Genomic DNA, 72,089 nt, shown 5'->3' with positions numbered 1-72,089 from the left:
TTCAATTCATAAACACATGAAATAGCACCAAACAGTTCAAAATCATCACAAAAAAAAGACAGAAAAAACAACACTATGTCACATAGTGTATACACATAGTCTATGTGTACAAAGTCGGGAAAACAACGTATCACAAGAATACAGAAAAACAACACTATATTTACAGAGTGGGAAAAAACTATGGGGGGGGGGTCGTCCGTCTAAGGGAGAAATGGTACTACCTCCCCGCACGCACGTGTGTGTGTGCGCACACTGTATATCTGCGTCTATCTTTGTGTTTGTGTGCGGGGGCCAAACATATGTCATAAAGTGTGTTTTTATGAGAACTCTCATCTCATCACATTGCATTTCAGCTTTTTTAATTCCAGGAGTCAAAGCGCTGCGTTGCCTCGCTCCCCTCCTCGACGTGACCTTTATCTTCTCTTAAATATTGCACGTAAACAGCGGCTCTACCACAAAGCACCGGAAATTTCTCTCAATATGCAAAACTGTGTGCAAAGGCTCCCTTTACGGCTGTCCTGTGATGTATTTCTGAGATATGCAAATATGACATTTCTCTTCTGTTATTACACTTCCATCCCTGCTCTCTCTCTCTCTCTCTCTCTCTCTCTCTCTCTGTCTGTGTCTCTCTTTGTCTGTCTGTCTGTCTGTCTGTCTGTCTGTCTCTCTGTCTCTCTGTCTCTGTCTCTGTCTCTGTCTCTGTCTCTGTCTCTGTCTCTGTCTCTCTCTGTATCCCTCTGTATTTATTTATATATTGGGAAAAAAATAATAATAATGGAAGTACATTATTATGAATTAACCACTTCAGTCCTATTTCAAATATATTTGAATTAGGACTGAAATATAGTGAATATAGTTGATCGAAAAGCTCACAACACTTCACATCACGACGGGTTGTGGGCTTGTAGATCTGCTATTTTACCATATTTTGTGTCGTACCTCTACTTTCAGAGGTGGTTGTGGCTCTAGTGGAAACATCACAAAACATCACAGGTTAAGGACAGTTTCAGGTTATGGGAGGTTCTAGGTTAACCCTTTGTAGTCAAAAAGAGTCATTAGTTAGGTGCAGTGGTGGAAAGTAACTAAGTACATTTACTTAAGTACTGTACTTAAGTATAATTTTGAGTTATTTGTACTTTACTTGAGTATTTCCAATTTCCAATACTTTTACTTCTACTCCACTACATCTCAGGGGCAAATATTGTACTTTTACTCCCCTACAATTATTTGAAAACTGTAGTTACTTTTCAGATATAAATGATTTTATAAAATATATTCTGTAACATTAACCACTTTAGCCTTATCTTATACCTAGGCTATTTGAAAATAGCCGATCTACAAGCTCACAACGCGTCGCATCGTGACACGTTGTGAGCTTGTAGATCTGCTATTTTCAAACATTTTAGTACTTTTTGCATGTGGACAAACAAGGTTTCTTTATCGTTACTACTAGGCAGTGGTGGAAAAAGTACACAAATGTCTTACTTAAGTAAGAGTATCAATACTGCAATGTAGAAGTACTCTGTTACAAGTAAAAGTCCGGAATTACCAAAAGTACTCACAGCGCATCGCATCGCGACGCGACGCGTTGTGAGCTTGTAGATCGGCTATTTTCAAATAGCCCATGTATAAAATAGGGCTGAAGTGGTTAATGTATGTTTCATAATATCATAATTTATATCTGAAAAGTAGTGAAAAGTGAAAAGTACAATATTTTCCTCAGGGATGTAGTGGAGTAGAAGTAAAACTATTGGAAATTGGAAATACGAGTACCTCAAAATTGTACTTAAGTACAGTACTTGAGTAAATGTACTTAGTTACTTTACACCACCGCTAATAGGCCTATACAGCGGCACTTCTCATAAACTAATACTGTAGGTGATCAAGAACGGCGGGCATTTCTCAACCTGAAAACGAACAGCTGTGCTTCAAAGCGTTATAATATGCACTTGGGTTTTCCCCCCCTGAATAGACCACTCTCTCTCCCAACAGGGCCTTGTCAAAGATTGACTCTGAATCACGGGAGAGAGGGACGACACAAACGCCATTTAACTTCCCCAGACAAGTGTGTTCGTTCGGTGCGGCTGGTGCTTTCAACTGTCCCCTGTTCGCTCCTTTTGACTGTATAAGCGTCTTCTCATCGAGACACTCCTGGTGCAGAGGGAGCCAGCAGCATGCATGCAGCGGCCCACCAGACTCAATGTATTCCATCTGGCTCCCCCCCCTCTCCTTCATTTCAGTCTGTCTGTGTGTGGAGGGTAATAAATCATGTCTCCGTCTACCTCTTTGGAGGCCCCCCCCTGGACACGTTAACCCTTTCAATCCGGGCGGGAATGCATAGGCTACTTTCATTTTTTACTGTGTGTCATTTTTTTTAATTTATTTTGGCTATTCAAAAATATCAGATATACAAACTCATAGCGCGGCACCGAGTGCCCCACTATGAGCTTGTAGATCTGCTATTTTTGAAAAATCTCGAAAATGTGTGGAAATCTTTGAATATATATATTTTTTTAAAGTGAACATTTGTAACTCAAATCTTTGCTTCTGGGATTCTACAAAAGTCAGTTTTTTGAAAAAAAAACTACATTATGTTGCTATAATATCAGTGGTCCTCAAACATTTTTCATGTCAAGGACCACCCAAAATGACATGTATTTGGCCGCGGACCCCCCATCTCAAAATGTTGTTCCAGGGACCCCCCCGCAGAAGCAAAGATTTGAGTTACAAATGTTCGCTTTAAAATATATATTATTCTGATTTGCACAAATATTCTGATTCGCACAAATGTTCACGATTAAAAAAAAAATTAGCAGATCTACAAGCTCGTAGCGCGGCACTCGGTGCCGTGCTATGAGTTTGTAGATCTGCTATTTTTTAAATAGCCCAAAGAAATCTAAAAATAACACACAGAAACGTTCCCGGCCTTAACGCATTAATCATCCTGTATTCTTGTGTGTTTAGCTGTAATAATTTGCCTCTATCATACAGGGACAGTTCTGCTCCTTGATTTATGTGCACAGGTCTGAGAGAAGTGGGAACGGGGGGGGGGGGAGAGAAATCCCGTAGCTGGAATACAGTTAGTTGGGCGACTGCCGGCGGGCGGGGCCGCGCGGCACGGCGGTCCCTCCGCCGTCGCAGCTTGTGTCAGTTAATGTTCTTCACTTCCTCTAATCTTTTACCCAGATGTCTGCTCTGTGGCTAGCCTGGTAAAGCCCCTCCCTCCGGAAAATCTCCATTTCCATTTGATTTCAGGAAGGAGTCTGGCCTGAAGGCTTGTCTGGGCGTTTCTAGCCCGTTCACCAAATGGACGAGCCTATCAGCGTCGTCGCTCGTCGTTCTGTGATTGACCGCGAAAGTTGGCCAATCAGGTGGCGAGTTCGAGTGAGCCCGAATGGAACCGAGTGCAGCCTGAGTGCAGCCGACCAAAAAACGAACGGCAGCCATCTTTTTTGACCGCAGTGTTTTCTACTCTCTTTTAAACTTCAAAACGCTCTCAAACTTCTATTTTGAGGCACGGAATTTACTTTTAAGATATCGTTTGGATAGAATTTAGTTGTTTAACTTCATATATGTGGTCAATTAATCATGAAAGAGCAATTCAGAGAACCGGCAGGGGCGGGCAGTGACACGCATGTATCCGAATAAGGCAACCTATTTTGGGCATGGCCGTCTCAAAAGTCCCGTTGCGTCACATTAGTCTGGAGGTGGTAAAAATGCACTGGCTGAAGGGGAACACTGCTGATTGGCTGAAGGGGTTGTCAGTCAACGGTATTACTCCCGCCCAACTCCAGCCCACAGCCAAATTGCCGAATGCGCGATCATGCCAGACTCACTCCTGAAATAAATTACAAATGAGATTTCCGGAGGGAGGGTTTACCAGGCTACTCTGTGGCGGCCATGGCCGTTCGTTCACTCCCCCCCCCCGTTCCCTCCACGCAGGCAGTTGTGTAAGAAGGTTTTTTTTTTAAACACAATGTAGAAATATTCTGTTACAGGCAGTGGTGTAAAGTAACTAATTACATGTACTCAAGTACTGTACATACAGTTTTTAGGTACTTTTAAATTATTTCCAATTTTCAATACTTTTGCTTCTACTCCACTACATCTCAAATATTATACTTTTACTCCACTACAATTATTTGAAAACTTTAGTTACTAGTTAAATGGGGCATTATATATAGTGCTTTTATCCAAAGCGCTATATGAAAGGTCTACATTCATACATTGTCCTTGATGAAAAAGTACAAAAGTATTTAGTATCAAAATGTACTTCAAACACCAAAAGTCTAAGTTGAATGATTAAAAAAATAGCAGATCTACAGTACAAGCTCACTGGCACATTGTGAGCTTGTAGATCTGCTATTTTTGAATAGCCAAAGTATAAAATAGGTTTGTCTGTGGGTTTATTGAACCAAATAAAAGTATTAAAGGGATAGTTCACCCTATTGATTAGTCACCCCATGGAGACAATTTTTTTTGGTCACATTCCTAAAGCCAATAATTTGATGACCAGCGGATCGCTATGCAGCGGTTCCGGTAGGAGACACAAAGGAGGCTTTTTGTGTGTCCTATACCGGAACCACTGCCGGTCATCAAATTATGTCCATAAATGTCCATGAGGTGACTAATCGATAGGAAAAAAAGGTCATTTTGGGGGTGAAATATCCCTTTAACAAGGATCCATTGGAACACAGGTTTTCCATTTCCTGAACAATAACCGTTTGGAACGTTCGACAAGGCAGTGAACAGACATCCTCTTGATTTGTGTGCCTTTCTTGTGAATGGCCTTAGCTTCTGCCCTTTTGAAGCTCAGAATTAGTGATTACACCTTCGCTGCTGTTAATCTCTCCTAATTTGCTCTCTCCATAAGTGATCAATAAGCTGAAATGCCACGGGACGGCGAGACGCGGGGAGAGACTCGGCGCCGACGCGTCTCCGTGGCCTATCGGATGAACGCTCCCGGGGTTGTAAATAATCCATTAAGACCGGCAACGCATCTGTGTATCGTTTTTTTTATTTCTTTGGGCTATTCAAAAATAGCAGATCTACAAGCTCATAGCGCGGCACTCGGTGCCGCGCTATGAGCTTGTATATCTGCTACTTTTGAGGGGACAGTAAAAATATTTTTTTAACTCAAATATTTGCTTCTGGGGGGTCCCTGGAACAAAATATTTTGACATGGGGGGTCCGCGGATAAATACATAACATTTTGGGTGGTCCTTGACATGAAAAAGTTTGAGAACCACTGATATTATAGCAACGTGTGTTTAAAAAAAAAAAAAAAACTGTTAGGATTTAGAAGACATTTGCAGAATTCCCCCAAAGCAAATATTTGAGTAAAAAAATGTTCGCTTTAAAAATATATATAAATAAGATTTGCACGAATATATAAGTAGAAAATATATTTAAAAAAAATCTGATCTACAATCTCGTCGCACGGCACTCGGTGCCGCGCAACAAGCTTGTATATCTGCTATTTTTTTAATAGCCAAAGAAATCAAAATAATGACACACAGATGCGTTCCCGGTCTTAACGGGATAATCGACACGTCGGCGTGTGCCCTCTTCTCCACCTCGAGTGAAGATTTATGGAAATTCCAATTGTAACAAGCAGATGATTGCATCAACGTCGCCCCGCGCGGCATCCATCCGCCGGGCGCTGGTAATAATGACTAAGAATGAATGACGCAGCACGCTGTGGCCCCCGGGGGCGGACGCGAACGGAGATAAGAGCCTTACCCGGTGACAAGAGGACAAGAGGGTTTTCCGCTAATAGGGCCCGACGCAGATGGTGAGTGGCAATGTAAACGCCGTTAGCCGTTAGCGATGGGCGCTCGCTATATATATACGAGGGTGCTTCAGATCAATGTATCTGGAGATTATCACACTCGCACTGATTTGCAGTGGTGGGAAAAGTACTCAAATTGTTTGATTTAAGTGAAAGTATCAATACTGCAATGTAGAAATACTCTGTGAGTAAAAGTCCGGAATTTGAAATTTACCTGAGTGAAAATACAAAAGTATTGGTATCGAAATGTACTTAAAGTACAAAAGTAAAAGTACTCATTATGCAGTGAGTCCCATTTCACAAGTTTGTCACGTATACAAATAAAAAAGTATATAGGGATGAAGTGGTTAAAGGTGGGGTAAGTGATTTTCTTTGGTTAAAATAAGTGTTAAATAGCTCTATATTGTGATAGTACTCATTGCTATAGAGTGTTTGTTCAGTAAAAGGAGTCTTCCATGTCTCTCCAGCTCTTTATTAAACAGAAAATACATTTTCAGAGCTCTCTCCTGATTGGCTTAAACTGTGTCACCTACCTGAAAATGTACTATATTCTGTTTACTAAAGAGCTGGAGAGACCCCTGTGACCGAACAAACGCTCTGTAGCAATGATTACTATCAGAATATAGTACTTTAACCTTTTTAACAAAAAACTAATTTTAGCAAAAAATATCACTTACCCTACCTTTAATGTAGGTTTTGTAATAATAATCCAAATCTACACAGTAACTAGTAACTTAAGTTTTCAAATAATTGTGGTAAATTGTGGAGTAAAAGTACAATATTTGCCTCTGAGATGTAGTGCAGTAGAAGTAAAAGTACTGAAAACTGGAAATGCTCCAGTAAAGTAAAAATAACTCAAAATTGTAACTTAAGTACAGTACTTTAGAGTAATGTACTTAGTTATATGTGAACATCAGTGGAGGACAGTAATAAAGTACCTATCGTTGCCGTCGGGCAGAAACCTTGTATCTCCATAAAACTAGGATATGTTTTTTGTGTAAATGAAGGCCCTACTTCATCATACACAGAGCGCTGTGCAGAAGTAATGAAAATAGCTGATACATACAGTAATAATAATAGCAGAAAATATCAGATCTCAGATCATCACTTAAAAATGTTTTAAAAAAATAATAAAGGAGTGGTTTCTGGACATACGAGGTTTACACCTGACAGCTAAATATACTTAAAGGACGACTTCACCTATTTTCAACCTATCTTCATATAATTGGTCCTCACTAATACTCATGATAAAATGGTACCATTCTTTTCTACTTGGTCTGTGTCTCATAAGAGGGCTGTGGACAGTCCAGAAACCCGTCTACCAGTGACATCATCGTTAGGCATGATTTGTTTTTCCAACAAGATTTCACATTTTTTATTTAGATTTTTATTAACACGAGAACAATGGCTTCTTTCCAGGAATAGAAAGCCTGCGGTTTCTATTAGCTTGGATTCCCCATTGATGACGTCACTGGTAGATGGGACTCTGAACTGTCCACAGCCCTCCTCTGAGACACAGACCGAGTAGAACATTTTTGTACCATTTTATCATGAGTATTAGTGAGGACCAATTATATGAAGATAGGTTGAAAATCGGTGAAGTCGTCCTTTAAGTATAGAGTATCTATACTTTTCTTGAATATTTGCATTTTTGGATACTTCACCACTGGTGAAAATGCTCAAAAACAGCTCAGAGACCTAATTGTATACAGTATCTAATATAAAGTCGTGGTTGGCAGTGTTTGTCTGTCTCTGGCGTGGGCGCATGTAAGATTGTACATCCTGACTAGCCTACTTTCTGTTCTTTTTGGCAAGCGGCTCCCCCTGCATGATGGAGTAGATACATGATGCTTTTTGAAACTATGTATAGACACAATGTTGGGATAAACACAGGAACAGTGCAGTGTTTCTGTGTCTGTCTGTGTCTTTCAACCACAAGTGGTTGAAAGAAGCACTGCGTTACTACGCACATATCTGAACATGCACATGACGTGTTATATTACATTATGCCAAATTAATTCAACATCTGGACGGAAAAAATATAATTGGCTAGTCAGGAAATATCCTTTTGTGGAAACCCTGAGTGTAATAGTACGGTACGGAGCCCCGGAGAATACAGATACAAATTGCGCTTTAAAAGGATTCTGCAACGCTTGGGTGGCGCAGTGGTGAAGTACCCACCACCGCGGAGTCTGGGGGGTTCGAATCCACACGGGGCATCCATAGAGTCATGATATATCTAAAGGGCGGTTTGCCCCGACCCCAGCTATTCATTTCAAAGCGGCGTTTGAAGCACCCGAAAGTACCATATATTGGGTCAATTTTGGGTCCTGAGCAGGCGCACTAAGGTTTCTATACGGAGCCTCTAAAGGGACATTAGTATGTTTTAACGGTAGACGCACGCGCAGTAGCATTTTAAATGCGGAAGTGTCGCTATCCCAGATTTGACCACCGGGGCGAAGGCATCTTCACTGTTCTACCGCGGTTCTGGGGGCTTGTGGGCATCCGGCTTGTTTGGAGAGGGTGATATTTGTCTCTACACACACTCCTCCTACAGGCTGGGGTGGCACCTGTCAGCAGGGTGTGTTGTGCGGGTGGAGTATAGCACGGAGGCTCTATACGTCCTCTCGGTGGGGGCTCCTCACTGGCAGGTGAGCCAATAGGATATAACGGGGCAGGCCATAGCTGAGTGGTTAGTGAGCCCGCCTGGGGAGCCAGAGGCCCTGGGCGTCCCAGGTACGATTCCAGGCGAGGCCAGCAATGTGTCGACGTGTGTTGCTCCCCGAGCGGCACATATGGCTGCTCAGTGCTCCTGGTTGTTATAGAATGGGTAAAATGCAGAGGACACATTTCACGTATGTGCAAATAATACTGTGACAAATATTATATTTGTCACAGTAATATTATATATTATTATAGCAGTGGCAACACACAGAAATGTGTGTGGGGAGGAATTAAATGGCATAACTCAACTCTAACTTTTATTCATAGAACACATTTAGCATTACCAGGTCAACCATAGTGCTGTAACAGGTTGTAAAAAAAAACAAAACAAAGCAATGCAGTATAAACATACATTAGCATAAAACGCCAATGAAATAGAAACAAACAAAACATTAGCACCGGTAAAGGAAAACATAGGGTGCCAAGCTCATCTGTCGCCGCAGGCCAGGGGAAAATAAATTTGTCTTTAACCCATTAAGACCGCATCTGTGTCATTTTTTGATTTCTTTGGCTATTCAAAAATAGCAGATATACAAGCTCATCGCGCGGCACCGAGTGCCACGCGATGAGCTTGTAGATCTGCTATTTTTGAAAAAATCTTGAGCATTTGTGCAAATCTTTGAATATATATTTCTTAAAGCATTTTTTTTACTCAAATCTTTAATTTTTGAAAAAAAACTCATGTTGCTATAATATCAATATCAGTGGTTCTCAAACTTTTTTCATGTCAAGGACCCCCAAAATGATATGTATTTGCCCACGGACCCCCATCTCAAAATGTGTTGTTCCAGGGACCCCCCAGAAGCAAAGATTTGAGTCACAAATGTTTGCTTTAAAAACTATATATATATTCAAAGATTTGGACACATTTTCATGATTTTTCAAAAATATCAGATCTACAAGCTTGTAGCGCGGCACTCGGTGCCGCGCTACAAGCTTTTAGATCTGATATTTTTGAATAGCCCAAAGTATAAAATAATGGTTATAGCAAAAAAATCTAAAATGACACAGTATGCGTTCTCGGATTAAATGGATTAATAAAGATTTACAAATAACAATCGACTCGTTCCAGAGCCTGCAGGGACGGCCGCCGCGAAGGCTTGGTATATAACCTCTCTTTCTTTTTAGCCTGGTCTTCATGGCACGACTGAATAGAAAAAGAAAAAACCTGCCGTGCGGTGCCCACAGAGAAGAAAGAACACAATAGTACTTTAGCGATAGCAGCGTGCGAAGCCTGTGTCCTCACACGGTGTTCTCTGTTAGAACACGTTCCATCCAGAGAGGAGAGAGCACATTGTACCCTCCAGTGATTTGCAGGCACTTAAACCCATAAAGACCAAAATGTTCATGCATGAGCTCTTGGTTTCCCCTCTTCTCTCCTCCACCCCTCCCTTCCCTTTGCGCTTCCCTTTGCTCTATCAGTGTCGTTCTCTCTAACCTGGTTCCGGGGGACTTTTGTTGGGGCATCATCATTCAATTATCCCCGTCGCCTGTCGTTAAGGGAGGCCGCTGGTTTGTCCATATAAACAAGGAATACAGACGCTCCATTAGCAGGTGGGAAGGTGCACCTGCATTGCAAATTGTGGCTTAGCGAGTTCAAGTTTTGAAGTTGTAGATCTTGAATCCTGAAAAGTAACAGTTTTGCAGCAACGAAATAACACAGAAATATAGCCCTGATGGTGATTAACTACTTAAGCCCTAATATACTTAGGGCTTATACCAAGCTTGTGAGCTTGTAGATCTGCTATTTTCAGGGCGTGGCACGTACCAGCGCCCAACCAAGTATAAATTAAAGAGTTGAAAAGTTGAATAGAGAGATTAAATTATTGGAAGGTATATCTCATTGTACGTCTTTCTATCTTTCTTCTAAAGCTATCAAATCAAAGGAAATGTTTGGAGCCAGAAGCATGCGGTACAGACTGCTCCAGATAGGAAAACAAATAATATATATAAAATAATCACAGAGACCAATTCCACCTGGATTATGCTCTTCATACAGTAATTGTCACCCACAGATGTTGAAGTTCCATTTCAACACACGATACACCACAAAAGAAGAGAGAGGCGACGGTTTGTCAGACTTTTTTTGCATTCTAATCCTCTGCATCCTGCATCCTATACATTGTCGCTGTCGGAAGGAAACCTTGTTTGAATCCGTTACTTTTTAGGAAATTTAAAAATATATAATAATAATAATAATAATAATAATAATAATAATAACAACAATAACTGTGTTCCAATGGATCCAATGTAGATATAATTTAGTCACAAGTTCTAGTACTTTCTATTAGTTAAATATTTATAAAACCAACAGGTAAACACACACACACACCCACACACACACACATGCACACACCCACACGCACACACACACACACACACAAACACACACACACACACACACACACACACACACACACACACACACACACACACACACACACACACACACACACACACACACACACACACACACACACTCACACACACACACCCACCCACACACACACACACACACACACACGCACACACGCACATACGCACGCGCACACACACACGCACACACACAAACTTTTGTTTGACACTGTAAGCAGGGAAGTTGAAATATGGCGATACAAGGTATCTCTCCGACAGCAACGATATAGTATGTATATTATGTATGAACGATGTCATACTGAGGTTGATTCAGATTGATTATGCTCTTGCCAGCCAGAGGGACATCAGAGTCGTGCCATACATGAATAGAGGCATTCATTCTAGTTAGCCACATTTGCATAGAATGAAGTCAGTGCACAATTAGTGTGTGTGTGGGTAAGATAGATAATACCTTATCTAGCCTTCATTACAGCCAAATGGCTCATTTTAAAGTTCCCTTTTCTTTCTCTCGCTCTCTCCTTCTGTCTCACAGGAGGTGCCCGTTCCTTTTTGAATGTATAACTGGATCACACCGCTTGACCTGCAGCTGACATCACAAAGGGGGCCTGGAGCCAGCGACACACTTGTAATAAGTTGGTTTTACTAATTCAGTGCAGGTTTCCGACCTTTTCTGGATCAGGGCCCACTTGAAAATCGCAAAAGCGTCCGCGGGCCCACCCTTCTGGCGTTGGGGTGGGCCTTGTGGGCCTTGTGGGCCTTGTGGGCCTTGTGGGCCTTGTGCACTTTCAGAGCAAATTTATTTGAATGATCAATCTATTGATTGTGCTCCCGGCTTGGATCAGAGGAATTGTATAGCATACTTATTAGGCATCTAACGATTCACTCAACTCACGGTACGGTACGATTCAAATCACGATACTAGGTTCACAATATGATTTTTCACGATTTTTTGTACACAAAATTATTTTCCAGACAAAAAATGTTTTCTTCTCTTAAACAAATCCAGTATTTTCTTCTCTTTATTATTATATATTTTTTTACAATACTGTGTTTTCTCTTATCCTCTTTTCAATACAGTAGCAAATGACTTTTTATCAATTATTTTACAAAGATTCTGTATTTTCATTTCTTTTTTTTACTCGCCCTCTGCTTTTTGCATCGCGATTATGAAATCGATTTAAATTGTCACCAGTTTGAATCGATTCACGATAAATTGTTACATGCTTAATACTTAATATATATTAATCAGTAGGCTATCACAATGAAAACAAATTCTTCAAAGTTTTAAAGAAAACATAACTTGACATTTATTGTACATAATATTCTTTAAATATGAATGTTTTACTATCATTAAAATCGTAGTGTTTTGCCAATTATTTGGTGGCACACTTGTCACATCGTCACGGCAACTGACCTACGTGTTCACAACGTGTTGCGCATGCGGCGAGTCGTGAGCTTGTGGTTGTCTATCTGGGCCGCGCGACACGAGCCGCGCGATCGTACGACAAAGTATAAATCGTGCTTTATCACAGCTTGGTCTTTTCGCAAATCTTTGGTCCGAACTCTAGGCTTTAAAAGGAACTCTTGGATGCCACTTTATTCATGCTGTATAATCTCACAATTAATTGGTATCGAGTGCCAGAACAGAATCGACGTATTCCAGACCGGTCATGTCCTGGTTCCACTCTCCTTATTTCTATTCGACTCATTTTATTTGCCTTCCTGAAACTCATGTGGAAATTTAATACAGCTACATGTACTTTGTAATTTGTAACTTTTGAATACTTAAATATTTTCAAAAGCAACTACTCCAGTACCAGTGGTGGAAAGTAACTAAGTAGATTTACTTAAGTACTGTATTTAAGTTAAAAAAAATAGGTATTTGTACTTTACTTGAGTATTTCCAACTTCCAATACTTTTTACTTCTACTCCACTACATCTCAGAGGCAAATATTGTACTTTTACTCCACCGCAATTATTTGAACACTTTAGTTACTAACTTTGTAGATTGATTATTATTAAAAAACATACATTAACCAGTTCAGCCCTATATACATTTCGTCCACTTTTGGTACTTTAAGTACATTCTGATGCCTGCACGTTTGTACTTTTACTCAAGTACATTTTGAATTCCGGACTTTTACTCGTAACAGAGTATTTCTATATCGCAGTATTAATACTTTTATTTAAAGCAAAACATGTGAGTACTTTTACCGCCACTGTCCAGCGCTTTAACTCAAGTAAAACATTTGACTAAGCAACTTTCACTTGTAGTCGAGCAATATTTGACCAGGAGTATCTATTACTTCGACTCAAGTGCCGGGGGATGAGTACTTTTGTCCAACCACTGCCCGGGGCTATAGTGGAATCTGCAAACTGTGTACGCTACGCCGGCTCACATTGCCTGGCGGACGGTCCTGCATGCCAAACCAGGCGAGGATCAGGGCTCTCACCCCAGGAGGTAGGTAAACATGGTGGAGCTGACTGCCCCTCAAATCAATTCAAAGGGGCTTTATTGGCATGAGAAAACATAATACGTTTGCATTGCCAATAAAGCAGGAATTTGTACTTTACTCGAGTATTTCCAATTTCCAATACTTTTACTTCTACTCCACTACATCTCAGAGGCAAATGTTGTACTTTTACTCCTCTACAATTATATGAAAACTTTAGTTACTAGTAACGTTGCAGATATAAATGATTACATTATAAAACATACATTAACCACTTTAGCCCTATTTTCTACCTAGGCTATTGGAAAATAGCCGATCTACAAGCTCACAACGCGTCTCATCGTGACGCGTTGTGAGCTTGTAGATCTGCTATTTTCAAACATTTTAGTACTTTTACTTTTGGTACTTTAAGTACATTTTGATACCAATACTTTTGTACTTTCACTCAAGTAAATTGTGAATTCCGGACTTTTACTTGTAACAGAGTATGTCTACGTTGCAGTATTGATACTTTTACTTAAGTACAATATTACTCAAATTTTGAGTACTTTTTTCCACCACTGCTAAAATGTGGCGATGGCGTTCAGTGCTCCCTGGCGCTGGATGTGGTCTGTACGCCGAGCTGTGATGTGTCACAGCAACAATAAACTAAGCAGGGGGGGAGTGGGGGGGGGGGGGGATGAAAAGAGAAACAAAGTGCACATAAACAAGCAACAACAAATAAAAAGTAAGAGCGATACACAACGGGAATGGAAAACAAGCGCGCAATCAGGGGCGTCAGGGGCCCCGGCGTTAAGTGGGTCTCACTTCTGCTATATGAGGGCTGATGGGCCGGGAGACGGGGAGAGAGACATTTATTATGAAGAGGGTGGAGAGAGAGAGAGAGAGAGAGGGAGAGAGAGACACAGAGACAGAGAGAACCAAGGAACAATTAAGGGGAGAACGGGGTGCAGAGAAAGAGACAGAAAGAAAAAAACAAGGAGAGGGAGACATAGAAAGTGAACAGAGAGAGAGAGAGAGAGAGAGAGAGAGAGAGAGAGAGAGAGAGAGAGAGAGAGAGAGAGAGAGAGATAGGAGAAAGAGAGATATAGGAGAGCGGGGTGTGATGATAGGCCATTGGAGACGGGAGACAGCTTGCAGTTCTCTGTTTCTCCTCATCTTCATAATCATAAGGCACCCCCGGTGCTGCAGCTGTGCCAATAGTGGGGGGAGGGGGGGGGCTGGGGCCCATGTCGGCCGTTGTGTGGCGGTGGTGGGTGATTATATTACCCTGTAAAGCGTCTGTGCCGCCGCTTTCCAGGAGCCTGTCACATATAGAGGAGACGGGAGAGTGGAGGGAGTTTTGAAAATGGGAAGCAAGAGAATTACGGAAATTGGATCAAATTTAGAAAAATGGGCCCCGACTCAATTTTCGCTCCCCAGTCCCTACGCTCTCGCTGCGGGCCCCCCCCTCCCCCGACTGCTCAGCATTCAGCCCTGCTGGTAAACAACTTGATAGAGAGTGAGAGAGTGTGTGGGGAGGGGGGTATGAATTGCTGTGAACCCCCCTTCCCACTGTATCTTCACACGTGCGCATGCACACACAGGCACACGTGTGCACGCACACACACGCACACACGTACGCACAACATTGGTACGCACACACACACACACACACACACACACACACACACACACACACACACACATACTCAAGTACGCACGCACACCCGCACGCACGCACGCACGCACGCGCACACACACACACACGCACGCACGCACGCACGCACGCACGCACGCACGCACGCACGCACGCACGCACGCACGCACGCACGCACGCACGCACGCACAGAGTTACGACCCCTGCCTAGGGAAACCGAGGCGCAACATGAAAACGTGTGACCTCTCTCTCTCTCTCTCTAAAACTCCCAAAGAACCACCAGCAAGCAGGAAGTCAGCTATGAAATGTTGAATTTGTTCTTCAGAGTGGGTTTACTGTTAAAAAATAATAACCCCCAAATTATAACTGAACAAAAGCCACCTTAAAGGAGAATTCCGGACATTTTAAGTGTTATCTTTGATGTGTCGTTACTCACCTACCGACGTAAAAAGTGGCATTGTTTTTTTCCAGAGATTCCCCTGTCGTCATTTTTTCAACCCCCTCCGTTGTCATAATGGGAGCGCGTGGCTTAGGGAAATTCGTCTATTATAACCGATGCAAAGTTATTTTTTTCTCTACTACTACTCATTGTAGAGTCTCATGATAGTCAAACATGCGCTGAAAGTTCCTGAGAGGCTACCGGTAACGCCGAACGATTTAACACTGGTTGCTTGTTTCTCTACCTGGCAACACCAAGTTGCCAGGTTCTGGAAAAATAACTTTGCATCGGTTATAATAGACGAATTTCCCTAAGCCACGCGCTCCCATTATGACAACGGAGGGGGTTGAAAAAATGACGACAGGGGAATCTCTGGAAAAAAACAATGCCACTTTTTACGTCGGTAGGTGAGTAACGACACATCAAAGATAACACTTAAAATGTCCGGAATTCTCCTTTAACTTAACTAACCAAAAATAACGGAACCAAAAGACAGCAATTAACTCCTAACCACCAAAACGGGAGAAAAGGGGAACCAAATAAAACCCACCCCAACCGATACTAGGCTGTTTAATCATTCAGATAACTCCAGCAGTGGAATACACAAAAAAAAAAAAAACATGGTAGGCCTATGTCTGCTAGCTGGTATGGTATGTCCAGTTGGTGATGATTGTGTTCCTAGGATGAGCGGGGCTAGCTCCATTAAGAACCTCTCACTCCGCTATACAGCTCCGAGATCAAACCGGAAAACCCCCCTACTTCCGCTGCTAGTACTGCTCCCGGTTTGGCTGCAATGGGAAACATGGCCACAGGCTGACTAAACAAGCGATTTAAACGGGTAGTTTCGCTCCGGACCTAAAATATTATGCCCCGGACCAAACCTTAAACATCCGTGCGGTGTGGAATCTACCATTAGTTTTGGGATACAATGTTGACAAAAGGGTAAACAGTGGAGCCTTTGCGGCCGTTCCACCGATTCTGGGTGATATCCACATAGAACCTCATCTCGGAGCTGTATAGTGGAGTGAGAGGTTCTTAATGGAGCTAGAGCGGGGCCAGATGCGGCTTCTGATTGGCTGAAACGGGGGTTGGGAAGCGATTGGCTGTGTTAGCTTGCAGGTCTCAACGATGATTTACGATTCTGTCCCTATATATCGGGACGTTCGGCACGGCGACTCGTTCGCTCCGCGGTGCCTCTTGTGGCTCAAGTCTGCTTAAGACGGAACGCCTCCGTCAGGGCTGTGAAAGCAAGCGCTCCCACGCCCGCTCATCCTAGGGAAACAGTATTAGCGTCCAGTTGGAAGCAGAGAGAGAATCCAGCCTTTTATCCTCATCCACCAATCAGCTCCTGGTCACCAATCACCCACTCATCTCTTACACCTGGCACCACAGCACACTCAACAGGAGCACCTCGCACAAGGACACAGAAGGTTACACACAAGCCTATAGACCAATTATTTGTTTACTAACATTGAGACTGAACACACAGGTGATTGTTTCATGCAATCAATTCCCAACATAGGGTGCGTTCGGAAAAACAGCAATGAGCGCACTGGCCAATACAAACTAATAGGCGAGTGCGCTCCGGTGCGCAATTTCCGAACGCACCCTTGGTGCCGGACCTGCGTGCGCAATAGGTTTTTATCGCTTGCAACCAGTGTGACGTCGTCTGTTAAGGGGTCTATTCACAGCCTTATGACATTTCCCCTACGACCTCAGGATCATAATCCACGCAGGCACGCACACGCGCGCGCACACACACACACACACACACACACACACACACACACACACACACACACACACACACACACACACACAAAAATCAACATTTTACATGATAGCAATCTTATGAATGGCATTTGTACCTTTTTTACATTGTCAAAGCTATACTCCTGATACTATATTAACACATTTTGCTGGGCCGGACCCCCCGTGGAACCCCTTCAAGGACCCCTGGGGGTCCCCAGACCCCAATTTGAGAACCGTATCGAGTGCCAGGACAGAACTTTAGGATTATCAGTATTTTTCTAAATGATGAGCGAATGATTTGACGCTCACTAATTGGCTGTCACGAGCACTTTTTACTGTCAAACAATAACAATGTTCACAGGGCTTGTCTTGTTGACAGACATCGGAGGATGAAGCATTAAATTGCTTTTCCTTTGAGGACAAAAGACTTTCCTCTGGGATCGTGTTTCAAAAAATATGCGACCAATACATTTTAGAGAAAATGAATCTATAACATAATATTGTATGTGGGTGGAAAAAGGTACTCAAATGTTTTACTTAAGTAAAAGTATCAATACTGCAATGTAGAAGGACTCTGTTACAAGTAAAAGTCCGGAATTACAAAAGTACAAATTACAAAAGTACAAAAGTATTAGTATCCAAATGTACTTTAAGTACCAAAAATAAAAGTACTAGAATGTTTGAAAATAGCAGATCTACAAGCTGACAATGCGTCGCGATGCGTTGTCAGCTTGTAGATTGGCTATTTTCAAATAGCCGATGTATAAAATAGGGCTAAGTGTTTAATGTATGTTTTATAATGTAATAGTTTATATCTGCAAAGTAACTAGTAACTAAAGTTTTCAAATAATTGTAGTGGAGTAAAAGTACAATATTTGCCTATGAGATGTAGTGGAGTAGAAGTAAAAGTATAGACAATTGGAAATACTCCGGTAAAGTAAAAGAACCTCAAAATTGTACTTAAGTACAGTACTTGAGTAAATGTACTTCATATCTAGAATTCGGGCCATTTTGCGGCCCTCACACCTATGGATAGCTCTCTGTGGATAGCTTTAAAGCACAGCTCAAGACCTATTTCTTCACTCTTGCTTTTAGTTGATTTTTAAATCTCTGTGTTGTTATTCATGTCCTCATTGTTTTTGCCTGATTCACTGCCTTTCTTGCACTTATTTTAATGTTGTTTTATGCTTTTGCTTTTCTTTTTTGCTTTATTGTCAAATTAGTTGTAGGCCTACTTTTTTTGTAATTGCATTCTTGCTCTGTAAAGCACTTTGAGCTGCATTTCATGTCATGAAAGGTGCTATACAAATAAAGTGTATTATTATGTGTTTGAGCCGCTTTGTGGCCTCAACCCAAACTCCATAATATGGTAGTGTTTGTTCTAAAGCTCCATATATGGAGCTGACTGATTTGTTTGCATGCTGATGCCATGGCGACACATTGACGTTAGACAACACACTCCATATATGGGCGTAGCTGCATTTTGATTGATTGATTGAAATTTTTATTAGGCAAAAGAATGTAAAACAACACAGTTACATTTATAATGCTTTTGTCTAAAAGGTCCGGCCAAAAAAGTCCTTGCGGACTTGTTTCCGTTGGGGTCCTTGAGTTAATTTCATAGACATATATAGTAGCAACCAAACAGTTCAAAAATCAACATGAAAATACAGATAATACAGAAAAAGTACCACTATGTACAAAAAAAGCATTTAAAAATATATGTACAAAAAGAAAGGGGGGGGGGAAGCATGGAAAAATAAAAAATTATATACAAAAAAAGCATGAGGAAATACAAAATATGTACAAAAAGAGGAGGGGGGGGGGGTCGTCTGTCTACAGGGAAACTGGTACTAGCTCCTCTTTCGGCCTCCAGAAAGATGGGTTTTTAGGGCTGTTTTGAATGAGCCCAGCGAACTGCATTTTTTGAGGGATGGGGTTAGACTATTCCATTCCTTGGTGGCTGTGCTATAGAAGGAGAATTTGCCCATGTTTGTTTTATGGGTGGGTGGTACCAGATTGTTGTTTACGCTCCCTCTAGTTTCGTGGCTGTGGGTGTCACTAACTTTTTCGAGGTATTTATACAGATATGCGGGTATAGGGGGCATATCGGGCAAATCTGCATTTACAATTTTGAAGACCAGACCCATTTTTAGTTGTTTAACCCTGTCTTCCACCCTGAGCCAGCCTAGGCTGGCAAAGTGAATGGGAGAGAGGTGGGTCATGGGCCCCAGTCCGAGAAGTAGTCGGATCAGTTTGTTTTGGGAGGTTTGAAGCTTAGTCTGCAGTGACACTGAGGTGTTGGAGTACCAAGAGGAGCTAGCATAGTCAAAAAGGGGCTGAATCAGGGCCCCTGAGAGGGTCCTGAGGGCCTGAGGGTTGACAAAAGAGGAAACTCTGCCTATAAATCTGGTTCTCTGGTTTACTCCTTTGACCACCTTTGTTGCCATGCTTTCACCTGACAGGTATTTGTCCAGAATACATCCCAAATAGGTAATCTCTTCTTTGCTAGTGATGATTGTGTCATCGACTTTGACCTTGAAGTCATTTACCTTCATTTTACTGAGGGAATGTTTGGTCCCAAATAGGATGGATTCAGTTTTCCCAAGGTGTAGAGACAGTTTGTTATCGGTAAGCCAGGTACGGATTTTTGAGAGTTCAGAGCTGAGAGCTTCCTCAACTTGCAACTTGTCCTCACCCGAGATCAGGAGTGCCGAGTCATCAGCGAACAGGAACAGTTTGCAGTTACAGGCAGCATTCATGTCGTTAATGTATAGAAGGAACAGTAACGGCCCTAGAATGCTGCCTTGAGGAACCCCGCAGCTCACCGGGAGGGATGAGGACATGGTTCCGTTGATGTCAAGCATTGGGAACTCCTTATATGGTTATGGCTGAGTGATAGTGACATGAGCGTGACGACGTGGTCGTGGTTTGTCCGCCGGCCGTTGTGAGCTTGTAGATCAGCTATTTTCACTATTATCGAAATTCTTCTTCTTTAATTTCAATACAGCAATGCCCTGAAATAAAGCAAAGAAATCTGTATCTGTATGCGACTATACTGGCATGTGGTGTAAAGTAACTAAGTACATGTACTCAAGTACTGTACTTATACAATTTTGAGGTACTTTTACTTTACTGGAGTATTTCCAATTGTCTATACTTTTACTTCTACTCCACTACATCTCAGAGGCAAATATTGTACTTTTCCTCCACTACAATTATTTGAAAACTTTAGTTACTATACTTACGTTATAAAACATTCATTAACGACTTTAGCCCTATTTTAAACCTAGTCTATTTGAAAATAGCAGATCTACAAGCTCACAACGCGTTGCATCGAAACGCGTTGTGAACTTGTAGATCTGCTATTTTCAAACATTTTAATACTTTTAGTTTTGGTACTTTAAGTACATGTTGATACCAATACTTTTGTACTTTTACTCAGGTGAATTTTTCATTCCAGACTTTTACTTGTAACAGAGTAATTGCAGTATTGATACTTTTACTTAAGTAAAAAACATTTTAGTACTTTTTCCACCACTGCGTACTGGGGGTGTTGAGTACTTTGTCCACCACTTCCAGGCTCCTTCCACAACAAAGCCACAGGATGGCGGGTAGAAGTCAGCTTCCCTCTGTAAGGACAACTGAAAATAATTGATGGCTCCAATTCAACGGCAAATTGAAAACAGGGTCGAGGCGGTTTGCCTGGACGGCGGCTCATTGATTGGCCGATGCCGAAGTAGCCCTGAAGTGCTGAGGCAAAAAAAGGAAAAGAAAGAAAAAAGAAGAACACGTAAAAAAATCCCCCGCCTGGTCCTATACGGGGATCACATATCGTCACTGTCAGTTAGAAACCTTGTAAGTCCAAAACTGTTTCTTTGTATTATTGTAAAAACTATACTAGGCCAGGGTTGGGTAACTTTGATGATGGAGAGGGCCACTATATTTCCACACTCACTCCAGAGGGGCCACATTGCATAATACTGTCGGGCAGACACCTCTTATCTCCTTATTTTAACTTTTTTCGTAAATGAATGCCTTACTCTCGACATTCTATGTCACACAAAAGAATAGCAAAAATAGCCGATCTAGAAGCTCAAAACGAGTCGCAGTGGGACGCATTTTGAGCTTGTAGATCTGCTATTTTTGCTATTTTTTATTGGAATCCTCAATAATGTTTTACTATTTTCTAATTGGAATCCTGAAAAGTATCATTTTTATTTAATTTCAAATGCATTTAGTTATACTTATGTTAACTTTATGAAGTTCAATACAAATGCATTGGACATAAAAAAGACAATCGAATTTAATAGTCATTAAGCTACTAATAAAGACTGAAGTAATTAAAGCGGGTCATGTTTGGAATTGTAACAGCTGAAATCAATAATATATCAGTACTCCGATATTAACCTGTGGGCCGCATTAAGTGAAGGTGGGGCCCGCATAATGGCCCCCGGGCCGCCAGTTGCCCATGTATGCTGTAGGCTATAAATAGTGAATATACATGTAGCCGATCTACAAGCTCACAACGCCTCGCGGTGCGAGGCGTTGTGAGCTTGTAGATCTGCTGTTTTCACTACTTTTGTGCCACACTCTTGTATCACACATAAACGTGTGGGGAGGGTTAATTGGCATAACGGCTAAATTGGGAGCCAAAAAGCAGCAATTGGCTTCTCTAAAAAGAAGGGGGAAAAACATAATAAATAGTGCTTTTGGTCACATGGGGCTCTGAAATGGCAGTATAGGTATATATTCCCTTCTCTGCGGGGATTTTTCAGCATGCAGCAGTTTGTGGCAGACTTTCAAGCGAGCGAGAACCAGTGCCACATCATTAGTTATTCGGCACAGTGTCAAAGCACATAAAATTCACATTCGCTGTACCATGATCCATGAATGTTTGTGAAATTTCAGTGAATACATTTGCATAATATCACGTTGACATTCTTCCTACAGCTGTTGTGTGGGGGCAAAGTGATGGATTGCTCAAACTCAAATGCGGGCGCGTATACTGTATAGCGAGAGCGACGCGTTTCAGATAGAGTGTCACGTACGGTCACAGCGCATTTCCACCGGTTTCCCTTGTTCCCCCAAGTTTTGAGTTTAAAGAATCTTTACTGAAAGGGAGCGTCAGAGGGAGTTTACAGGATCCTCACTGAAAGGCATAGCGTCAGAGGCAGGTCAGACAGCACCAGAGTGTTTTCCGATAGCTTGAGTGACAATCCCCCAAGTCACTGCTGCTGCATGTCGCTGGGCTTGACGTTTTTGACACCTGCTTTGTATTGCCTTCTAAAATGGGAGGATTTCAGTCAACGGCGCACACACACACACACAGGCACATACTACTGTACTCTCACACACGCACGCGCGCATAGACGCAATGGTGGAAAAAGTACTCAAATGTTTTACTTAAGTAAAGGTATCAATACTGCAATGTAGAAGTAGGCCTACTCTGTTAAGTAGGCCTACTCCGGAAGTAAAAGTCCGGAATTCAAAATTTACTTGAGTAAAAGTACAAAGGTATTGGTATCAAAATGTACTTAAAGTACCAAAAGTAAAAGTACTAAAATGTTTGAAAATAGCAGATCTACAATGCGACGCGTTGTGAGCTTGTAGATCAGCTATTTTCAAAGGTGTAAAATAGGGCTAAAGTGGTTAGTGTATGTTTTATAATATAATAGTTTATATCTGAAAAGTAACAAGTAACTAAAGTATTCAAATAATTGTAGTGGAGTAAAAGTACAATATTTGCCTCTGAGATGTAGTGGAGTAGAAGTGAAAGTTCTGAAAATTGGAAATACTCCAGTAAAGTAAAAATACCTCAAAATGTTTTAAGTACAGTACTTGAGTACATGTACTTAGTTACTTTACACCACTGCTCACACACACACACACACACACGCGCACAGCCTCATGCTTGCCGTCAGACAGCGAGTGAAAGAAAATGTCAAGCTAGAGGGGTCAGTGTGTGAAACATGACAGTGAATGCTGTCTCCTCAGCGTGTGGAATATGTCTGTGCGTTATGGTTTTAATAAATGGGTTCTCTGACCCTCCAGAAATGTTTGCATATTCACGGGCCAGATGACATTTTATCTTCCTGCCGGTTTGCCTAGGCACAAATGACATTTGATGGCATTACTGTTCTCTGTTTAAATGTTTCCGTTTCAAACGCGCGGGGCTAAATCACCGACCCTGCATGCGCGCTGTGCATTGACAATGACGGCTTACTCCTACCAGAGAGAGGGGGAGAACACAAGGTTTTTTGTTTTTAATCATTTAAACACGTGACGATATAGAGATTGTTTTTGTTTTTACTCTCTGCCAACTCTGCATCCTCAAGGAGACTCCTTTTATTTGACCGTTTCTCCTTGACGACTCTTTTTCCTCCATTCCCCCTTTTTTTCTCCTTTTTTGGGGGATTTCACCTTTTTTGTGTGGCAACCCATGTGTCAAAGGCTCATAAGACCGCCCCTCACACACCCCACTGATATTTAGCCACGGCCATTAATGTTCATTTGCGTAGTTCCTTGGCTTTTTGATATGCAAATCGTCATGGCAGTATTTGATTGTTTTTTTTTTTGTGGTGTGAGTGGTCTCTCTCTCTCTCTCTCTCTCTCTCTCTCTCTCTCTCTCTCTCTCTCTCTCTCTCTCTCTCTCTCTCTCTCTCTCTCTCTCTCGCCATGCCACTTTGATTCGGGCACACATACCCCAAAGAAAACTGAGTGGGAATATATCTGTTCCAGATATGTGGTGCATAAAAACTAAAATGCTAGGGGCACGGTGGCGCAGTCGGTAGCGCTGTCGCCTCACAGCTAGGTCCTGGGTTCAATTCCCGCCGGGGACGCTGTGGGCACTGAGGGGGGGCGTGTCTTCTCCTCCGCGTCATCAGCGCCCATACCCTAGGTTGGCGAAAGGGCCTAGTCTGTGTGGAGTCTGCATGTTCTCCCCGTGTCTCCTAGGGTAGTTAATACCCTCACAAAAACATGTAGTAATCCTGGTCGTTATACCACCTCCCCCATGACAGCCTGATGGGGAAGGGAACTGGTTGGAATAATGTGTTCCTTCCACGCGCTATGTCCAACCGAGGAAACTCCCCCCTGTCGGGTGACAAGAAAAGGAGGCATGAGCTCGGCTCTGGGCTCCCTAGGCTGGCGGGGGGAGTGTAGCGCCCAGGATCACTTAAATAGTTAGCACCGGGTGAAAAAAGGGTTACAAAATCGTGGGATAAAAAAGAATTGTAAAAAGAAAAAAATGCTGCTTCCCCACATTTATTTTTGGTTGTAGGAACAGAAAGCAGACCTTTCCCAGTTGACTTGAGAAGTCTGGACGGTTCATGATATCGTCATGAACCGGCCTGCCCGGTGCAGCCTACCCGGACGCTTCGCCCTTTTTGGCCCGGCAATAGTATTTTGAAATCAATTATTTGACACACAGGGAGCCAGTGTAAGCAATGGTGTGTTCTACCGTATTACGCTATATACGTAGTATAGCGTCCCAGACAATTTGAAAAAAGAAATCGTATACCGTCTACTAGCCATTTCATTCGGTGACTGCACGTGCATGTCGTGCGTGTGCAGGGAACCCTCCGAAAAAACCCGGAACACACCACTGAGTGTAAGGATTTAAGAACACTCTTGGTATCAGTAAGGAGTGGAGCAGCAGCGTTCTGAATCAACTGCAGTCGTCTGATTGATTTTTTAGGGAGACCTGTAAAGACACCGTTACTTAACTAAGCTTCAGACCTCCCAAAACAAACTGATTAGGCTACTTCTCGGCCTAAAGTCCATGACCCACCTGATTCCAACACAATTTGCTAGTCTGGGATGGATCACGATAGTTACAAATGTAAGCTTTTTAAGACAACAACAATCTGGTACCACCCATCTATTGAACAAACATGGGACAATTCTCTTTCTACTACCAAAATGTGGAATGCCCTGACAATATCCCTTAAAAATGTGGATCATTGGCCTCCTTCAAAACAGTCCTAAAAATCCATCTTTCAGGAATCCACAAGGGGAGGTAAACTCACTTTATCCCATAGAAAGGAGATGGCATACACTGCTGACATGTTTTATTTTTTCTATGCGCCTGTTTTGAGGACCCTGTATCTCTTCCCTGATGACAACAGGGTGAACAAGCTGTTATGGGGGTGGATGGGTGGGTTCTTTGAAGACCCTCAGGGATTTCCTGAGGCAGTGCAGGGATCTCCTCCAAACTGGGCAGTTCACATCCAGTAATCCGTTCAGCTGTGAGTACAGCCCTCCCCAACGCATTACAGCCCCTGTCTGCATTGTTGCCATGTCTGCTTATTATAAGCGACTTTGGGCTTGTTTTTCTGTAAAGTCGCTTCTAAATACAGGTGGATGCGGGGCTTGTTTCTAAAGTGTAGTTGCTTATTTGGGCTTGCTTCCAAAATGTTGTTTAAACCAGTGCTTCTCTAACATCTTCATGTGAAGGACCCCCAGATTAATATGTAGGCCTAATTGTCCGGGTATCCCCATCTGAAAACATTTTGTGCCAGGGACCCCGATACAAGATTTGTGCTGTTAAAATGTGCTGTTTCCACATATTCCACATATTCCACATTTCAAATTTTTCTCCCCACCAAAATCTTTTTGAAAATAGCAGTTCTACAAGATGCGACGCATTGTGAGCTTGTAGATCGGCTATTTTCAAATAGTTGATGCATATACATGTAGGTTTAAAGTGCTCACGTGGAGCAGAATCTGGCAACACAGCATGTCTGTGCGACTCCCAGCTGGTGAAGCTATTCAACAGGCTCTTGATCGTCCCCCGATAGAGGGCCCTGATGATGTTAGAACTCAGGCCAGACTTCTGAGCCACCATGCATGCAGGATGCTCCAAAGCACTGGTACCCAGCCTGGGTGGGGCGGGTACCAGTGTCCTGTATGTACGAGAAGCATTATAGGGCTTACAGTAAGTGCTTAACATGTCTGAAAAACTAAACTGCGTGTGTGCGTGTGGAGGGGGTCTCAGCCTTTGTCAAAGTGGGGTGGGGGTGGGGGGGCAAGGAAAAAAAGGTTGGGAAACCAAATCATTTGCGTACATTGCTTGTGTCAGTGCTATCTGAATTATTCTGAGGTGGGCATTTTGCATTGTCCCTGGCAAGTATTTTGCTAATGTATATATACTGTAATGTATGTATGCATGTATGTATGTATGTATGTATGTATGTATGTATGTATGTATGTATGTATGTATGTATGTATGTATGTATGTATGTATGTATGTATGTATGTATGTATGCATGTATATGCTGCCACTCAAAGTTAGTTTAGTGGCACAAATTAGCAAAAAGAAAGAGGCATTCAGGACCAGCATAAAGGACGCCTTTATATCATTGCAAAAAATATATATCTGCGGTGACTAAAGGGCTCATTTGAGCCAGCCAGCTTTTCCAACTCCATTGTTTGTTTCCATATCACATCTGACAGGCTTGTTTTTTGGCCCCGACGCACCCCTCCCCCCCTCTCCCCTCCCCTCCCCTCTTTCTCTCTCGTTAATAACAACATGACTTGTATCCCCGGTGCTTTGGGAGCCAGGCGGGCATGTCAGGCCCGCTGTTATTTCCTGAACAGCGAGCGGGCGCCGGCTGATAAACGGCGGTGATTTGCTGAGCGCTTGACAGTTTGCTTATTTCACTTTTGCTCAGAGGGACCCTCATCAGCTAATTTCAACATGGCAGCTTCGGGAAGCACGACTGAGTGTTTGGGGAAATGTCATTTTTAATTAAATCCCAGGTCCTTTAAGATAAGCAGTTAGGCGTTAATTTCACCCTGGGCGTGACGTTTGTCAGGAGCCCAGGAGCATGACGTATGTCTGTCAAGATTAATTATATGCATAAACTAGCCCGCACTCTCTCTCTCTCTCTCTCTCTCTCTCCTCCTCTCCGTCTTCCCTTGGTACTGAAACGAAGCCCCCCAAATCATGTGCCTGTCAGCGCTACTGTGCCCGCTGATATTTGCCCGGCGCACTGCTTGCTCCGCTGAAGGTCTGCATGCCCAGAGACACCAGAGACGTGTCAGTTTATGGAAGAGGAGTATCCTCTCTGCCCAGAAGTACACATAGCCCTGCAAGCATGCACTTGGAGTCCCCTATCGCACAAAAAACCCCACATAATGCTATGTCGCTGTCGGCAGTGGTGTAAAGTAACTAAGTATTTACTCAAGTACTGTACTTAAGTACAATTTTGAGGAATTTGTACTTTACTTGAGTATTTCCAATTTCCAGTACTTTTACTTACTCCACTGCATCTCGGATCAAAATATTGTACTTTTACTCCACTGCATTTATTTGAAAACTTTAGTAACTAGTTACTTTGTGGATTTTGATTATTATTACAAAACGTACATTACCCACTTCAGCCCTATATAATATACATTTCGCCATTTCAAAATAGCCGATCTACAAGCTCACAATGCGTCGCATCGCGACGCGTTGTGAGCTTGTAGATCTGCTATTTTCAAAAGATTTTTATACATTTGAAAAGTACAAATTGTGAGTACTATTTCCACCACTGGCTGTCGGGTGGAAACCTTGTAGGCCTATATGTCCAAAACTGTTACTTTTCAGGAAATGGAAAAAATAGTGAGGCCCTGTCTTTCCCTATAGGACTGACGGTGGGTAGCTACTGGGACGGAAGTCGGGGCTTGATCAACCCTGTTGTTGCGAGACGCGAAACACCCTATATGACCCCAGGCTATAACACTGATGATACGTCCCAGGTGCATCCATGTGATGTTTTCTTTATAGGTACTTATTATTTAGTCACAAGCCCTTGTTAATACGACGATAGAATTCATGAAATCTCTGCGTGTGCGTTTAGCTGTCCTTCACACATCTCGAGAAGCGCCCGACTGTTCGACTTCAAATGCACCGCGTGTATCACCGAGGACCCAAGGGAGCGCGGTATAGCCAGCGTGCAGTCAGTCGGATCAGCGGTTGTCCAGAATCGCAGATCTGACCGACCGCTAGGCCCAAATATATGCAATTAGGCATAGGCCTGCAGGTATATGGAGATCCGGTTGAGCAGAACCTCCCATCAAACTATATAAATAATATGCCCATATGGGCATAAAAAATGATACAGCAGTGGTGTGCAGTGGTGGAAAAAAGTGCTCACGTTTTTTACTCAAGTAAAAGTATCAATTCCACAATGTAGAAGTAAGGATAAGGATAATTCCTTTTAACAGGTCGTTCATGAAAGTCCTTGCGGTCTTGTTTCCAATGAGAACCTGTGAGCAATTAGGGGTTAAGAGTCTTGCGCAGGGACAAATTTCATTTCATCGACACATATGCTGGTCTGGCCTGGAATCGAACCTGGGGCAACCAGGGCCTCTGGCTCCCTAGGCGGCCTCACTAACCACTCAGCTATGGCCGCCCCTCTACAGTACACTGTTACAAGTAAAAGTCTGGAATTCAAAATTTACTTGAGTAAAAGTAGTACTTTTGGTGCTTTAAGTCCATTTTGATACCAATACTTTTGTACTTCTACGCAAGTAAATTTTGAATTCCAGACTTTTACTTGTAACAGAGTATTTCTACATTGCAGTATTGATAAAAAAAAAGAAAAAGAGTACTTTTCCCACCACTGTGAATAAATAATGGACCTTGATATGAAAAAGGTTGAAAAAAAACACTAGTAAAATCCCTACATTTAAATTGAATTAAAATGATAATAAATATAAATAAAATTAAAATAAAGAAACACAATAATGTAAAATAATATAATACATAATTTATAAAATGAAATAAAATATAAATTACTTAATTAAATAAAATCCCTACATTTAAATTAAACTGACATTAATTTTCTAAAAATCCCTCGGGTTTTTCCGTGCATTTCCGTCACAGTTCCTCGGCTCCTCTCGTCATTTCCCGTGTCTTCTCGTCCATTTCCGTCGCTCCAGTAGTAAACCTAACATCCAGCGGGCATCCATTTTGCCGTCGTATCGTGTCGTGCTGTCTGTGTCTCTGTATGTTTTGTAACGTCGGCTCGGAGAGAAGAGGAAGAAACCCCATTTAAACGACGCCGAAGGGAACAAAAAAACGTGGAAGAAAATGGACGGGTACGTTTTAAATGTATTATCCTTAAATGATGTCTTAACGCGCCCGTGCACGCGCTCGGGATGTGTTATTGAACGGCGGCCCATTGACGTCCTGTTTGTTGTTTGAGAGAGAGAGAGAGAGCTAAGCTAAAGGGTTAGCATTAGCATGGTTTCCATAGACACCACGCGCACGCCGCCTGCCTTTGAAGTTTGGAGCTCGCGCGCGCCAATGCAGTTGCTGTTTTTCTGCGTTCGGCGTTTAAACGTTGGTATATGTTTGAACATGTAATATTAAATGCCGTTATGAAACGTCACACAATGTGCATGTAACGGCTGTTGCCCTTTTTTTTAGCTAGGTTTATTAGCCGAGCTAGCGGCGTTGCCAGGTTTTGAGAGAGAAACAAGCAATCAGGTCTATGAATACGAGCCCAATATAAGCGACTGGGCCACACGAGTGCTGTAAACGAACCTAGTTAGTACATGCATGAAAGCTCACAACATACGACGTGCTATGAAGCTTGTAGATCTGCTATATTCATACATTCTTATATTAAAATATGGAATATGTTTAGGAAACCATTCTAGCGGCACAAATGCTCCCTACCCTGCCACAAAGCATTTATGAAAAATATTTGAGAACCACTGGTTACAATGTAAAATATTGTGAAACAAGCCAAAAATAAGTAACCACACTTAAAAAAAAACAAGCCCTAAAAAACCTTAAAACCCGCAACTACCAATATTTACAAGCAACTTTACAGAAAAACAAGCCCCAAGTCGCTTATAATAAGCGGACTTGGCAACACTAAGCTGAACCACAGACCACTATGCTGTGTTCTTTTGTTGTAGCTAATCGTTAGCTTTAGCTGCTAATGCTGCTAACGGCAGAGACTGGCGTTGTAATGCTGCGCGCTAAGCTAAACGAGTGGTTCACAAAGTGGGGGTCCTTGAGGGAGTTCCAGGGGGTCCCCAGCTAAATGATAAGATACTAGATAGTTAGGAACCAAATGGACCCTTGTGGGTCTGTGACTCAGTTAAATTGACATTGATTTTACGATATAAATTGGGGTCTCAGAGATAGAAATGCCGTTAAATGGGGGTCCATAGCCTATAATGCATGTCAAACTGGGGGGGTCCTTGAAATTAAAATGGTTGAAAATCACTGCTAGAGCAGTACAAATCTTCTCTTGTGGGGGTCCCTGGCATATCTTTTCAACTGGGGGTCCGTGGGCTAATAAGTGTAAATTTGGGGGTCCTTCACATGAAAAAGTTTGAGAACCACTGAACTAGTGGTTCTCAAAGTGGGGTATGTATAAAAAAATATTTTGAAATTAGCAGATCTACAAGCTCACGATGCAACGCATTGCAAGCTTGTTGATCTGCTATTTTCAAATGGCCTAAATGTATATAGGGCTGAAGTGGTAAATGTATGTTTTGTAATAATAATCGAAATCTACAAAGTAACTGTAGTGGAGTAAAAGTACAACATTTTCCTCTGAGATGTAGTAGGGTAGAAGTAAAACACTGAAGAAAGTGAAAATACCCCCCCAAAAAGACAGCACAGTTACTTGAGTAAATATACTTAGTTACTTTCCACCACTGCCCTATAACATTGGCATCTGGAAAATAGCCGATCTACAAGCTCACAACATTGGAATATGTGTGAACCATTTTCTCAACACAAATTGTATATGGGTCCCTGCTAGGCTAGCACAACATATTTTCAGATGATGGTTTCAACGTCTGGTCTGGGGGTCCACAAGGGGTCCAGATTGACCCTTAGGGGTCAAATTCTCAGTGTTAATTTAGCTCTGAGCATTTACAAATAGACCTGTAAATGACCATTCGTACACTCTCAGAGTTACAGACCCGTACGGTTCCATTTGGACCCCCTGGTGGTCCCCGGACGGGGCGTTGAGAACGACCAGTGGTCTAATTCCTGGCTGGACAGGCTTGACCTGCAGCATCTGTTATCTTTCCTTTGTTCATGTCAACAGTGTTTACAGTGAACTGTATGATGTCAAACGGCACAATGAGTGACATAAACCCTTTAAGACCTGAAGCCGATTCTACAAATGTCTTCTAAATCCCAACAGTTTTCTGAAAAAATCTGTTTCCATGTCAGTGGTTGTCAAACTTTTTCATGTCAAGGACCCCCAAAATGATATGTATTTGGTCGCGGACCCCCATCTCAAAATGTGTTGTTCCAGGGACCCCCAGAAGCAAAGATTTGAGTTACAAATGTTCGCTTTAAAAAATACATATTCAAAGATTTGCACACATTTTCACGATTTTTCATAGCGCGGCACCGAGTGCCGCGCTAAGAGCTTGCAGATCTGATATTTTTGAGTAGCCAAAGTATAAAATAATGCTCTTTAGCTCAAATCTAAAAGTGACACAGGTGCGTTCCAGGTCAGTGTTGCAGTAAACCCTATGATGGCATACAGGATAACTGAGTCAAAGTGACATCACTACTGTCCTATCCTTCTGACAGTATAACGTCGTCACCTTGCTAAACGAATGGCCTACGTCAAGTTTTTCATAACAAATAAAAAACTGTTCCTAAACTATATGATATATTTCTGAATCATTTCAACCCAAAACGTTTATAACAAATTATGACTATATTACAATTAAAATAACACTGTCTGTAAATTATGTAACATTAGACATTTAAATAGGATTAAACCTGACTTAGGCCAAATGATTTACTGATTTAGGCCATTTGGCAGTGTTTTTGGCCTAAGTCACAAAAACATGTGACAAAAAAATGTCTATTTTGGCCTAATTCACACTAGGGAGTTAGGCCATTATACTAAAATGGGGAGGGAACAGCAGGATCCTTTTCAATTAGGAGATATGCGATTTTACCAGAGGTGGCCAGTGTCATGAGGGGCTGACTTAGGCAAAAATATAATTTTCCTCAAAACGTGACGTAGGCCATTAGTTTAGCAAGGTGATGACATGGGTGTGTCTTAACACAGGCTTAAGAAGATTCCTAATACAGACACAACAATCAACATAATTATTATGAATGCTGCTACAGTGTGATTGTAGATGTAACAATAAAGAACCCTTGAACATGATCACTTCATTACTGGTGTTTATGCCAGGATCCCAGGGGGTCCCCAGCAACATGAGGAACAGTTTAATCACTCTTATTTCACAGCGGGTTGAAGTTGAAATGACTATTACTATATTTACTATATTAAAAATCTGAATACAGATCATTGGATTCACACCGCTCATCTGCAGTATAGGCATGTAGAATTCGGTACTCAGTGATGTTCATTGGCCTGCATCTCAGACGCATATTATTAAGAAAAGACACATTTAACTCACCGTCCGTGCGTCCATGGGCGCACATTACTTGTCAACAACAAATTCCGTGTCAAGAAAAAACAATCAAACACAAATAATCCGCGGACACCGGTATTTTGCATGGCCGCATCCTACTTTATCCTACGTTATGAACAACAAAATCCACGTTGAAATCACCTTAAACACGATAGAAACAAAAAAAAGTTCAACGGACACCGCCATTTTGACCAGATTTAATAGATGGGTTTCCTGTTTGTAAACATGAGCGGATGATGCGCGCGCAGTGGAGGGTTGAGCAGTAGAGGGCGCTATTACCCGCAGCAGCTCTAGTCAAATGTACACTCATAAAAGAAATGGTCTTCACCAGGTTTAATGAAAGTAGATTAAATGATGCAGTTTGTAATATCTTCTTTACTCAATAAAAATGATTTGTCGGAAGTTGGATCTGTTTGTATATAATAGCAGCATTATGCCTATTATGACTAAAATAGCAGCATTATGCCTATCTAAATCCAGAAAATAACAACAGAGTGAATGGCGCTTCCGGTTCGTTCTACCACCCGCATGCGCAGATTGCGCACTCTGCTCTGTGATGATGTCGCGCGGAAACCCATCTATAGGGTCACACGTTTGAGTATAATACCCGGAGCAACGTCTCTGTGCCGTGTATGCCGTGACCTGATTTTATGGGACACACTTTTTAGTATAACACCCCAGAGCTGAAACGTGAATGTCTGTGCCATGGGCAGTCGGCAAAATCGAAATTTCTTGTAAATGAAAAACATAGTGATTGATGTTATAGTGGTGTAAAATGTAACCATATTTAAATACCACCAAAGTATTTAATTTGCAATGTCTGCATACTTTTTGTAAAAATTAAAGTAATGTTTTTAATTTTATTTTTATTATGATACATATTCTATAACCATATAAGATCAACACAATTTAAACGCTGCACCTTGTTAAAAATGAATCATTGAATATCCCTGGGACTAAAGGACCTGTGGGTCCCGGGACCTATTACATTGAAAACCTAGCAACATCCCTGGGTACTAAATGTAATAACTAATAAATTATTGTTCGGTTCCTTGCCTGGTACAAGACATTTTGTAATGATCTTGCCAGAGCCTAATATGTATCAATTTTGTAGTCCGTTTGTGAACCACTGGTTTAAAAGCCAGCATTTAGCTAAAGTCACCTTCTAATTCAGAATAAAATAAATACATTTACTTTTATGCTTTTGCTTTTATTTACTGTTTACTTGAAATGAACAATTTCTTGATAGTACATCTTCATAAGTGGATAGTTGTATGCAAGTTTCAAAGGTATACAAGACAGACGAGAAACATCAGAGGTATTTGTATGCAAGTATTTACAGATCATTTTGGTATTGTATGTTTTTATTTGAACAAAATTCCTAGTATCATAAATGTTTTTCTTTTTTCTTTCAGCATCGGTGATGTTGCAGTTGGAGTGAAGGTGAGTTTTCAAACCTGATCTACCCCTTGTTTCTCCAGTGACGAACATAAATGAACATTTTCCATTAAATGACATTTTTTATATATATGACATGTTCAAGGTAGGGCTGGGCAATTCACTGAAAACATTTCTTTTAGGACCAATAACCGAATAATAAGGCCTGTTAATCGAATAATCTAGAGGTAGGGTTTTTTATAATTAGTTTTTTATTCCATCAACAAATTGACTAAATCGTTACCGTAGTCTGATTAAAGGAGAATTTTGGACTACGTTTTTCTTACCTTTTCTATGATGTTATGATATCTTAGGATGAATGGTACAGTAGAAAAATGTCATAACTCCATCCCGGGTCCGCCACAGCTTAAAACGTGCGCGGATAGGCCTTGTGCTAGATAGCATATTTTAATATATATATATTTTTTTTAGATCTGACGTTCATAGTAACAGAACACTGTGCAACCAGTCTAAGTCTCGCTAGACGAGATTGAAATCTCGAGATTTCATTTTTTTTGGGACAGTGTTCTGTCACTATGAACGTCGGATCAAAAAAAAAGAAGCTATTAAAATATGTGATCTAACGCAAGGCCTATCCGTGCACGTTTTAAGCTGTGGTGGACCCAGGATGGAGTTATGAAAATGTTCTATTGTACCATTCATCCTTAACACATTGAATGCCAGAGTTATTTCAGATTTTTTAGCTGTTTTATGCCAGAGATTTTTCATTGAGAAAAAAAAAGTACTCAGGAGCCGAGATACAGAATTTTTAAGTTTTAAGTTAACAAGGAAGTGGATGGGAGTTTAAATCTTCAAAAAAACATATCTCCTTGGTCTTTGGGTCCATAGGTCTTTTTTCTTTTTTGAAAAAACGCATCAATGCGTTCTTGGCACGCAAGTGATGGATTCAAAAGAACGCATCGATGCGTTCTTGGCACTGTATGTGTTAAGATATCATAACATCATAGAAAAGGTAAGAAAAACTTAGTCCAAAATTCTCCTTTAACCTATTGTTATACTTCATTGTACCATGGTGGTGTACAAAAAAAGCAAATATCTGAGCTTGTAGATCAGTTATTTTCTTAAATGTTAAAATGGTATGGTTCTTGAATGAGCACAGACTACTGTCAAATCGGTGTGCTTCTATTTCATCTTAAGCAGAACAGCCACAGTCAGATACTTTGGCTTATTAAGGGATGTACCGAAGGTAGAGGTTCGGAATCATAATGAAAACTAGGTTTTCCCCACATCCCTCTCAGGCCGACCTTGCTGTAGCAATTGAGTCTTTGCTGTATCTCCACTCGATATAGAATCCATTTGCTATTGACAGTAGCTCCTGTAATCCGGACCCCACAGAAGCCTGATTTGGCTGTCACCTGCAGTCTGCCATCTTTGAGCCAATCAGCGTACGCTTGAATAGGAGAAGTGGTGTGGGACGGCTGTATTTTCTACACAGAGAATTAATCCGATAGTTTTTGTGCAAATGAGGTGACAGTCCACATAGAAATGAAGGCATCACTGCCCACCCTTGGTGACCCTTGCTGTTGTGTGACGGTCAGCTTTGTGCATTTCATGATCTATTCTTTGGGGGCTTTTTTTCGTGCCTTTTATTGATAGTGGATATAGACAGGAAATGGGGAGAGACTTGCGGTAAAGATCGTCGGGAACGGGACTCGAGCCCGCGATGCACTGTCGGGCTACATTGGAGCCTAGCGGTCCGGGCCATGATGATTTCTTTGTCCTCGGTTCCTCATGATCTAGACCAGAGGGTTTCAATGTTGGGGCCAATTGGAAAGGAGAGTGAAATGAAGGGCGGGGGGAATCATAAATTAATTAAATATGTTGGGCATGTCATTGTCCAAAACTTTATAACAAATCCTCAAATAGCAGATCTACAAGCTCACAAGGCATTGCAGTGTGGCGCTTTGTGAGCTTTTTTAGAAGGCTTTGCAATGTTTTTAAAGGGATTGTAGGCGATTCAGAGATAAACAAAGAAAAATAATCCAGCAGTTCGTTTCCCCGACCACCAGGGGGTGTCGCACGGAGGACTTCCATAGAGTTAAGGAGACTTCTAAACCGTCCATGCCGAATATAGGTTACTTTATTCGGATACAATTCGCGGAACTGCCCGCCCCTGCCGGTTCTCTGAATTTTTATTTTTAAATAGGCTCTTTCATGACAAATTGACCACATATATGAAGTTAAACAACTAAATTCTATCCAAACGCTGTCTGAAAAGTAAATTATGTGCATCAAAAACAAAGTTTGAGAGCATTTTAAAACCGAAAGTAAAAAGTCCACACGGACGCGCACGGATGCGCACATGCGTGCGTTAATTTACGGACCGGATACCCGGATGTGTAACCTAAATAGTAGGGAAAATACGGATTTCAGAAAGAGGAGTGTTTTTCAATGCAGGAAAACACCCCAGCATCATTATATAGTGGCTGATAGAGGGGAAAAAATGCAAAATATATATATATAGAGGTATTTTTCAAATTTAGGCTTAATGTTGCCTACAATCCCTTTAAAGAATGTTTTATTGTTTAAGACATTTCACAATAGGGGGCCGCAGACAGAGGTTATGGCTATGTGAAGGTCCTTGGTATATGGAAACGTTTGGGAACCTCTGATTTAGACTTATAATAGTTGTAAGAGGTTCTGTTCTTTGGAAACAAGGTACATTACATCTGGTAAATATAACTGGAGTAAAAGCGGTAATCTTGTGGGCTTTCAGGCCTGTTGCTACACCATGAACATGTCAACATTTTATTCCAAGGGGCATACTATGGTTTAGTCCCAACATTTCATCTTAAACTCTGATAGCTATAAAGACGTTATAGTCCGATATTTGGGTCCGGAACAGTCTTATATCTCTGAAATGTTTTTCTGTTTCTAGCTCTCATGATATTAGACTGGCTGTAATGAAATGGGGAAAGGCTTGTGTCCAGGTAGCTTATACCAAACAAACTTGTTTCCTTGTGTAAATGCATTGTTTGCGGGCACCTAACCTTATTTGTCAAGTACCAGCTGCATTTCCATCTGCACTAAACCAAGTTAAAGCCCTCCCCTCCAAGGGAAACGGAATGGTCGTAAAATACTGATTCCTCTGATAAGATTGGTCTTTGCCGCCCGGTTTATTTCATCAATATTTCATGTCAAAGCCAAACAAAGAATTTACCTGCCGTTGGCTGGGGGGGAAACATTTCCTACATTCTCTCAGGTTGGGGAACGTGTGCGCACATTTTGGCCAATGTCAAAGGCAACTTTATTACCTTTTCTTAATTTATTTGCGTTGTGTCCTGCTGCCATGGCCCTGCAACCTCTAGTTTATCGTAACTATAAAGAATGCCGGTGACACGAGAACAATTGGTTCAAATTCACTCACAGGAAGAAAAGGAAGAAGGGAGGGTCGGGCTCGGGTCTGAAGCTATTAAGAAGTTGTGTTTGTAATGGGTCCCCAGCCGTTCTCCCTCACCGTTCCCATCAGTCAGGTTTAAGAGTGCACGGGAGCACGTCAGCTGGCGGGCTGCCGTGCGTGGCTCCGTGGGGCCCGCGGGGACCCCGAGCAACTCTGGATGAAACAAAACACATCTCGGCATCTTAAATTCTGAGAGATTAAACCCGAAGAGCGGAGGCATTCTTAAGCTGTCGTTTTATGTCCTCCTCCCCGCTTCCTTTATCCCAGCGTCCTCTTTTTGCTTATTTAAACTGTCCTCTGTGTGCGCTAGTTTATTGTTTGTCTTCTGAGTGGACTCTGTGGGTAATGTAGATCTTCTTGTGACATTTCACTGCTGTGTGTGTCTGATCAGGCTTTCTTCTTGTGTGTCTCATTGCAGAGAGGATCGGATGAGCTGAGTATGTACAACAGTCCCAACTCTGGCATGAGCAGTATCAGCGGTGAGTTCGTTCCGACCACCTCTGAGCCAGAGGGAGGGGGAGGAATTTGCATGCAGCCATTTGATCAACAACTGGAAAACATTAAAAGATATCAAGGGGATAAATAGGTGTATGATAGTGAGACGGGGTCACGCAAGTGCTGCTCTTCCTCTGTTGGGAGGTATTTAGTATATGCATAAACTCATGCTCCATGGTAGGTGGGCATCCCACACACACACACACACAGTGCCACGTGCTTGGAATAGATGGTGCGTGTGTGTGTGCTATGCATTTTAATGGCTTATAGTGTTTCCCGCAGGAAATTCCTCCCAAGTTCAGGTGGTGACTGGCAAACACATCTTGATTTATTTATTTATTTAACACCTCCTGTTTGCCACAGAGGCATATAATCCTGGTGAGTCAGTTTCTGTATTGGATACATTACCTGGATAACAGTGTTGGGGAAAACAGCACTGTATAAACAAAACGGGTTAGGGAGCGGGAAACACTGTCTCGTTTTGGAAGACGAGGCTAGACAAAGTATGGTCACAAAGGGGGATATAGGATGACTGGAAGAGCGGTAGTGCAGTCACAAAGATAATCCACACAAGCTCAGTATAGGTATTCCCTGCCGCCCCCCCCCCAAAAAAGATGTATAAACAAAATACACTCCACAACACACAGACTACTGTAGCATGAAGGCTACTCCATTGCACAACGGTGTCACTTGTCACATCGCTACCTAGGCTGTCACCATTGTGGAGTCTTGATAGTTGTCAAACAAACATATTTTTGAACATGTGGTTGGTAAACAAAAATTGCACCTGGCAGATATGACATAACTTGAATATATAAAGCCTATTTACTGAAATATACAAAAAAATTTACTGATAATGACCAGTACAAATAATAGACATACATGTTCTACGGCCAAAACAGGCCATATACTGTCCATATACATTTATACATTCACACATTTGCAAATGTAGCCGATCTACAAGCCCACATTGTGAGTTATTGTGAGAAAAACAGTTCTGGCCAAGCGACACCGTCATGCCACGGAGTATGAATTAGGCTTCAAACAGGATGGCGTCCCAGTCTTGATGAATGCTGCTGATCTCTAGCGATTTGTGTCATGAATCCCACTGCTTGCAGATGGGACCTCCAACGGCAGTGACAGTAAAAAGCTACGGGTGGAGGAGGCGCCTCCGTCTCGTGTGCTCCACATCAGGAAGCTGCCCAACGAGGCCTCGGAGACGGAGGTCATCGCCCTGGGGCTGCCCTTTGGCAAGGTCACCAACATCCTTACACTGAAGGGAAAGAACCAGGTAAGATAGAGACAAAAAAAAACTCAGAAAAACTATATTGGTTTATTGTCTAGACTCTAGTCTCTTGAGACAGACTGTTGGCTCACACAATTGTCAAATGTTTCCGCCTAACCGTCTGTACATCGTAAGCGCTGATAGGACAGTTCACACGGACACGCACATGCGTGCGTTTCATTTACGTCCCGGACAGAGCCGGATACAGAGCCGGTGGTCCTTGAGGGGGTTCCAGGTGGTCCTCAGTTAAATGATGGAGAGTTGATAACCAAATGGACCCTTATAGATCTTTAACTCTTAAGTATAAAATGTTACACTCAAGAGTTAAATTATTGTTAAATATCTGCAACTTACTTCACAAGAAGTCTCCACAGTTCCGAGTGTGGAGTTTGCCAAGTTCCAACTAACTAGTTGCTGCGCAGCTGCCTCTTAAAGGGTTAAGAGCTGGGTTACGAAAAGACCCGCCCCCACCTTCTGTGACGCACGCTTGGCTTCTCAGGCTTGCCTTCTCCAAAATGGTGCCCGAAATACAGACGCCTTAGAGCCGGAAGAGGCGTCCACCGTTATATGTCTATGGCGTAATCCCCCAGTTACTAGTTTATTAGTCGAAGCCTATCTAGCGTCCTGCTTAGCGGAAATGGGAGCGTGACGAATAATCAATGTAGAAATGTGTCCGCAAACTTTACACTGCAAACTAATTGATTTGGTGATGCCTCATTCATACAGGTGTCATTTTATTTGTTTGGAAAAAATATTTTTCACTTTTACGTGTTCTGTGTGGATGTTCTCAGGACACAGCAGCAGTTTAAATGAATTTGAATTAATCGCATGAAATAAACACTCCTAATGTCTATGGACCTTTTGGAATGCTGCTTTTTGTAGCATTCGAAGATTGTGGAAGAGTTGTCTGGCTTGAGAGAACATGTTGTGTTGGCTCATACACGTATCCAGACTTATGATCGTGCTGAAGATCTGTGTCTGCGGTCGAGAGGGTCGCCATGAAGGTCCTGGGCGACGCCTCGGGTGTTGAGAACAGTGACACATTCAGTTTGATTTTCTGTCATGAGTCTCCCAAGTCGCCCACTGTCTTTTTGTGTCACACGAGTACACTGGAGATATTATGTGTTGCTATCTCGGAACCGCATCTCCTCTGACTCGAGTGCGGCTCACAGGCTCCCTGAATGGAACACACAAAGTTGACCAGTGGGCCATTGTCCGTCTGCGGAGGAGGGCAGCGGGACATTATTGACATTTTGCCCTCCCAGATTGTCAAATGGAGTGCGGTAGCTTTGTTGGCTGCCAATGTCAGTAGGTCATGATACATTGTCAGCTTCCTCCTCTGAATGCACAGCAGAACTAGCAGTATCTGATAGTGCCACCGTCAGTGCATTCAAAGCCTCTGTATCGAGGAAGGAGGGGAAAAAAAGTGTTATCTGAACGTATCTAGTTTGCAGCAGCAGCTTCCCCAAAACATCTTTTGAGCAATATAATATCTCTGCTATGTTCCTAGATCCAGATAACAGAGTATGTCATTGTTGACTATTTGTGCATCTATCATTTGACAGCTTGTCAAATGATAGATGTGTCCTTTGATATACAGTAGTTTACCTTCTTTTTTCTTTTCTTTCCTCCCAATTTAAGGCGGTTACACACCGGCGAATATGCGAATATACGCAAAATTCGGACTCGTTCCGAATAATTAAAATACGCTTTTTTCGCTCCGCGAAACTGGTGTGGAAGCTTGCATTGACTTTATAAGGTTTTAAAAATAAACATATTATTCACATGAAAAAAATCGCCCCGGTGTGTAAGGACCTTTAGTCTTTACAATATAAAGACTACATTTATAAATCACCATGGGGTAATTGGTCTAAAGTTTATACCAATGGAGGAATCAGACTTTCAGTCTCCACGGAGGTAGTGCTGCACGATTAATCGAAAAAAGATTGTGATCTCGATTCAAACACCTATGCGATCTCGATTTTAAATTATGAAGATTTTTTTTTTGTTTTTTTTTGCTTAATATTTTTATATTTACAAGAGAATTGTGTGAGAATCGTGATCTCAATTCTTACGGAGGAAAATCGTGATTCACATTTGAGCAAGAATCGTGCAGCACTACACGGAGGTGCACAGGAACTTTCCCCCTGCCCCACACGCTGACACCGCGGGAGCTGAAATGTTACTTGACGCTCAATTGTCATACAAATAATTGTGATTTTAAATTGCTGACAATGACCACTACCAATACGCGCTGTGAGCTTTTTCAACAGATAACATTTATACAGATGAATGACAACAATTGTGTTCAACTCAAATAATTGAGATCCGGCCGATTATGTAATAATAATTGTGACGCACAAGGAAAGCGAACCATGGAGGGAAATGGTTTACATTTGTGCTTCATTCATCTCGTCTCTTTATTTTTTTTTCCCCGCCCAAGGCGTTCCTGGAGATGGGCACAGAGGAGGCGGCCATCACCATGGTGAACTATTACGCCACTGTGAGCCCTCACGTCCGTAACGTCCCCGTCTTCATCCAGTACTCCAACCACAAAGAGCTCAAGACTGATGCTGGCAACACGGTAAGGCAACACAACACTGGGCGTCCTTCAGGTCTAGAGTAGACGGGTTTTGGGCATACAAGGCTTGACTTATGTTATTAACCCATGAAGACCGGGAACACATCTGTGACATTTTTAGATTTCTTTGGCTTTTCAAAAATAGAAGATCTACAAGCTCATTAGAGTGCCCGTAGACACGAGTGCCTGTAGATCTGCTATTTTTGAAAATGTGTTTGCTTCTGGGGATTCTACAAATGTCTTCTAAATCCTGACAGTTTTTGAAAAAACGTATGACCCCCATCTCAAAATATGTTGTTCCAGGGAACCCCCAGAAGCAAAGATTTGAGTTAAACATTTTCACTTTAAAAAAAATAATATATATTCTTCAAAGATTTGCACACATTTTCACGATTTTTCAAAAATAGCAGATCTACAAGCTCGTAACGCAGCACTCAGTGCTGCTCTATGAGCTTGGATATCTGCTATTTTTAAATAGCCAAAGAAATATAAAATAATTTACCGCATAATCAGCAAAATTGTGCATAATTATGCCGGGGTAAAGCTTTTTCAAAAAGGCCGCATCGCATAATATGCGATTCGCATCGCATATTTTCGCATATTTTGCAACTTTTTGCATTTCGCATATTGCCGCATATTTAAAAGGATTTTTTTCCCGCATTTTTCTGGAGGGTCTAGTTAACACTGTCGTAGAACAAAGTCTAAAGTTGGGCTTAAGCAGTTAATGCGGGTGTGGTCTTGGTGTTGATGGAATATGTTTGTGGCCTTCCCCCCCAGCGGGCCCAGGCAGTACTGCAGGCGGTGTCTGCGGTCCACTCGGGCGGCTCTCCCAGCTCCGATGTTCAGGAGGCCCTGGCGGCGGCTTCCAGCCCGGTGCTCCGGATCATCATTGACAACATGTTCTACCCCGTCACACTGGATGTACTGCAACAGGTAACACAATCCTCCTATATGCAGGAAATGAATGGGAAGTCATCTGTAGTGCTGTCACGACTACAGATTTAATTTGACGATTAATTGTCGCATTTGATTGTGTTTTTAGCATTGAACATTGGAACATATCATTATGAATACAAATTTCATTTCTGTTTCGTAATCACAAACTGCACAGGGCAGATTACTGACATAATTAATCATTATTAAACTATTAAAAATGGTAGATCTACACGCTTATAACGTGTCACTTTGACACGTAAGCTTGTAGATCTGCTATTTTCCACGGTTAAAAATAGTGGAAACAGCTGATCTACAAGCTTACAACGTGTCACTTTGTGGCACGTTGTAAGCTTGTAGATCAGCTATTTCTGCTATTGCGATTATCTCAAATAATTGCACTTAGACTATTATGTAATAATTGTAACTGGCCTAGTCAATTGGTGGCTCCTTCCAGTGTGACTGTTTTTATGGTTTAAATGACAGTTTTTGTTATCCTTTTTGTTCCCAGATTTTTTCCAAGTTTGGCACCGTCATGAAGATAATCACCTTCACCAAGAACAATCAGTTCCAGGCGCTGCTCCAGTACAGCGATCCCATCAACGCCCAACAGTCCAAACTGGTAAGACCCATTAGGGTCCAATGCCGGTTTTGGAGAGTCCTAGACCAGCAATTATCAATGTTTTGACTGACATTTTGTCATAAAAATAATCAAAAAATAACACATCTGATTAACTATATTACATTTCAATCTATGAAAATAACATTCAACTTTAATGAACAAGCAAACAAGTAAATACACATAAACTGAACTTTATTATACTTAACACTTTCACTGACAGCCTTATTTCTGGCTGTGTGCACCCACTGCCAGCAATTCTTTTTCTTTTCTTACCTTATCAAGTAGTCACAGAATATTTATGGTTGCTAATCAGGGAGGGTTTCACAGTGCTTCCACCAAAAAAAAGAATTAATGTCATCGCGACCTCCCGTTCTCTTGTTATACGCCGTTGAAAATAGCATGTCTCGCCAACATACATAGTAAAACACAGGAGCTGAGATACAGGCGATTTCCCAAATACTTTAAACGGCAACGTTTTTCTAAATTTTTATTACGTTTTAAAAACGTCCGTGGCAGGCACGTGTTGCATTTGAAAGGACGTTTTTAAAATGTCCTTGGCAGGCAATGTGTTAACCACTTAATCCCTATTCAAAAGTGTTCCATGTCACACCCAACATATGGATGCCAGTTTGAAAGTGGTTAAAAACAACTTTTCGATTTCACAATTTCTGAAGCAAAAATTCTAAAGCAACAGTAAAATAATGCCGCTCAAATGCCCTCTCTCCCAAGGCCCTGGACGGCCAGAACATCTACAACTCGTGCTGCACGCTGCGCATCGACTTCTCCAAGCTTGTCAACCTCAACGTCAAGTACAACAACGACAAGAGTCGAGACTACACGCGGCCGGACCTGCCGGCCGGCGACGGCCAGCCCAGCATGGACCCCAACATGGCCACGGCCTTCAGCAAAGACTCCAACTCCCTGCTTGGTAAGATCCCAGGTACATCCCGCTCTCTTCTTTTTTATTCTTTCCACTTTGTATTTTTGAATTGCTTCTCGTACGCAAAAAAGCGAGGCTTTTCTCAGAGCCGTGCTGTGCTTTCGGTGCCTTCATGCAGGACCGTGGGTCTTAGTATTGGAGATTAGAAAAACAGCAGCCAGTCTGCTTAACCCACTAAGACCGGGAACGCATCTGTGTGTAATTTTTTTTTAGATTCCTTTTGGCTATTCAAAAATAGCAGATCTACACGCTCATAGCACGGCACCGAGTGCCGCGCTATGAGCTTGTAGATCTGCAATTTTTTTGAAAAATCTTGAACATTTGTGCAAATCTTTGAATATATATATCTATCTTTTTTTATAAAGGAAACATTTTCAACTCAAATCTTTGCTTATGGGGGTCCGTCGAACAAAACATTTTGAGATGGGGGTCCGCGGCCAAATACTGAAATAAAAAAGTTGTATATATAAAAATATATATATTCAAAGTATATTTTTTTAAATGATTGATTTTTCAAAAAATTGCAGTTCTACAAGCTTATAGCACGGCACTCTCTGCCGCGCTATGAACTTGTAGATCTGCTATTTTTTTAATATGATATATTAAATATAATAATTGAATATTTCTGAGCTTGTAGATCTGCTATTTTTTAATAGCCAAAGAAATCTAAAAACGACGCACGGATGCGTGTTCCAGGTCTAAATGTGTTAAGGGGAACGATCTGTGGTGAAGGGGAGACATTTGGTCTTAGTTAATTTAAGGCATGGTTGCTCGGCGGTAACATGCATAGCTTTGGCTCGGGTTGTAAGCGCTACACCCCACATGGCGCGCCCATCTCCAACAAAGCCCATAAATATCCCTACAGCTTGATCTAAGCCGGGGCATTAAATTAACACTCCCCCACCAGCCACACGCTAGAAAATTGTGTCTTATGCTCGATAAATCTCTGTTTCTCAATCTTCTCTGGCAAGTAGCCCACTGAACTAGTAATTGGAACTAGTCAAAAAGTTGTATAGCCCATTAACACCGGGAAAGCATGTGTCATTTTAGATGTCTTTGGCTGTTCAAAAATAGCAGATAAACAAGCTCATAATGCGGTTTTATGTTTAATTAAGCGAAAACATGTTTACTAAAATCTTTGCTTCTAGGGATTCTACAAATGTTTTCTAAATCCTAACTGTTTAAAAAAAAAAAAGAAGAAGAAATGTATGTTGCTATAATATCGGTGGTTCTCAAACATCTTTCATGTCAAGGACCCCCAAAATGATATGCATTTGTCTGCCGGACCCCCCATCTCAAAATATTTTGTTCCAGGGACCCCCAGAAGCAAAGAATTTAGTTAAACATGTCTGTGTGTGTGTGTATGTATGTTCAAATTCAAAGATTTGCACACATTTTCATGATTTTTCAAAAATGGAGAGCTTTTATATCTGCTATTTTTGAATAGCCAAAGAAATCTAAAATGACACTGATGGGTTAGGGGTGTCTGTTTGTAACGAGGCAGCCGGTTTGAAGTGATGCACCCCATGCCATGATTGTGCGTTTTCTGCTTTTCCCCCCACAAGGAGCCATGAATCCGCTGAGTGCTGCGGCGGCCGCAGCTGCTGCCGCCGGGCGGGTGGCGCTGGGCGGACACGGACAGTCCGGCTCCGGCGGGGTCCTCCTGGTCAGCAACCTCAATGAAGAGGTTAGCAGCAGAACACACACACACACACACACACACACACACACACAGATGGGAAACAGCCAGCCTGGACTCTATACTTGAACTTCCTTCCTACCAGTCATAGGCTGTTAATGCACAGCGGCCATTATAGGAAGGAAATTGGGCCACAGGGTGTGACCAATGATACTAATGAAGGCTCTGTTCCATTTCGTGTAGCGCAGTGGTTCTCACACTTTTACATTTCAACGACCCCCATAACTCGGAGACATACGGGTCCATTTGGTTCCATTTGTACACTCTCCGAGTTAACACATTGATTGCCAAGATATTAAACATAGTTTTCTATCCCCGTGCCGGCGTATAATTACCTCAATCCGATGATATTTGAAACGCCGTGGAACCGACATTGTGTAAAAGAAAACGCACAAAAAAAAAGTTTCCTGTGAGTAGACGGAAGGATCTGTGTATCCATGGGAACGACAAGTTTCCAACCGCGATCCGCCATTTTGGAGCTTTGGTCTGCTGAAAACGGGTGGTTTTCAATGAAAAAAAAAATGAAACTGAGTTACAGACGTTTTTCTGAAAATCCCATCATTGGGGCGGATGGAAGTGACGTTTTTTGGAATGATGTCACATCCACATTTTTCTTCTCTGAGAGACGATCGATCATTCCAAAGCTGTGTTAGGTCGCCCCTTGTGGAATTTTCCCGCAAAAATTAAAGAACGCATATATGCGATCTAGGCAATCAATTTGTTAACACACCCGTAAGGGGCCATTTGAAAACCCCTTCAAGGAGCCCTGAGGGTCACTGGACCACACATTGAGACCCACTGGTGTAGCAGAGTGTTTGCCAACATGCTCAACATCATCACCCTGACTCTGTTTGACCAGAATGGAACAAGAGCCTTCATTAGTATCATTGGTAACACCTGAATGAATGTCTTTACACTGTGGCTGCTGCTGTGCATGGAGCCTATTGCCAGATGCTCTCCTTATTTTTGCCTCCCATTGTCATCGGCACTTATCTTGTGTCCGTTTCATGGAGTCTGTTTTGACACGGGTTGACAACGTTTGTTGTTTTGTCTGGGTTTGGGTCAATTGCAGGGCTGAGCCAAAATTCTCAAGTTCTGATCTTCCCGGCTTGGCCCCAGGACATGAAACACCTCACATCATACATGGGCAACTGGCGGCCCCGGGGGCCCACCTTCACTTAACCCTTTAAGACCTGAGGCGATTCTTAAAAATGTTTTCTAAATCCTAACAGTTTTTTGAAAAAATCAAAAAATATCTTTTTCAAGATTTTTCAAAAATAGCAGATCTACAAGCTCTTAGCGCGGCACTCGGTGCCGCGCTAAGAGCTTGTATATCTGCTATTTTTGAATAGCCAAAGAAATCTAAAGTGACACAAATGCGTTCCAGGTATTAATGGGTTAATGCGGCCCGCAGCTTAATATCGGAATACTGATATATCATTGATTTCAGCTGTTACAATTCCAAATATGCAAACTTGACCCGCTTTAATTACTTCAGTCTATATAATAGTAGCTTAATGACTAGTATTCAAATTATATCTTTTTATGTCCAAAGTATTTGTATTTAAGTTCATAAAGTATAACTAAATGCATTTGAAATGAAATAAAAAATGTAACTTTTCAGGATTCCAATTCCAAAATAGCAAAACTAAATCAGGATTCCAATAAAAAAATGGCAAAAGTAGCAGATCTACAAGCTCAAAACTTTGAGCTTGTCAAAACTTTGAGCTTGTAGATCGGCTACTTTTGCTACGTTTGAGTGACATAGAATGGCGAGGTATGGCATTAATCTACAACAAAAAATATAAAAATAATAATCAGAGATAAGAGGTGTCGCCCGACAACAGTAAATGCAATGTGGCTCCTCTGGAGTGAGTGTGGAAATATAGTGTCCCTCTCCATCATCAAAGTTGCATCACCCCTGCCTCACATTTCCCGTGGGTTTATGCACTTTGTGAGCACAAGAAAAGACGCCGCCCAGAAAGAGCCATACCATCCATACCACGCAGATGTACAGGCCATGATCTTGACCAGAATGTTCCCAGAAGAACCCTAATCTAAACTGAGAAACTGTGTAACCATTCTCAAGCCCGGCTTATGCTTTGTCGTATGATGTTGTTGCGTGCCGGAAAATAGCCGATCCAACAAGATCATAACGAATCACGGCTGTGAGCTTGTAGATCTGCTAGTTGTGGCGTGTGACACGGTCGTATGATGGAGCATAAATTATGCATTAGAGTATTTTCTTATTTTTATATAATTCCACTTTTTGGGACCAACCTCTCATTGCCTGTAAAACGTAGACTGATTTCTCTCATCCTCACATCCAACCTGGCCTCTTGATTCTCTATTCCTCTTCTACCTCTGGATGATTTCCTTATCTCCCTCTTCCTCATCACTTATGTCTGAACTGTATCTGTCTAACTCTGCTAACTGTCTCTCTTCTGTTTTTCTCTCTAAGCCTGGCTTATTATTATGAAATCATTCTCTATCTATACCTGTGTCTCCAAAATCATCTCCGACACTTGTCTCTTCTCTGCTGCTTATTCTCTCTCTCTCTCCCTCCCTCTCTCTCTAAACTGTGACTTAAATTGTTTTCAAATCTAACCTCTCTCTCTCTCTCCTCTCTTCTCATCTGTCTGTCCCCATCCCTTCCCGTCCTCTCCCTCTCTCTGGCTCTGAATGAAACCGCTTCATGCCGGGGGAGCCCTGGCAGTATCTAGACCATTGAAGGAGACCTCTCCCCCCCCCCCCCAACCCCCAAATGTTCAGATACTGTGCTGATGCAGCTTTCCCGCCCCGCAAAAGGGGGGCGACTTCAATCTGTCCTCTCTCCTGTCTTGGACTTGTGTGAACGCCACACAGTTTCTGGCGCTGTGGGCCTTCGCATCAACTCTCGCATGTCCAAAAAAAATAAATAATCCACCACCAACCATCGGAACTGAATTGGCATTTTGCATGAGTCTTTCTAAACTAACCGCTTTTTCAGAAATCTTCCATCTGTATTTATTGCTCCACCATTTCACACAGCTATACGAGATCTACAGACTTAACACCATAATGCATGTTGTCGTTGTTTATTATTCCCATGGTTATTACTTTAATCTGGTTTTTATATTGCTGTTTTTTTTATTTATTTATGATTTTCTTGACACGAATGTATCTTTTACCCCATGCCTGTCCAGGGTGAAATGCATTTCTTTTTTAATTTTGCTGTTTTTTTTTACTAAACGGAACATTGACCCAAGCCATTGTTCTCTGATCAAAAAACTTCCTGCATTATTCCAGTGTTACTGACCTGTATTTTATTTTTGTCCCCCTCACTTTTTGTTGTTTTCTCCAATTTGCATTGCCCCCCTCCCCCACCATCCATTCATCCTCCCCCATCCCTTCTCTCTGTCCCTATCTATCAACCCCCCCCCCCCCCCCCTCCTCCCTCTCTTTCTGTCTCTCTCTCTCTGTCTGTCTGTCTGTCTCTCTCTCCCTTCCCTGGAACGTCTACAATCCTGTGTGTGTATGGGGTTCTGAAAAAAACAAACAACCTCCCACCACACACAACAATCCCCCCTCTCCTCTCATCCTCTCCTCTCCTCTTCCATGACCCACCACCACCTCTCCATCACTCTCCGCTGTGGGGGGGTTCGAAACCAAACAAAAACCAACCATCCCCTACCTACCTACCTCCGTTCTGGATCCGATCTGTCACATCTCCGCTCTACCTCCGCTCTACGACTCTTCTACCTCTCTACCTACCTGTCTCATGCTGCTTGTTGCTCTTCTCTCCCTCTAAAGATGGTTACGCCCCAAAGTCTGTTTACCCTCTTCGGTATGTTATCGTTAGCTCTCTCTCTCACTCTCTGATCTCTCTCTCTGATCTCTATCTCTCTCTCTCTCTCTCTCTGATCTCTCTTATCTCTTTCTACCTCTTTCTGTCTTTTGAGACATCGTCTCATTATTGATGTCAGCCTAATGTAATATACATCTGTTTATTACACACAGTAGTTTTGTTAGCTTTGTAATACACATTGGCCCCTCTGTTTATCCATTTGGGTTAACCCATTAAGACCGGGAAATAATCTGTCTTTTTTTAGATTGCTTTGGCTATTCAAAAATAGCAGGCAGTGCCTCGCTATGAGCTTGTAAATCTGCTATTTCTTTAAAAACATGAACATTTGTGCAAATATTAGATATTTTTTATTTATTTTTAGCGGTCATTCGTAACTCAAAACTTTGCTTCTGGGGGTCCCTGGAACGAAAGGTTTTACAAATGTTCGCTTTAAAAAATAAATGTTCGAAGATTTGCAAAAACGTTCACAATTTTTCAAAAATAGCAGCCGCCCTATGAGCTTGTAGATCTGCTATTTTTGAATAGCCAAATCAATCTTAAAATGACACAAATGATGCTTTCCCGGCCTTAAAGGGTTAAGTGCTTATTTGTTTTGCCCTTCCGACTCAACGGCGGAGGTTTGTGTTAATAATGCACGTATAGACTTGTCTGCATGCTATTTTGGTTTCACATAGCCATTTGACAGCTTGATAACTTAACTGTTTAGAGGGTGTTTCTCTCTCGTGTCTCTCACTCTTGTTTACCTTATTCTTTCTACACACCTCCCATTCTAAAGTCTATTACTCTTACTATTCGTGTGTGTTCTCTCTACACTCTTTGTTTTTTCTTACATAGATACGTTTTCTTAAATAGCCTCTCGGTGCTAACCGTTGTTTTTTTTCTGACTTATCTGCTTTGTTCTGCCCTCCCCTCCCTCCCTCCTCTCCTCTCCCTCCTCACCTCCTGTCATGCTGCCTGGCTGTGGCTCTGATAAACAGGGGTGTACGGGGATGTGCAGAGGGTGAAGATCCTGTACAACAAGAAGGACAGCGCACTTATCCAGATGTCAGACGGCAACCAGGCCCAGTTAGGTGAGTCCTTGCAGTGTGTTCCCGTGTCGGCTTGTTGTTCAGTAAAGTCCAAGATGTATTTGCTTATTTGGGCTTTGCTTCCCAATGTTGTTTAAACCATTGAGACCTGGAACGCATCTGTGTCACTTTTGGATTTGAGCTAAAAAGCATTATTTTACACTTTAGCTATTCAAAAATAGCAGATCTACAAGCTCATAGCGCGGCACAGAGTGCCGTGCTACAAGCTTGTAGATCTGCTATTTTTGAAAAATCGTGAAAATATGTGCAAATCTTTGAATATATATTATTTTAAAGCAAACATTTTTTAACTCAAATCTTTGCTTCTGCGGGTCCCTGGAACAACTTATTTTGAGATGGGGGTCGCCGGCCAAATACATATAATTTTGGGGGTCCACATGAAAAAGTTTGAGAACCACTGATATAGATACATTTGTCATAATACTGTTGGGATTTAGAAGACATTTGTAGAAGCGGCTTCAGGTCTTAATGGGTTAAACCAGTGATTCTCATTCAACATTGTCATGTCAAGGATCTCCAAATGAATATGTACTTGTCCGCGGACCCCCACCTGAAAAGACTTTGTGCCAAAGTGCTTAAACCGATCTTGATAGTCTTTTGGGGCTTGTTTTCGTAGACCTGGTTGCTTGTTTTACCCGCAAAATCTGGCAACACTGGTGTCTCGTGTCCCATCAAAATCTTTATTGTGTGGTGATGCTTTCCAAGGCAAGTTAGATTCTCTTGTTAGAACTGATCGTTTTAACAAACAAATAGGACACTTGCTTGCCACGGAGTAAGTTGCCTTGGAAACCAACTGTTCCTGAACCATGTGGCCCATAGATCAGACATGTAGCCCATAGATCTGAAGCCTATTAATGGGTTAATATGGAACTATATGCATGCTGCCTGCTTGAGCCAGGGCCCACTTGGACAAACGTTAAAGGATAAACTAAGAAGATGGCTACCGGCTTTGTTCTCATCTCCCTACAGCGATGAGCCACCTGAACGGCCAGAAGATGTACGGCAAGATCATCCGGGTGACCCTCTCCAAGCACCAGTCGGTGGCCCTGCCCCGCGACGGCCTGGACGACCAGGGCCTGACCAAGGACTTCACCAACTCGCCACTCCACCGCTTCAAGAAGCCCGGCTCCAAGAACTTCCAGAACATCTTCCCGCCCTCCGCCACCCTCCACCTCTCCAACATCCCGTCAGTACAGCTTCCACTTCCCCTTACATTTTAGATACAGTGGTGGAATAAGTACTCTTAAGGAATAAGTAAATCTTTTGCAAATAGACGATCTATAAGCTCACAACGCGTCGCGATGCGTTGTGAGCTTGTAGATCGGCTATTTTCAAATAGCCGAAATATATAAAGTAGGGGTGGGACGATATGGGTATCTCACGATACGATATCTGTGGCGATATTAGGCCCTCGATAACAATAATATCACAATATTCGATATATTGCGATATCACGATATATTGCACGAAATTTCACCAACGATATATCACGATAGTCCTTGTATTCAATAATCATTAAATAATCATAATCATAAACACATAAAATAGCACCAAACAGTTCAAAATCATCATTACACAAATACAGAGTCGGAAAAACAACGTATCACAAACGAAAAAAAATATATTATAATATTTTTTTTATATCGATATTTTTCGGCAGTATATCGATTATTTATCGCGGGAGAAAGTATCGCGATATATCGCGATATCGATATATCGTCCCACCCCTAAGGGCTTAAGTGGTTAATGTATGTTTGTTAAAACAAATCTATAAAGTAACTCAAGTTTTTAAATAATTGTAGTGGAGTAAAAACACAATATGTTCCTTAGAAATGTAATGGAGTAAAAGTATTGAAAATGAGAAATACTCCACTAAAGTATAAATACCTCAAAATTGCACAGTACTTGAGTAAATGTACTTTACACCACTGCATTTTAGAGACTGTTTCATTGGAAATCCTCTCAATTCTGTGTGTGTGTGTGTCTCTCCCCTACTCTGTTACAGAACTGATGTGAGCGAAGATGACCTGCGGCTGCTGTTCTCCAACGCCGGAGGCACTGTGAAAGCATTCAAGTTTTTCCAGTAAGACCACGTTTTTTGCCTTTATAGTCTCTAGATATGGGGGGGTAGTCACAGCCGAGGAGGTAGAGAGGGAATCGGACGGTAGGGCTGTCACGATTTACAAATTTAAGTTGACTATTAATCGTCATTCAAATAATTGCGATTAAAGATTTAATTGTGTGAGAATTGGAACATATGAAACCTTTCAGGCTTCATGAAAAAAAAAATGCACAGGCCAGATTTGACAAATAACTGCAATATACAAAGAAAATATTGACATATTTGATCACTTTTATACATGTAATCGTGACGCGTTGTAAGCTTGTAGATCAGCTATTTCTGCTTTTTTTTTATTATTCTAAAATGTGTGAAAATCTTTCAATATGGAAACGATTATGACGATTATGCAGAAATAATTGCTATTGGACGATTATTTCATAATTGTGACAGGCCTATCGGAAGGTTGCTGGTTTGACCCCCCTGCTCGCCCAGTTTAACGTGTCGAAAGTGTCCCCGAGAAACGCATTTAACCTCAAACAGCCCCTTCCCCCCGTCCTCCGGGACCGAAAAATGACTCCTTTCCAAAGAGAGAGGAGAGACAATCTAATGGTATCTGCAGCATCTTGAGTCATTTAATATTGATTATGTGCCAATACTGACAGCAATGCTGTGCCTCTCTGGTCAAACATGGTAGAGGAAAAGTAATCGATGGCATGCGGTCCTCCGTGATGTGTGTGTGTGTGTGTGTGTTCCATGCGGCGTCATTCCGCATGCAGGTCACTGTATCAGTTAGTAAAGAAATCACACCCAGTGTGAAGAGAGTGGTGCCTTTGAATTAGTGTAACTGGTTGCATCCTTGTGTTGCAATCAGCCACAGCTGTTGAGGCCGTGCTCAAACATACGGACGGACGGACAGACACACACACACTGTCAAATGTAGGAGTGGTTGGCACCACTCAAAGATAATCATTGGGTTGTTTAATTTGTTATTAAAGCTGCATTATGTGATCTGTGTCCCTCCCGCATGGGTACTAGAGCTGCGTCTAGGAATGATCTGCATCTAGGAATGGATGTCCGTCAGAGGTGAATTTATGGGATTTCATCAGTACTTTTTTATTTCTTTTTACCATTAACCCATTAAGACCTGGGACGCATCTGTGTCGCATCTTTTTTGATTTGAGCTAAAAAGCATTATTTTACACTTTGGCTATTCAAAAATAGCAGATCTACAAGCTCATAGCGCGGCACCGAGTGCCGCGCTTGTAGATCTGCTATTTTTGAAAAATCGTGAACATTTGTGCAAATCTTTGAATATATTGGTTTAAACCAAACATTTTTAACTCAAATCTTTGCTTCTGGGGGTCCCTGTAAGAAAATATTTTGAGATGGGTGTCGGCGGCCAAATACTTAACATTTTGGGGTTGTGGTGTGTAGATTTCTTTGGGCTATTCAAAAATAGCAGATCTACGAGCTTGTAGCTCTGCTATTTTTGAATAGCCCAAAGAAATCTAAAATGACACAGATGCGTTCCCGGTCTTAATGGGTTTAAACAAAATATAATAAGATCCCCATGGAAGTAATTGCGTGTTGTTCTCACAAATCACATGACACCCACACACATACATTTTGATGATCGATTAGATTACTTGGTTGACTATTAATTGGCATAAAAAAATGCCATGACCCTGATCATAATCCAACCAACAGGGTACGCAGTCGAGTAAATAAGAGTGCCAATAGATGGTGTCATTCCACGGCTGTGGAAGCCAGGAGCGAGGATAGTCCAAGTTGCTTGGAGTCAACGTTATATATCATTATTGATAACAACATATCATTTTTGATAACCACTGATATTATAGCAACATACATTTTGTTTTCTAAAAACTGTTACAAATGTTCGCTTTAAATATTCAAAGATTTGCAAAAAAAAATCCACTATTAAAAAAAGAAAATTGTAGATCTACAACGTGCTATGAGCTTGTAGATCTGCTATTTTTGAATAGCCAAATAAATCTAAAGATGTCACACAGATGCGTTCCCGGTCTTAACCCATTAAGACCTGAAGCCGATTCTACATGTCTCCTAAATCCCAACAGTTTTCTGAAAAACGTATGTTTCTATATCAGTGGTGCTCAAACTTTTTCATGTCAAGGACCCCCAAAATTATATGTATTTGGCCGCGGACCCCGATCTCAAAATATTTTGTTGCAGGGGGTCCCAGAATCAAAGATTTGAGTTAAAAAAGTTCGCTTTAAAAATCTATATATTCAAAGATTTTCACATATTTTCACGATTAAAAAAAAATAGCAGATCTAAAAGCTCATAGCGCGGCACTCAGTGCCGCGCTATGAGCGCTATAAAATTATATAAAATTAAACCAATTCACAGGAGGCAGGCAGTGATCACCCCATGTGCACAGTGCACACGCACTCAATGCCGCGCTATGAACTTGTATATCTGCTATTTTTCAATAGCCAAATTGTAAAAGAATGCTTTTTTTTTTGCTCAAATCTAAAAATGACACAGATGCGTTCCAGGTCTTAAAGGGTTAATGGGTTAGATAACATGCAAATTTTTTGCATTACATTTGCTTTTATTGTCATAGTTTTTGAATGTGAAAAAACTAAACAAAACACCAGACATTAAACGGCCCTGAATCAGAAATGCTCTGAGTTCTACTTAGTTCCGCCGGTGTTGCGTTGTTGAGTATACACTTGAGTAAATTAAAACGTGAGTCATTCAAGTGTGTCTGGCAAACTGCCCTCTGCAATCGCACCCAAATGTGGGTTTGTAAAACTGATTGACAGATGTGTTATATAGTTGCAGTATGTTTACAAACATAGCTGCCCACTGCAGGTGAGAGCGCGCTTTCAAACTGTGCGCCTCATTATTATAATTACAATACAACTATAATTACAAATTAATTGACTGCTTTTCGGCTAAATGAGTGTGTACAAAAACTAGGACTGCTAATAACGATCAGTTATTTTCTTAATGATTATTCCAACGTTTACTTGTGTGATTATCGAATAATCAACAAGCAAATCATTTTATAATTAAATGTCACCAAATCGACGTGATTTTTTATTTAATTTTTTTTATCGACCAAATCGATTACCGTAAATTTCGGACTATAAGCCGCGACTTTTCCCAAATTTTTCGACCCTGCGGCTTATATAACGGTGCGGCTTATCTATGGATTTTGACAGCTAACGGCCACTAGGGGACCTCCTAAATCTATGGATTTTACACCCGCGGCTTATAGTCCAGTGCGGCTTATATATGTACAAATCATTCAATTTAGCTGCTGCGGCTTATATTCAGGTGCGGCTTATAGTGCGAAAATTACGGTAGTTTGAAGCCACTGAAGACTTCATTTATACTCGTACAAAAGTCGCAAAAAATAGCGTGGTGAGACACGTTGTGGGCGTGTAGATTGGCTAAAATGAGAAATCTCCAATATTTATGCAACCTCGCTGATTTCTCAGAACTATGAAGTGGAACACTGTTGCGGGTGTGACTTCAGTGAAACCCATACCAACATTTATTTCCAATCGTGATTTTGGAGAGCGCTAGACTGTTAGTCACTGATGAGTGATTTGTAAAAAAGAAAAACAAATCTTGAAACCAATTGAACATAATGTTTCTATTTAAGAACATTTAAGTTAAAAGCAAATAAAATTAAGAAAAAAACGTTTTGTGTGTGTGTATATGTGTATGTACGTATGTATATGTGTGTGTGTGTGTGTGTGTGTGTGTGTGTATATATGTGTGTGTGTGTGTGTGTATAAATGAAGAACATTTAACTTGAATTATACAATGAACAAGTAAATTAACTTGAGCCCTATTCAGAAGTTCAAAACATCTTTTAACAGTTCACGAAATGACTTTGAGACACCTCAACCACTTAAAACAGTCTGCATTGTCACAAACAGTCCCGTCACTGTCCTTCCTAATCCTCCTTTTGTTTTGTGTTGCCATCAGGGATCACAAAATGGCCCTGTTGCAAATGTCGACGGTGGAGGAGGCCATCCAGGTCCTGATCGACCTCCACAACTACAACATGGGCGGCAACCAGCACCTCCGGGTGTCCTTCTCCAAGTCCACCATCTAAAGGACGTCTTCTAGACCCCCAAACACACTCCTAGACTCATCAAACTGACGGGCAAAAATCCACATGGGACTGTTTCTGGACCCCAGGGGGCGGGGGGGGGGACCATAAAGAGTTGTTTGGCTGTTTTGAATTTTACTTTTTTTTATTTTTATTCTGTCATTCCTTGAGAGAGAGATTGAAGTTTTCATTTTTTTTCCCCCCTCGTGAAGAAACTTGTACTTTTGTGCGTTATTTGCCCCCTTGTCATCCTCTGTAACTGTACCACATAACTCTATTTTTTTTTTTATCACATCCAATGTCCCCCCCTCCCCCCCCCGCTATACGAAGGAGCGTTTTAGTGGCCACAGGGGGCTTAGTTTTATTGTTTTTTAGTTAAGATACTTATGTGCCTTACCTCACACTATCAACTGTTTTCACAGCTGAACAGTTTGTGTTAAAAAAAAATCCCCATACTATGCTTTTGGAGGCACATTGGTATTCTGGTAGCTTTGGACATTAGTGAAAATGCAAGCCTTTCAAAATTCCATCTTTTAAACATGGAATATGTTTCCTTGTAGCGTAGGTAGTAGAAACAAGTGAACGAGACATATTTCAGATCGGTTTTTCTTTAGCTATTAGCGGGACAAGATTTCTCTCGGCCACATTACAACAGACAGCAAAACTGCTTATTGCATTGTACGCTTCTTCCCCCCCCCCCCCCCCCAGTGTAAAAGCATAGGTTTGCTATTTGCGTTAGGCACCGTTTATGAAGTGTTTTAACACTTATGACGTGGTATACATTCACCGATGGGTTCAGTATTGAGAAACTACTATGGCTGTTAAAAAACAAACAATGTTTGGCCTATCCATATTGGAATCAGATTGGTTTTATGCTGATTCTGAACAGCAGACCACATGGAAATTATTTTTTGCAAATCACACTTGAACCATTTCAAGGTGGGTTGAAATAGGATTTCTAAATATGTCTGTCCTCAACACTCTAGATTTATACTTTGTCTTTTGACAAAATAGCTGATCTAATAGCCATCCGGAGTCATAAAAAACTGTAAAAATAAAAAGATTTACAATTTAAAAACGGCAAAAGTACAAATACAAAAGACGAGACCGATAAAAGAACATAAATATTAGATGCACATCAAAAGACATTACTGGGTAGAGCAGACAGTGTAAAAAGGGAATATTTATAACTTTGACTTAAAAGTGGTCAGCTTCTGCAGTATAATATCTGGTCTATTCACCCTTGTTTTTAAACTCTTGTGACAACCAGTAGGCTAGCCCCACATGTCCCAAGGATCCACAGTCTGTACAACTTGACTGGTTTCAACGTGGCCGTCTACATTTGAATAAGCGATTTGAGCGAAAGAGCAAACCTATCCTTTAAAAGAGCAAACCTATCCTTTAAAAGAGCAAACCTATCCTTTAGCTGAACCACCATGTTCTGTAGTTAAATCTTTGTAGCCGTTTTGTTTGTTTTTTTAACCTTCCACAAGATTTTTTTCTGTTCTTTTTCTTATTCCCTAGCGATTTGGTGTCGTACTTGGATTGAAAGTGACAATGGTTTTCTAAGCATGTCTAGATGTTTTAGGTCGTGGGATAAGAAACAAAGTTGTTGCATGCTTTTTGGAAGCAGCTCTAGCAGAATTTGAGTCCACTGTGATTGTCATCATGTGAAAGTTTACTGAAGGGCGGGGGCTTTACTTGGTTGGACCAAAGTTTATGTGCCTTTAGTGTTCCTTTTTATTTAATTGTAACAATGATTGGGGGCGGGGTGGGGGGAAAGTTCTGAAATGTGTTTTTGATTTCGGTAAAGACAAATGAAGCTCCACTCATGAAGTCAAACTGTTATCTTACAGGGGGAAAGTAAAAAAAAGAGAGAAAATAATTTGGAACCCCTTTAACAAAAGAAATACTCGTGTTCAGACCTCTTGATTGTTACATCAAGACAAACTTTGGTTTTGTTGTTTAGAAATAAAACGTAATGTATATTTTCTATATAAGTCCCACTTTTTACATCTTTAAATGTAAGGATTGGTTATAGTTTGGAAGCAGCAGTACAATTAAAAGCGGAACTTTTTCTACCAAGAACGGGAAGTGCGACTTGGTTTCCTGCTTTTGATAGTCTCACTCCTACCCCCCCCTCCTCCCCTCGCTCACGGTCTCTCACGGTCTCTCTCTCTCGCTCTCTCCTGTGTGTGTGAGTGTGTGTGTGTACTCTGCATTACCTCTGTAGCATGCCTAAAATAAAACTCTTCTGTAGCTTTACGCTTCACCTCTTCTGCCTCTTCTCTCTCTTCTCTTTAAGCCCACCTTTATATTCCGTTGTACGACGTTGTGTCGCTCGCCCGAAATGAGCCGATCTTCAAGCTGACCGTCGGTGAACATTGGCTCCTTTATAAGGCGAGCGCCACTGCCGTGCGGCGGACTGTAAAACCAAGGCATTAGCCTCTATACCTCTTCTCCCTCTTGTTCTCTTTCCCTCACTTCCTGATCATCCTCAGCCGCCGGTGCTGGGAAAGAGGCTAGACCATAGACATATAAAGGTAGACGCCTCCTCTGGCTCTGAAGCGTCTGTATGGCGGGCGCGCTTCCGCTTCCCAAGCTTCCTTGGTGGTCAGCTGGAAATTTCGCGTGCGTCACAGAAGGGGGCGTTCAGTAGGCCAATGAGAGGCAGGTGGGGGCGGGACAACTAGATTCTGACAAGTCCTGGAAAAGACGCGCTGACGCTGTGATTGGCCAGTGCCCGTTCCCCCGTGCCCGCGGGGAACGGACACTGGCCAATCACAGCGCGTATGGCGGCCACCATACGAAACGGGTCGCTCCAACGAACTGCAGAGGCCAATGAGGTATCTAGGTTTCTATATCTATGGGCTAGACCCCATGATGGTTTTGGTGGCACTTTAACCCATTAACACCAGGGAACGCATCTGTCATTTTCAGATTTCTTTGGCTATTTCAAAATAGTAGATCTACATCTGCTATTTTGTGAAAAAAAACAATTTTTGCAAATCTTTGAATGTTTATTTTTTTAAAGCGAACATTTTTAACTGTTACAACATTTGGGGGGGTCCCTGGAACAAAATATTTTGAGATGGGTGTCCGTGGCCAAGTACATAATTTTGGGGGTCCTTGACATGGAAAAAGTTTGAGAATTACTGATTATAGCAACGTTTATTTTTTTGTAGAAATTTGTAGAATCCCCAGAGGCAAAGATTTTGAGTTATAAATGTTCGCTTTAAAAATTATATATTCAAAGATTTGCATACATTTTTCATGATTTTTTTTTTAAAGATGGAGATCTACAAGCTCAAAGCGCACCGCGCTATGAGTTAGTAGATCTGCTATTTTTGAATAGCCAAAATAAATATTAAAATGACACATGCATTCCCGGTCTAAACGGCTTAAAGCGCCGCTCTAATACGGCAGTTGGGTTGGGCTGGGTCTGATGGCTCTAATTCACCAGCCGAAAAAGTGCGTTCCCTCAATGCACTTTTCCCAACCCCCCCCCCCCGCCAACTGTCTGTTTTCTCTGATGTCCTGCTCTCCTCTGGTGCTTGTCACGTTCTTAATCAGTCTCTCTGGGCAATAATGCTCTCCTCTCTCTCCTCCCCGCCAAAGCCTTTTCCTTCCTGACTGATATGTCTGCTCACTCTACAAGCTCAATATCATTTACATAAATGGCTTCAGCTTTCATCGTCGTAAAGATAAGATATACTTTAATGTCGCCGTAGGGAAATTAGTTCTGGGCCCCGTCCCACGGTTCCACCGAAGATAAAAGTCAACATGTGTTAACGCGGATATTGTATGTTTTCTGTTATTGCCCATTGTGGAGGCTTTTGCTAGAATATTGCTGCATGCAACAATTGGAGGAAAAAAACTCATCTTTATGTATCAAAACCCAGAATGGAGCTTAAGCGCAAATGATGGCTTTTCCCTCAAAATACACACAAATTATTGTCAAACTATGACTGAACTGGTTGTAAGATGGAAATCAGGAAAAAGTATTGTGTTGAAAGGTGCAAACAACAGGGATCTGTGTTGAGTTTGTGAGATGGATCGTGTCCAATACTATATTTTTTCTTTCCTAGCATGAAACTATGGTTATATATTGTAGTGCAGGGACCTGCTACAACCATCAGCTCATGAAAAATGAAGACGTGATGTCCACATATTCCTTTTTCAAGCTCCCAAGCCACAAAGAGGAGACAAATGCACACACAAAAAGCAGCTTTGCTTGCACCACAACTCGAGTGACATCGTTTCCCTCCCCCTATTTGCACGTAGGCTACTAATGTCACTAAAACAAAACACAACTTAAAGTTGGTGTTTAATGAGGCTGACGTTTTTATCAGGATGAAATCCGAATAATATACGGATGAAAATGTTCTTAACCCCATCACTATTTTTAGCCGATCTACAAGCTCACAATGTGTCGCATCATGGCTCGTTGTGAGCTTGTTGTGAGCCCTGCTTCATCTCTCTCTCAGCTAGGGGGTCCTTGGCCTGAAAACATTGAAGACCCCTGAAACAGATTATTCTTTTTAATCTATTAAATCGATCAGCTCGATCAACTGTTGCTGCACCTAATCTGGTTTCTAGCTAAAAGAAAAGCTCTGGTGGCCTTGACAATGGCGGTTCTAACTTCCCTTCACCCCCAGATGAGGTGAAACCGACCACCTCGCTTCAATCTATATTAACCCATTAAGACCCGGGAACGCATCTGTGCGTTATTATTAGATTTCTTTGGCTATTCAAAAAATAGCAGATAAACAAGCTATGAGCTTGTAGATCTGCTATTTTTGAAAAATCGTGAAAATTGGTGCAAATCTTTGAATATATATATATTTTTGAAGTGATCATTTTTTTACTCAAATCTTTGCTTCTGAATCCTAACAGTCTTTTTTTTATTGCTATAATTGTTGCTATAGTATCAGTGGTTCTCAATGATATGATTATGTATTTGTCCGCGAACCCCCTCCATCTCAAAACATGTTGTTCCAGGGACCCCCAGAAGCAAGTATTTGAGTTAAAATTGTGTATATACATATATATGCAAAGATTTGCAAAATCTGCAAGCTCATAGCGCAGCACTCGGTGCCACGCTATGAGCTTGTATATCTGCTATTTTTGAATAGCCAAATCTAAAAATGGCACACAGATGCGTTCCCGGTCTTAACCACGTTTAGACCTGGAACGCATCTGTGTCACTTTAGATTTCTTTGGCTATTCAAAAATAGCAGATCTACAAGCTCATAGCGCGGCACTCGGTGCCGCGCTATGAGCTTGTAGATCTGCTATTTTTGAAAAATATTTAAAAAATATATATATTTTTTTTTCAAAAAACTGTTAGGATTTAGAAAACATTTTTAAGAATCGCCTCAGGTCTTAATGGGTTAACGCATTAACGTCTGCTCCCGGTGCGTTCGTCGTAAAGCAGTAGTCGCTACAGTTCGCCCAGCGGCGTGACCTGCGGGGCCTCTGCGATGATGGACAGTCCCTGTCAGGGCTAGTGTGTCTGATGAAGATGCCGCTCTGGGGTCACGACTCTCTGCACTCAGGCTCCGGGACGGTGTCGGCACGACGGTGATGGCCATCCATCAGGAGGAGCGCAGCAACACTCGGCGGCACTGTGTGCTTTTTTTTTTTTACAGCCGAGACGAAGGGCTCTTACTTTGCGGGACTTAACCCATTCAGACCGGGAAAGCATCTGTGTCATTTTTATTTATTTATTTGGCATATTATTAAAAAAATAGCACATAGCTTGTATCCACAAGTTTCCTATAGGGCGTTGTGGGCATCACTTCCTGTCATTTGATCAGATATCGTGGGATCAAATCGACGGGAAGCGATACCCACAACGCCCTAAGAAACTTTAGCTTGTAGATCTGCTATTTTTTCATTTTATTTGTGCAAATATTTGAATTTATATATTTTTTAAGCAAACATCTTTAACTCAAATCTTTGCTTCTGGGGGTCCCTGGAACAAAATATTTTCAGATGGGGGTCCACGGCCAAATACATGTAATTTTGGGAGGTCCTTGACATGAAAAAGGTTTTAAGCACCACTGATATTATAGCAACATATGTTTTATTTATTTTTTTAACTGAGATTTAGAAGACATTTGTAGAATCCCCCAGAAGCAAAGATTTGAGTTACAAATGTTCGCGTAAAAAAACATACATATTAAAAGATTAGCACACATTTTCACGATTTCCCCCCCAAAAAAGAGCAGATCTACAAGTTCATAGCACGCTATGAGCTTGTAGATCTGCTATTTTTTGAATAGCCCAAATAAATCTTACAAAATGACACACAGATGATGCGTTCCCGGGTCTTGAAGGGTTAAATGGAGGCGCTTGCGTCCGGGATCCAGCCATCTAAACAAAGATGACATGATGAATCGGGGCAGGGGGGCAGCCTGCGATCAATAGGCGGTCTGGCCCATGCATCACCCACGGCAGGACATCTGTATCCTGGCCCTCCATCACACCCACTGCCTCTGTGGGATATTCTATACAGTCAGCTGCAAATATTAGTTTGACCCTAAAAGACAATGGGAACAAAACGGTTTCTCAGTTGTTTTGTAGTATCAGGTGTAGGCTACTTAAAGGGGTAGTTCACCCCCAATTTTTTTGTCGCATTCCTAAGCTAATAATTTTATGACCGGCAGCGGTTCCGGTAGGAGACGCAAAGAGTCTCATTTGCGTCTCCTACCGGAACCGCTGCCTACCGGTCTGCTTGTCATCAAATTATTGGCTTAGGAATGCGACAAAAACAAAAAAAATGGGGTGACTAATCGATAGAAAAAATGGGGGGATTATCCCTTTAATAGCATAATCAAAAGTCTTGACAAAATCTTACCACTAGAAAGGTCTAATTTTCAAGTTGCCAGCCACCAGTTCCTTTAAAAGACCATTACTCCTTCATTATTAAATGTTTGATTCTGTCCTAAGTAGCTTGTGAGGCGTCATATTCGGGTTGTTTTCATGATTCTGAATCCATTGCAAGCATTTGTTTTGTACCAAGACCAGTCCTTGGTGGAAAAAAAACAGGACATCTGTATCACTCTGATGCTACTGCTGCAGCTCACAGCCTCCACGTGATAGGCCCAGCTATTCTATAATCCACTGGTTCCTGTTTGGAGGTAGACCAAACAGTTTGAGAATGTTGCACTAAATCGTAACTTGCTTTCATCCACTGTCTGCCCGTAAGTTCTCGATGTGATATCAGTCCAACTTGCGGTGGTGGAAAAAGTACTCAATATGTTTTACCTAAGTAAAAGTATCAATACTGCAATGTAGAAATACTCTGTTACAAGTAAAAGTCCAGAATGCAAAATTTACTTGAGTGAAAGTACAAAAGTATCGGTATCAAAATGTACTTTAAGTACCAAAGTAGAGAATACTCATTATGTAGAAATGTCCCATTTCACAAGTTTTCAAATGTATAAAATGCATACAAATATTTTGAAAATAGCAGATCGGCTATTTTCAAATGGTCGAAATGTATGTAGGGCTGAAGTGGGTAATGTATCTTTTGTAATAATAATCAAAATCTACAAAGTAACTAGTAACTAAAGCTTTCATATAATTAGTAAAAGTGCAATATTTTCCTCTGAGATGTAGTGGAGTAGAAGTAAAAGTACTGGAAATTGGAAACACTCCGGTAAAGTGAAAAATACCTCAACATTGTACTTAAGTATACAGTACTTGAGTAAATGTACTTAGTTACTTTACACCACTGCGTATGGTATAGTGACAAATAAAACCTTCATGATTCTTCATACCCTGTGTGCAGTCTAGCCGACTCCTGAATCACTACCCTCCTGAACACCCTCCTGTGTAGCGTCAGGGTCTTGAGCTCTGCAGTGTTGTTAGCGCCGCTGTTGTGCCTCTACGTAGGTGGTGCGCTTCTTGCGTTTCCTGGCTTTGACCCGGGTCAGCTCCCACGGTGTCGGTTTGCTTATACCGGGCGCCTGACGCAGTGCCCTGCCAGCCTCATCCTTTCTCTCTTCTCTGACCTTGTCTGTGAACCGTGGTAGGTCCCCGTAGAGGAACACATTTGCTCCGTCCATGAGACACCTAATAGTGCTATTCGTAGCATTTTTTTTGTGTAGACTCCATCCAGGGCCCTTTCCTGTTGTGCCGTGAGGGTCCATGTTTCGGCCCCATACAGCAGTGCTGACTACACTGTAGTCAGTGAGGTAAAGTAACTAAGTACATCTACTCAAGTACTGTACTTAACACATTGGGTGCCAGAGGTTTATTAAAATATTATACGTTGAGTGCCTGCATTTTTTCCATCCACTTGCGTTATACGTTTCGTGCTGCAGAAGCCCTGACGCGGAAGTGCATGTAAACAAAGCGTGCGTGCGAGACGGCGGAGGGTCCCGACTAACGCCTAGAACAATAATATTTCCAACGCGATCCTCCATTGCAGCGTGATCGCCGATCGGAAACGGCTCGTTTCCACCACATTAAAAAGAAATGGAGATATTAAGCTTTTAGTCAAGGAGATAACATTGAAAACGCCGACCGGAAGGATTTTTGACATGGAGCCTCATCCAGCCTCTTCTTCTCAGAAACTCCTTGGGTGATGTCAAAGTTTCGTTTTAGCGCCCCACGTGGGCCACTCGTATAAAAATAGAATTGGGTCAAAAACGGTCCGGACCGTTTTCGGCACTTCTCGTTTGGACCCTCAAAAACGGTCCGGACCGTTTTTGGCATTCAATGTGTTAAATACAGTTTTGAGGTACTTTCACTTTACTGGAGTATTTCCAATTGTCTGTATTTTTTACTTCTACTCCACTACATCTCAGAGGCAAATATTGTGCTTTTACTCCACTACAATTATTTGACAACTTTAGTTACTAGTTGTTTTGCAGATATAAATGATTACATTATAAAACATACATTAACCACTTTAGCCCAATTTTATACCGAGGCTATTTGAAAATAGCCGATCTACACGCTCAGAACGCGTCGCGACGCGTTGTGAGCTTGCATATCTGCTATTTTCCCCAAAAATAGCACTTTTACTTTTAGTACTTTAAGTACATTTTGATACTCTGTGGAGTTTGCATGTTCTCCCCGTGTCTTCTAGGGTAGTTAATACCCTCACAAAAACATGTAGTAATCCTGGTCGCTATAACGCCTCCCCCATGACAGCCGGGGCGCCTGATGGAGGGGAAGGGAACTGGTTGGAATAACGTGTTCCTTCCACGCGCTACGTCCTACCGGGGAAACTCCCCCCTGTCAGGTGACAAGAAAGATCAGTTGGCTCTCATGCATTGAAGGAGGCATGAGCTCGGCCCTGGGCTCCCTAGGCTGGTGGGGCGAGTGTAGCGCCCAGGATCACTTAGAAAATTGGCCCTGGGTGATTTTTTTTTTACAAACATTAAAACAAAACAAGAAATTGTCGATCTACAAGCTCACAATGCGTCGTGTTATATAAGATATTATATAGTGTCGGCTATATAAGATTTTTATACAATTTTTACATTTCAAAACTTGTGAAATGGGACATTCTGCATAATGAGTACTTTCTACTTTTGGTACTTTAAGTACATTTTGATACCAAAACCTTTGTACTTTTACTCAAGTAAATTTAGAATTCCGGACTTTTACTTGTAACAGAGTATTTCTACATTGCAGTATTGATACTTTTACATAGGTGAAAAAAATAGTACTGTTCCCACAACTGGTCTCAGGACATGGTCCATCGCTATAATGAACAGGAAGGGGGCCAGAGTGTCTCCCTGTAGGACGCCCGCTAGGATATCTAAGTCTTTGGTGTCACCAACCTTGAACCTTGGCTCGAGTCTGGCTGTAGCTTGTCTCTGTCATCTGAACCAGTGGTGTAAAGTAACAAGATACATTTACTCAAGTACTGTAATTAAGTACGATTGTGAGGTACTTTTACTTTACCAGAGTATTTCCAATAGTCTATACTTTTACTTCTACTCCACTACATCCCAGAGGCACATGTTGTACTTTTGCTCCACTACAATTATTTGAAAACTTCAGTTACTAGCTACTTTGCAGAAAATTATGGTATTATAAAACATACATTAACCACTTCAGCCCTATATTATACATAGGCTATTTGAAAATAGCAGATCTACAAGCTCACAACGCATCGAGGTGCGACGCGTTGTGAGCTTGTAGATCTGCTATTTTCAAACATCTTAGTACTTTTACTTTAAGTACATTTTTATACCAATACTTTTGTACTCTTACTGAAGTAGAATTATGGACTTTTGCTTAAAGGGTTGTCCGAAAACCTGTTTCAAAGATGCTAGTGTCTGTGGGTGTGGGTGTCAAATTAGTTGTAAAAATAATTGTCATGGTGTTCACTGATGCTAACAATCTCCCTCGCTAAAGCAATCTAATTAAAGTTAACCTGTTTGTAGCTTTTTATTTATGTTTACATGCACTCGTTGACAGTATCGACCAACGCAGGCACTGCACCACTGAATCCGTCGTGTGTGTGTGTGTGTGTGTGTGTGTGTGTGTGTGTGTGTGTGTGTGTGTGTGTGTGTGTGTGTGTGTGTGTGTGTGTGTGTGTGTGTGTGTGTGTGTGTGTGTGTGTGTGTGTGTGTGTGTGTGTGTGTGTGTGTGTCATCGGTCAAGCTTTCAGGACTGGCATCGCATGCCCAATGTTTTTCTTTGTTCTATGTATGCAAGCTAATTAATTAATTAAGCATTACTCTATTGAGTGATGTTGTGCATGTCTCCAGCGATCATGGGATAGTATTATGGACAAAGTAAGGTGTTAAATAACTTTAACCCTGATATATATATGTATGCCTAACCTCAGCCCTTACCTTAAACCAGAGCCTTATATTAGAGAGTTCTGCCACTGAGGGGTCAGATACAGCGTCGGTCACGTGGGTTCATGTAAACTGGAAATAGTTACAAACGCCCATAGACTCCAATGCATTCCGGAAACTTCCGGGTTTCGGGCTTTGTCACTATTTGCCAATAGAAGCCTATGTAGAAGACCTGGCCCAAAGACGTAACTCTCCTTGAATGGCTCTGCCCTCTGCCGTCCACTTCAATTCAATTGGGGACAACAATTTAGTCACCAAATTGACATGCCAACCCCCAATTTTTGTTTTTGATGTCCAACCTTGGTCCCCAAATGTGGCTTTTGTTCGACACACACGCACACGCACACGCACGCACACGCACACACACTCACACACACACACAGCAATATATCGCACTGGCTTTTTAATGCTATTAAACAATGAAATATCACAAGCCGGTGCTTCGTTGAGGGGCCCCGTGGAATCTTTGTTACTTTTCACCCCCATTGGTTACCCCTGTGTGTGTGTGTGTGTGTGTGTGGAGTCAAAGGTGGAGACATTCACACACACACACACACACACACACACACACACACACACACACACACACACACACACACACACACACACACACACACACACACACACACACAGCCTTATCCATCACAGACGGCTCATAATGTTCACATATGTCAAGCCATCTCTTTAACCCCGGGGCCTCATGACATCTAATTCAGCCTTACACTGGCTCCAATAATGACAGTATTGATTTGCCTTGTGTTGTGTTGTTCTCTCTCTCTCTCTCTCTCTCTCTCTCTCTCTCTCTCTCTCTCTCTCTCTCTTTCCATCTGTGTCTCTCTCTCTCTCTTTCTGTCTTCTGAGAAGAAACAGGAGTGATTTTGGTTTAAGCATGTATCACTTTTATAGCGCTGAGATCTCGTCTTTCTTTCTTTCCTCGACCCCGCCCTCTCCTAGTGTTGACGGGTTCAGATGCAATAAGCCTCATGCCGTGACGATAGCTGTCACAGCCTGTCACCGTCTTAATCATGTGTCTTGTCATAATTTAATTCTATTAACCATTTAACCACCATTTCTCTTGTCTGTTTCTGAAATTCTACTATACGTGCAGTGGTGGAAAAAGTACTCAAATGTTTTACTTAAGTAAAAGTATCAATATTGCAATGTAGAAGTACTCTATAAAGTACTATAAGTACTCTATAAACTTACTTGAGTAAAAGCACAAAAGTATTGGTATCAAAATGTACTTAAAGTACCAAAAGTAAAAGTACAACATTTTTTGAAATGAGCAGATCTACACAAGCTCACAACATTTTGTGAGCTTGTAGATCTGCTCATTTCAAATAAACAGGTATAAAATAGGGCTAAATTGGTTAATGTATGTTTACAATGTAATAATTTACATCTGCAAAGTAACTAGTAACTAAAGTGTTCAAATAATTGTAGTGGAGTACAATTTTTCCCTCTGAGATGTAGTGGAGTAGAAGTAAAAGTATAGACAATTGGAAATACTCCAGTAAAGTAAAAGTACCTAAAAATTGTAATTATAGTACAGTACTTGAGTAAGTTACTTTACACCACTGTATACGTGTGGTGACAGTTGGCCCTCACAAGTCTAGTAATACAACTACACGCACGCGCACGCACACACACACACACACACACACACACACACACACACACACACACACACACACACACACACACACACACTGACCAAGCCTCCAGCAGAGCCTTGCACTCCGTCAAAACAAAGTTCCCGTTGCCTTAACGATGTCTCCAAGGCAACAGCATCCGAAAAAAAGAAAAAAGAAAAGAAAACAAGCCAAGGAAACAAACAAACAGCAGCAGCCTTAATTGGCGCTGGTTAATAAGTTTATCTCAGGCACATGCTTGGCTGACTTTTATTATAGCTCGGAGGGGCTCTTGTATTCTCCCCGGGGCCTTTTGTGAGAGAGATTAAAATGAAGAATATATGGTGTTGATGAAGTTTCGGGGGGATTATAAAAAAGGGAGCACGTGTCATCTCAAAGGTTGGCTCGGCATAGCGTTGCTGTAGAAACCTTGTATCTCCATATTTCAACTTTTCATGTTCTTTCGTTAAATTAATGCCCTACCTTGTCATACTAGCAGTGGTGGAAAAAGTACTCAAATGTTTTACTTAAGTAAAAGTATCGATACTGCAATGTGGAAGTACTCTGTTACAAGTAAATGTCCCGAATTCAAAATGTACTTGAGTAAAAGTACAAAAGTATTGGTATCAAAATGTACTTAATGTACCAAAAGTAAAAGTACTAAATGTTTGAAAATAGCAGATCTACAAGATCACAACGCGTCGCGAGCTTGTACTGTAGATCGGCTATTTTCAAATAGCCTAGGTATAAAATAGGGCTAAAGTTGTTAATGTATGTTTTATAATGTAATAATTTATACCTGCAAAGTAACTAGTAACTAAGGTTTTCAAATAATTGGAGTGGAGTAAAAGTACAATATTTGCCTCTGAGATGTAGTGGAGTAGAAGTAGAAGTATTGGAAATTGGAAATACTCAAGTAAAGTACAAATACCTCAAAATTGTACTTAAGTACAGTACTTAAGTAAATGTACTTAGTTACTTTCCACCACTGGTTAAGTTATATGCCCTACCTCGTCATACTAGTGTCACGCAAAAGTACCAAAGAAATAGCAGATCTACAAGCTCACAATGTGTCACATTAAGTGAAAGTGAAAAGTCTACAGTTTTGGACATACAAGGTTTCCACCTGACAGCGACAATAGCGTGTCTTGATTTTCAGCAGGGATGGAACGTCCAGGTCCAGGAACTCAATGGAGTTTTTTGGAATGCATGTGCAAAAACAATATATTTAAATTAAAATTTTGATTTGATGCTCATATTAACCTTAGGAAGTATTATGTTTTTTTTCACATGCATTCCATAAATTCCATAGGGCTAGACCACACATGACATCATCAACTTGCGACGGGCATTGCCCCTAAGGTGTTTTTAATTTTACGTTTTAGTTATAGAGGACAATTATAATGTATTAAGGCATATTTGGCTTGTTAGCCAGGGATCATTTAAAAAAAAAAACACCAACACATGTCGGCCTGCACCCTCTTGAAATTGTGTTTAAGTACAGCATACTTGAGTAAATGTGCATACATACGTTACTTTCCACCTCTTGACTGCGAGCGACGTTTCACATCTGGCGCGTATCAAAAGCCGCCTTGATGCATGGGGTGGTATAACGTCATAACGCACTTACTGTAAATCACATTGTCTCATCTCTTGGAATATCATTTTTAAAAGAAAATCGATGGGAAAACAATTACCCTGCCAGCCCAATTGATTTGGCCCTCATAGCAGAGACTGGTCAAAGACACATAATTCAGAGAGACATGATGATGTTCACAGCTCCCCAATGACTCACACAGAGACAGAGACAGACGCGGTGACATCTATTGTTCTGGTGCCATGTGATCCATTTTAGTGAATAACAATCTGACAAAGGGATTCCCAAACTGTGGTGCGTGCACCAGTGGCGTAGCCAGAACGCTAGCGTAGGCTGGGCCTAGGCAGGAGCGGGTGGGCGCGCGAACATTTGCGTTTTTTGGCGGATTTTGGGTACTTTTTTTGCGGGTTTGTGACGGATTTCGGATACACTTTTTTTTCTTTTCTTTTTGGTTGGACAGAAAAAATAAATGGGTGGGCCCAGGCCTACCTATGCGCAAGCTGCCTCTATAGGGCATTGGTTCTCAAACGTTTCAGGGGGGGGATAACATTTTATCCCCCCCCCAAAAAAGCTTGTAGATCTGCTATTTTTGAAAAATCTTGGGGGGACATTTTTTTTTGATAAAAAAATAAAAAAAAAAGATTTAGAAAACATTTTTAAGAATCGCCTCAGGTCTTAATGGGTTAATGAATGATCCATGTTGCGCTCTGCTTGGGCCTGCTTGAGCCAATCAGAGGAGGGTGGAGGGCTGCTGCTAGGCAGAGGGAAATTAACATGCCACAAATTCAGCAGTGACCCTCCGCACGGCTGTGTTTCTACCATTTTTGCACCGGTAGCACTTTTTCCCGCGGCTAAGACATATCCTGCCTCCAAGACACGGCAAACAAGATGTTTTTTTTTTTGCCAC

General features: G+C 41.6%; 1 protein-coding gene across 9 annotated transcripts; it reads left to right on the top strand.

The window, feature by feature from the left end:
* The first annotated feature begins 29,135 nt into the window (after positions 1–29,135).
* Positions 29,136–59,210, top strand: LOC308077489 (polypyrimidine tract-binding protein 2-like). Of its 9 annotated transcripts, none has more exons than XM_080418197.1 (16): positions 29,161–29,265; positions 34,017–34,044; positions 34,888–35,011; positions 37,878–37,896; positions 39,073–39,245; positions 41,683–41,823; positions 42,598–42,753; positions 43,265–43,375; positions 44,105–44,315; positions 45,881–46,002; positions 49,807–49,840; positions 50,839–50,931; positions 51,919–52,135; positions 52,955–53,032; positions 54,047–54,094; positions 56,996–59,210. In XM_080418197.1, exons 3-16 carry the CDS (start codon positions 34,940–34,942, stop codon positions 57,123–57,125), a joined length of 1,605 nt encoding a protein of 534 aa, XP_080274323.1. In that variant the 5' UTR covers positions 29,161–29,265; positions 34,017–34,044; positions 34,888–34,939; the 3' UTR covers positions 57,126–59,210. The 9 variants fall into 9 exon arrangements, with proteins under 9 accessions (XP_080274326.1, XP_080274322.1, XP_080274328.1 ...); XM_080418195.1 differs by having other exon boundaries at positions 37,878–37,938; positions 44,105–44,303; XM_080418194.1 differs by having other exon boundaries at positions 37,878–37,938.
* The last annotated feature ends 12,879 nt before the right edge of the window (positions 59,211–72,089 follow it).

Source organism: Gymnoscopelus braueri (assembly GCF_963280865.1).
Source record: "Gymnoscopelus braueri genome assembly, chromosome: 21".
NCBI lineage: Eukaryota > Metazoa > Chordata > Actinopteri > Myctophiformes > Myctophidae > Gymnoscopelus > Gymnoscopelus braueri.
Note: the sequence above shows the minus strand (reverse complement) of the source record. Positions and strands in the feature narration are given on the sequence as shown.

Bases quoted from the DNA above. Each gene is read 5' to 3' on its own strand.
- LOC308077489 (XM_080418194.1), top strand. From the start codon at position 34,940: ATGGATTCAAAAGAACGCATCGATGCGTTCTTGGCACTGTATGTGTTA. The intron at 44,316-45,880 runs GTACATCCCGCT...TCCCCCCACAAG, and splicing joins CCTGCTTGGTAAGATCCCAG to GAGCCATGAATCCGCTGAGT. The intron at 50,932-51,918 runs GTGAGTCCTTGC...ATCTCCCTACAG, and splicing joins CGGCAACCAGGCCCAGTTAG to CGATGAGCCACCTGAACGGC.